The 72,089-nt window shown below is 44.3% G+C and overlaps 1 pseudogene; it reads left to right on the top strand.

Moving 5' to 3' along the window:
- The first annotated feature begins 41,159 nt into the window (after positions 1–41,159).
- On the top strand, positions 41,160–42,076 carry LOC138473525 (tubulin beta chain-like; annotated as a pseudogene).
- The last annotated feature ends 30,013 nt before the right edge of the window (positions 42,077–72,089 follow it).

Genomic DNA, 72,089 nt, shown 5'->3' with positions numbered 1-72,089 from the left:
GCATCTCGGGGAATTTTGATGGTACTAATTTGAATAATTTTGAGAAACGTGTTCTGACTCCCCTGGGATGCTTGCTTTTTGCAAATAGGAGTAAGCTCAATGTTGCTTCTATTAGGCCTTCTGATAGGCGGTCTCATCCTTTTCAATCTTTGATTTCCTTCAAAATGGCTCTGATAGGCAATAAGGATTCCATGCCTCCTTCTTATACTGTTAACCATAGGCCCGATTCAGTTTCTTTCTGCATACAGAGGAATGGTACTCAGTCAATGGGAGATTTTAGAGGTTGTGCCAATGTTGCAAATTTGACTGGGGAAGACAGACCTTTGTATGTAGGCAAACCTGTCTACTTTGTTTGCGGTAATGTAGCATTTCCAATTATTACCCAGGGATTGGCAGGGAACCTGTTATTTAGGGATCCTGTTACCTGGGGTTTCATAGCTAGTACAGTAGAGGTTTCAAAGGCTCGTCAACGGCGGGACGAGAATGGTGACACTCCAGCACAGGTCCTGGGAGATGTAGCAAAATCATTTGTGCCATTTTGGGGGCAGATAGCAAATTCCGAAGATATCAGAAGACTAGCGAGAGTACTGGAGAGAACCATCAACCGGACCACGGACATACTCTATAATATGACATTGGAACAGAAAGCGATAAAACTAGTAGCACTCCAGAACCGGATGGCATTAGATGTCATTCTGGCTGAACGTGGTGGAGTGTGTAAATTAGTGGGGTCCACTTGCTGTGTTTTCGTGCCAGATTCCTCCCCAACTATCTTCAAGGCAATACAGAATCTGCACATACTTAGTTCAGAAGTGAATGTTCCCGAGGGAAACTGGGATCTTAGCACTTGGCTCTGGGACTTCTTGCGATCTGGGGGTTGGAAGGTACTTTCGGTCTTACTGATCATTTTGGGAATTCTGTTGTTCCTTTGTTGTTGTAGCCAGTGTTTACCTAGTATATGTTCGATGCTAGGGGGATGTTGCGCACAAGCGATAGGTACAATAGGACATAAAGTATATGCCCCAGATAAAACTAAGGAATATGTGTTAAAAGAAATTTTAGCGAATGATCTGATGGCAATAGATATTTCCGACAGCGATTCAGTGTGCATGGATGATGATGCATGGAGTTGTTTGCAAGGAGATCAGAAGTAGTTTAGCACTTGGCATAGGCCAAAAGGAGGGTTTGTCAAACGGGAAATTATATCGTACCTCCTATTTGAACGAATATATGTATATTGGCCTACGCCAAGCTGCTTATAAGCCACTTCCGAAGAAATCCGTGTTGCACGGTCCTGACCTTAGAATCAATGTAAGCTGCCATTTAGGTCAATCCGCCATTTTAGGTTCTCTCTGTAAAGTCACCCTGTGAGGTAAAATGGTGGACGATGTCATTCCGAAATACAACATGGCCGTCTTGACCTCTGTGTGTAATTAATATGTAACTTGCCTGCAGGCCACTTGTTGGGGTCGTGAACTGAGACCTTGTCCTTCACTGACCTGTGTATAAAGGATTACTTGTGCCAATGAAACTAATCCGCAAGCATGTGTAAAGAACAATGTATCCAAAATACTGAACTAAGAACACTTCTTTAACTACATTGTATTAATGTTTGAGAAGACCTTTATAAGAAATCCTAAAATACACTGTTACCATGTAGAATTGTTGGCGAATGTATTAAAGGCGTATAGATGTGAAGAAAACGAGGGGTGAAAGACAACACCAAGATGTGTGAACTCGGCATGAACCCTAGATCAGTAATGTACTAGAGGAATATTAACCCGTAGTAGGGTTGGACATCATGTTCGCAAATGGTATAAAAGAGCAACAAATTCTAGTGTACAGCCCCACTCACTGAGCACACTGAACCGTGCTGGGGTTCGTTGTGCTGTACTGAGGGCCGATAGCTATCCGTTACCTTTTCTTTGTAACTGTTCAGTATAAAATAAAGATCTTTGTATGTTCCTTTGTAACCTGTGTTCGGTGTATTTCCTTTTGGGGGTACTCAGCCTCGATATATTTACTTTGTTTTCACAATGGAATGGAATTTGACCTCCTAGATTTCAAAATTCAAAATACAAATTGATAAGATCAAAGACAAGGGCAAACTTTCCCTCCTCCTCCTGCTAGACCTCATAGCTGCTCTTGATTTGGTGAACTGCAATATCCTCTGCCAACACTTTTCCTCAGCAGCCCATTTCTCCACCAATGCAATTGCCTGGATCTCGTCATTCCTATCAAACAGAACAACGAGCGTCTTCTCCACTGCTGCCTCAGCCCCCCGGATCTACTCACCTGCAGAGTTCCCCAAGGCTCCTGTGTCCCTCCAACGCTTTACAATATTTTCACAAAGCCTCTCTTCAACCTGCTTGACGTGTTGGGTATCTCCTATAGTAACTACGCGGACGATACCCAAATCCTCGTACACATCACTGGAACATTTGACTCTGACTCTGATTCACTTGGCAAAATCTATCAAACTATCCAGGGTTGGATGGTTCTATACTCGCTATGTCTAAACGGCGACAAGTCTGAGCTGCTCCTTATTGGTTCTCAAACACTCTTCAACAAACTTGACAAAGCCTTCAAGTCCTTTATCATCGATGGCAACACTATCAAAAGCCTCCAAAGAAGTAAAAACTCTTCTGGATGTATACTTACAGTCCTGCCTTTGGCTAACTAGACGTGTAAACGCAATTGCCTCATTAGCAGCCTGAACAACTAAACTCTTCAATGCCTGCAGGCCATTCCTCACCACTGACAGTTGCATCATGATTGCAAGAGCACTTATCGTCTCCAGATTAGACTTCTGCAACTCCCTTTTCAGTGGATCGACTACTTGCAACATCAAAAAACTACAGATAATACAAAATAATGCATAAATAATGCATTCAGAGCAGCCTTGAACATCCCCAAATAAGACCATGGGCCTCATCATGAGTTGGCTGGTATCTGGGCTGTAATACCGCCCAACTTTATTAGCATTAGCGCCCACCGGTCTGGCAGTATTACCACTGGATCATGGATTGGGCGATAACTGTAAATCCCCATTCCGGTAATTGCATCGAAAATTGTTTTTTCCTCTGTGTGTTTTGCCCAAGCCCTGAGCCAGCCCTTAAAGGCAGCAGTAATACCATTACCACAGCATTTAAGGGTTACCGCCCAACTCGCCATGAGGCCCCATATCTCACCGGCCAGAAGAAATGTTCATTCGCTGCCAATTCGGGAGCACCTACTGTTCAAAACTCTGACTTTAACTCATAAATACCTCGCAAACACTGCACCCAGATAATTGTGCAGCAAATCTACGAGATTGCATTCAATCAAATCCACTCAGGCCTCCCACTTTCACCTGCTATCCATCCCTAGATTCAAATTGCAAAGAGCAGGGGGCCACAGCTTCCCGGTAGTTGTCCCCAAACATTGGAACACCCTACCACTCTCACTAAGATCTGAAACTTCCTATTGGACATTCTGCAAATAACTTAAAACATGGCTCTTCTTACCCAATGCATAGCTCACTATTAGCTCCAATCACTGCAAGGAGCGGCACTAAGACTCTCAAGCACTTGACCTCTCGCCCCTTGAACTGTACGTCTGCATTATGGCTATATGTTTTCACAAAGTTGCGCCCACTGTAACCAGCGCCTTGATGCCTTTGCGTCTGGTGCACTTTACAAATGTCAAAATAAATAAAGAAATAAACTAAGCTGACACAGGGCTGGACATTTGAATGACCCTTGAGGGGGTGCCAGGAATTAGAAGCAAAGCATGGCTGTGCAGGCCCATAGTCGACACCGGACTGATAATATGAAGACCCCAGAAGGGGGTGAGAGAGAAACCACAACCAAAGCAATGACCAAAGATGGGTTAATCAGGCCTGCAGCCTACCCAAGGTTGAAAGTAGACATAGCCGACCAGGGATAAGGAGGATGATGTGTTTTTGTGAATATCGACCGTTACAGATCAGAGAATACATCCATGAAGAGGGGATAAAAACAGAAACTGTTCGGACTTGCTGATAAGGATGTTGCTTTGCCAAGAGAAAGCTGAGCGAGACTCTTGTCTGATTGTTGGAACTCCCAGGACCAAAGCCGGAAAAAGACTTTGTGAACTCTTTGGTGGGAGTCAGAAAACCAACCACCACTGATTTACCCAAGCGGGAGAGTAATCCCATTCTCATCAACACTTAGATTGTCCTTCTTTCTTTTCCTAGTGGTGGGGCAGATATGCAGATAGAAAAGGCTTGACAGAGGACCTATGCAGGAGACTATTGGTAAAACATCCTGACAAGCACCCGTGTGTTGTTTTTTAGAGTAGGGAACTCACCTTAGAGAATTTATAGGAGATTGTATTTGCTTTCTAAAATAAAACATCTTGTTCAATCATGTCATCTTGCTGCTTGTCCTATGTCTTCTTCTTCTTCTAAATTACTGAATGCGTGGGCGGACCCCTTCTCCTATGTCTGATTTACCACAAGGTCCACACCTGTGAAGATCCCTGAAATATTAGGATGACTTTAGCGGAATGTATAACGAAAAGATGTTAACATTGTTAAATGGAACGAATGGTTTATATTTCCACTGTGAACTATTAAAGGAATGTATTAATTCACATGGTAATAAAAACATAACTCCTGTAATTTTGCAAAGGATTATGGGTATTCAAATTGACTCAGTCCAACGGAACATTTCATGCAGCTCCCCTGGTAGCAGATATCCCCGCACTGTCCTGCCTTGAAACACTTGTGTATAGGCGTGTTATAAATGGCATATCATATCATATCCTAAAATATATTCCATTTGCGCGCATTTCACTCTGACTGACTAAAAAAGTATCTAGGTCAGCTCGATTTTTAGGGGGTGGAGTGAAAGAGGAATCATTGGGATTGGTCTGAAATAAATTTGAATTTTTGAAGGGTGGGGTTTCAGAGTTGGGGTTCATTTGGTGTATTTAGAAAGAGTATGTAGAATGTTATTGTAAACTCTAATTGAGGTTTTCCCCCCAAACATTAGCACCTCAACACTTGATAATTAGCCATGAAAAGCAAAGTCAAAGATCCATGTTCATGGATCATGGACCAACCATAGTTAGATTACACTTAACACCATCAAAGTAGGCCATGTATAGCCACGTATGGCAATGGAGGGATCTTGCCTGACTGTGTACACTCTGTTTGATTGACAGACACTGTGCATGTAATGACTATGATTGTAAAGTAATTTCACAGCACAGGACAAACATTGACTGGTTTACTGCAGATAATGTAGCAATCACTCCTGTGTTTGGGGCGTACAGGGCTGTCATGCATTTGTATTTATGTTATTTATTCAGCACTTTTCACCAAAGCGTTTTACAAAAATAGTTGGATTGGTACAATAAAAATAATAATGATAGCAGAATCGACAATCAGCAACTAAGCAGAGGAAAGAGGAAGACGGAGGTGGGGCTTTAATTGAGAACAAAATATATGGTAAGTAGAAGAAGACACAAACAGATAGCGGAAGAGCATTCCAACAGAAGGAGTGAAAAAGAACCAAATTGAGAAGAAACACCATGCGGCATAGGAACAGAAAGGAGAAGACAAGAGAACAAAGAAAAGAAGGAGCGAGGCCATAATGAGCTTAATAGACAAAGCCAAGAAAAGGAAAGATAAGGCAAAGATCAAAAGAAAGTAAGGAAGCAAAATGAAGAGGAGGAGTAACAGAAAAGTGAAAGGGCCGCTGAAGGAGAAGACAAATAGCAGGACTGAAAACAGAACATAGAGGGCTAAGATAAGACTTAGAAAGACCTGATAAAAGAGCTGCCCAATAGTTAAGATGAGAAAAGACAAATGAATAGATCAGAAGTTTAGTAGCCTGAAACAAAAGAAAAGGATGAGCACGCCGACGATTATAAAGATGAAACCGAGCAGAGTGAGCAGTATTAGAAATATATAGAGAAAAAGAAAACACGGGGTGAAAGACAACACCAAGGTTTCGAGCAGAGGAAGAAAAGGAAAGGAGGGATGGAGGGAAAATAAGACCAGAGAGACAGGAGAAGGGGAAGAAGAAGGAAAGAAAAAAACATCAGTTTTAAAGGGATTAAGATGAAGAAATCGAGAGGCCATCCAGAACATAACTGCAAGCAGATAAGAAGAAACAGTGTTATGAAGAGAATAGGAAAATGTAGAAAAGGAGAAAAAGATTTTTGAATCTTCTGCGTAGAATCTTTTTTTTATTGTAAAAACTTCAATTCAATAAATCAATATCAAACTTTTGTTACATTTATGCATCGTTGTCATTTACATGATTTTTGTCTAAGTCATATTCAGCACCTAGGTCCATGTCTACATTCACTATTTTATGAATGTTTTGTGGTGCTTTAGTTTCCTTGTTAGTTAATCTATTGTTCTTACTCGGATGTCTTTCGTGAGGCCTGGGCTATTTGTCACAAAGAATCATGTCTAGATAGTCGATTAGCCTACATGATAGCTTGATGTTTCTACCAGCACTTACATATGCCCACCATTCGTCCATGTAGTTATTCTGAGGTTTGAAACTGTTCAAATGCAGAGTCCGCTGGCTGTTTGTGCCTACACAGGCAGTTATCAAGTGCTTTAGGGACTCTGTTTCTCCTGTGCCACAGAATCTGCATTTATTATCCATAATGTCTTTGTTCCGTCTTATCCAGAGCATTTCCCGGTTATTTACGGCATTTAGAATCTTAGGAACCTATTTCTGTGATGGCGTGACGGGTAGTCTAATAAGTATTTCGGTGGCTTGTGAAGTTTGGTTTCTCCTAAACCCAGTGGAATAGCAGTTTTGAGTCTTGTACGTTTTTCGATGTTCTAAATCCAATCCCAGTTTTCTAATTTTTTTTTGCGTGTTGGGGGCGATCGATTAACTCAGATCTGCTTATGTTGGCGGCTTCCATAATGGCGTCTAGCTTTTGCTTCCAAATTTGAATTAATTTGGATTGCATCTCATCATTTTCGATCTTAAAAATTTTGTATGCAGGTATCTTTTGACCAAGGTACATTTTTCTCAAAGTCGCGAGAGATTTCCATATGAATGTCATATGGAGAGAGTTGACTGCCAGTTCATGTCTCAACGCAGTTATGCGGAAATGTAGTGGGGAAGCCTCAGAGCTTGTCTCCAAAAGGTGCCTTCCAATCTTTGCCAGAGACGATGGTCAAGATTCCAGCCGGCTTCAGCACCAAACACAATAGTCTGGAGGAACTTCTGGAGATAGAACGTCATTATTGGCGCAATAGTAAATTTTCCATAGTCATGATTGATCTTCGCTCCTTGTAGGCCAAATTTAATTGTTCTGTTGATCAGATCTTTAGTCCATGCCGCTTCGCAGAGCGAGTCATTAAACATGACGCCCAAGTATCTTATAGATTTTACAGTGCTGAGTTTATCGTTCGCAATTTGCCATTTACATTTTTTGTCTGACCTGCTAAGCGTATGTCCAATGCTCATGATCTGTGTTTTGTCTGTGTTTATCAATAGCTCATTTAATTCCATATACTCGTTTAATCGATTCAAGAGGCGCTGTAAGCCGATCTGAGTATAGTCGGTTAGCACTACGTCATCTGCATAAACAAGGAATTTAATTGGGGTGTCATTGATCTTGGGTGAGAAGCATGGTACTGTGTCTAGCCACTCGGGCAGATCAGCTATGAAAAGTTTGAATAATTCGGCTGCCAACGGACAGCCTTGCTTGATGCCTTTATATGTTGTTACAGGCAAACTCAGGTCGCCTTGTTGATTAGGCCTTATCTGCGCCGTAGTATTGGAATGAAGTGATTTTAGTGGTTCCAAAATCAATGATGAACACCCCCACTTTATTAACTTTGACCACAATTTATCAGGATTTATTGTGTCAAAGGCTTGCCTCAAGTCTATGAATGCAAAGAAGATTTTCCTCTTTGCTCGTAGAGCCTCCAATTTTAAGACATTCAGTAGTAGTAGATTCACGTCGACTCCCACACACTCGGTGAAGCCTGTTTGTCGTATGTTGTGTTTCCCCGACATGGAAGCCCAAGTGGCAAGCCTCTTTCCGAGGAAAGAGCCAAAGATTTTTCCGATTGTATCAAGGAGGGTGATAGGATGGTAGTTCACCGGATCGTCTCTATCGCCCTTCTTGTAGATCGGAACCACAATGGCTTTTAGCCATGACTCTGGAATGCTCTTGCTTTGCAACACTTTTTCAAACGGGAATTTGATTAACTTTGCCCAATGTTCCTTGTTTTCCTTCAGCATGATGTTTGAAATGTGGTATTGCTAATTCAATTTCGTCACTTGATGGCGTTATAACCCACGCTGATATTGGCTTGCTTGCTTGGGGTTGGATATCCTCCATTGGCTTTTTATAGATTCTCTCAAAATGCTCTACCTATTTCGCGCCATCAATTGGGTTGAAGATTGTAGGACCGGATTTTGTGTTACCCTTGTTTAGGATAGCCCAGATATCACTCGTGTTTTTTGTGATCAGCAGTTTCAACATCAATTTGGCACGATTTTGTTCTATCATCACTGTGTGCGCCTTTAAGCAGTGTTGATAGGCCTGACGTCTTGCTTTTACTTTGGTGACCATACTGTCAGTAGGTATCTTCATTTTTTTTATCTGACGCAAATCTTTCCTAAGGTCCCTTTTCGCTTGTGCGATGACATTACTAAACAGGTGTTTGTTTGAGGGGCCAATTATTCTTGAAGCTACCATTTTCATCTTGAAGTCTGTTAACAGGGGAGAATAGTTCACCTGGTTCCCCCTGTTTAGCTCAGTGCAAAGTTTTTCGATCTGCGACCTGTTGATCCCCAAATGGTTTCCTGCCGCATTTGATGTGAGTTGCACATCATATTTGCCGGTTGGTTCGCCCCAGTCGGAATCCCAGACTAGGCGGAGCAGGTCATGATCGCTATTGGTCATTGGGATTACGTTTAGGGAGGCCACTCTTTCGAAAACATGTTGGGAAACCCAGATGTAATCCAATGTGTTTGGACTGCGTGGACCTCGCCATGTTGGATTACAAGGCTGGTCACCTTTAGTATTACCATTGACCATTGTGCAGTTTCTTATTGCTAGCGCATCGTACCAAAGTTGTCCTCTGTTAACTACCGCATCAGATGGCTTCTGCGTGTTTGTCTTTTTTACATTGTCGTAGTTGTACCAGCTGCAATTTAGATCTCCACATACCATTATGGATAGGTTGTTGTATTTCAATATTGTGTCGTCAATTAGTGTTGTTACAGCGCTAATGAAGCTGTTTGTGGAAATCATGGCTGGGTTCCAATATCCGTTTATCAAGAGTAGATGTTGTTTCTCTGGCTTAATTGTAGAAGTTATTTGGACCAAAGTGCCTTGAAGAAAAGGATTCGGATTTAACGATACCAGCGGCGTCATCCAATTGTGGGTCTTCAGTAGGGTGACTAAACCAGAGAATGGACGACCAGTAGAGTTTTTCCCAGCAGGATTTAAGAAAGTACTAAATCCATCTCGGGTCGGTGGCTCACGTAGCCAGGTTTCCTGGAGGCATACAGCAAAGATATGGTCTATTTACACCTCGAAGTTGTTGAACAGGTGGCGAAAGCCTTGTGTGTTCCAAGATAACATGATTTGGGCTGAGTTGCTCCTCTTCAATCATTGTTATTGGTGTTTGTCGTTTGATGGAAAGATTCCTGTTCATGTTCTGGGAAATGGTCCCTGGTTCCGGGTCTCGTTGCAATTTGCAGGAGAGTAAGCCAATGATTTTCGCAGTATAGCTCGTCGATGATCAAGTCCTTCCACATTTGCACGGACATCTCGACCCGAGGATTCTTGTTGTGTCTCATGCTCAGGTTCTAAAGTTAGGTCAAAACCAAATACAAGTAGATCTTCTGTCGCTTGCAGTAACATATTTTTCACTGCTGAGGAGCCAATATGTAATAATACTTGATCAGAAGTTATCTCAGTTGGATATTCAACGATATTTATGTCGTCCGAGGATACTGTCCGCAAAACTGGGATGCATGCAAATAATGTCATTACATTGGTTCTGTTTAAGTTGACCTCGTTGTCATCTGTTTGAATATTTTGAGTCCGTAATTTCCAGAGCCGAGTATTGTTTGTTTGATTTTTGCTCAGATGTACCCTAGATGAATATTGGGTTCTTGTATGCCGCTGATTAGACATCCGTTTCAGATTTAACTTGGAGGCAAGTACTGACGGTGCTTTCCAAATATATTTTGCCTTTTCTTTTTGCAGCGTGTTCCCAATTGATTTTTTTTCAGGAAGTGGCTTTGGTTGTTTCCAGTTTTCAGCAACTAGTGTCAACGGGACACCTGAACACTCAGTCGAAAGCCCATTATTTGTTCCCTCTTCTTGGTCGTCAGCTTCTGCCGAATATTTTGACAGGTCACGTAGGTCTATTGCTGAGGAGGCAGATGGACTGACGTTGCTCATTTCATCAGATTCGAGACGGCAGCGTTTTGCTGACTGTTTAACAGTTTGATGATCGTTTTCTTTGCCAAGATCTTGGTCAAGCACGGCCTGAGCTACCCGTTTGCTTGTTTCTGCTGTACGATCAAACAAGGCAGGTTTTGTTGGCGTGGTAAGGTTTCTTATACATTTTTTCACATTTGAGTGTATACGCTTTGATTGCTTCTTTTTGTTTTCTTGAGCTGAGACTTTATTGTCTTCTCTAGCAGATCTGGTGGGCTTTTCGGTCGTCATGATAGTTTTGGCAGGGCCATTGAATATATCAAATGAACATTTTGATTTGTTGAGAGATGCGATTGATGCCGATTTCTCCAGGTTTTTGTTCAAGGCTGAGGGCATTTGTGCCTTAGATGGTGGAAATGACTCACTGGCTGTGCATTGCAAGAGGTTGGTTGCATTTGTGTTGTCCTCAAGTGTTTGTTGGCTGTTTACTTCTGTATTACCAACATTGATGTTATCAGGATCAAGAGTTGGGGGTCTTTTTCCAGACGCAGAGCCGTCCACAGTCGTTGTCAAAGATTGTATGTAATGGTTTGGGATGACAAGAGGCCTTGTGCTTTGATCTGTTACTGGCTTGGTTACAGGGTGCTTCCCCTGAGCCTTTGATGTCTTGTTTTCGTTTTGTGGAGAGATAGTTTTCGGGAAGTTGTTTCCGATCAGTGAAGGATCGCATATCTGAGTTTTCTTTCCCACATCTCTGGTCTGGAGGCGCATCCATCTCACCGCCTCGAACAGACTTTCAATTAGATTGTCATTTTGACGATGGTGCCGTGCGGCTAAATCACTTAGACGTTCCTGCCATCGAACAGACAGATCTGCCTGTTGTTCTATTTGTTTCTGTAGGAACCCTGGGAAAAGTTCGAGTTTTTCCATTTTATTTGTGAGGTTTGAAAGCATTGCCCCTTGGTCACTGATGGCTCCATTCAAAGATTCATATAATTTGGTGAATGGTAGCAGCACGATTGAAGAGGCTGCTACAACGTTGTTGTGTAACTGAGTTAAGGTTTCAGCAGATAGACTGAACAGATGAGTCATTTCCATTCAATGATACATGCAAATGTTCTATGTGAAACTGATTGTCTTGGAGCAGAGAATTTGGTGCTTTTTTTGCACGATCTTGCGGAATGGTTTTGTTTTAATTTCAGTTCAATAATTCGCTGAAGGCGTCGTGCTCTTGCCATAGAGCTTGAGTCCATGTTAGCCGTTCTGGATGTTGAGTGAGGTGATCCTTGGTGTGTAGCCAAAGCATCGGCTTTTCCCAAATCCATGCCTGGTGTTGGCAATATGTTTTTTCCTATGTCGTCTGGTGCTTGACATGCATATGCACTATGGTTGGCACTTTCCTTTGACTGATTGTTTTTTGCTTCTCCCTGTTATTGAGCTTGCTGCCGACTTGTTTAGAGGTGCAGATAAGTCGATCCTGTTGTTTGGTATCTGGGCACATATGCACATATCGTCTGCTCGTGCATTTTGGACAACCAGATCTTTATTTATTTTGTTGTTAATGGCACTGTTTTTTCCTGCCGTGGCATGTAGCTTTGAATTTATGGCTCGTGTCTCAGTTGGCGCTGCTTGACAAATGGGCAGACACGGTAGTGTTGGTGAAAGAGAGGCATCATTATTAAGTGTTTGTACCGTCTGTTTTCCATTTTCTCTGAATGTGCTTTTTTGGCGGGCACCTTCCGCTAGGTCCTGAGTGTGATTGATAGCAGTCCGCTGGTCGACATGTGGGACATTTAATACGCTAATTAGCTCAGCATGGGTGACATCGGTGGCGGACAGTGGCGAATAAAAGCTGTCAGTCGGTTCGCCAAAGTCGCTGATCATGGTCGTCTTGACGTGTGATTGGGGCAGATTTGAGGCTGCAGGCTTTATGGCAAACGTGGTAGTTGAGTTCCGTGGTGATGCCTGCATAGTCACGTTTCCGTTGTTCTTTGCCGTATGTTCCTCATGTGTTTCACTGATTTCACTGGGCAATTGGTGTATTGCAGGAGAAACATGGGTGCCTGTGCTGTGATACTGGTCGGCAGTCGCTTATATCACAGTTCGCAAGATGTTGCAATAGGTTTTGCGGATTAGTAGGAACATTTTCACAATCATCACAAGCGCTCGGAGGATTATTTGGCAAATGAGTGTTAGGCGCTAATGGGGCGGATGATGCCGGAAAGGATGAAGGAGAAGGTAAAGATGCGGGCCAGGGAGCAGCCTTGCTTACCTTTCCGCCGCCGTCTGAGGTGGCTTTCATGGCTGTCCACGGATTCACCATTCGTCGGTGGTAGAGCGTCTTCCGTCGAGTCTGTGGACCTTCGGCAGTCTGAGTCATGAGAGCGTGGACCGTGCCAGGAGGGTCTTAATAATAACTTGTATTCTCGGATAGCCACTAAGTTGCCCAGGGGAAGCATTCCGGCCAGACAGCCAGGCAACAAAGCAGCAAACAGCCAAACAGTGAGTAAAAAAATAAATAAACGCTCACCCTTCTCACGCTCGGCCTTTCCTTTTATAGTGTAAGTTCTGGAACGCATGCCAAAGCTGCCAAACAGCTAAACAGCATCGCCCCAGCCCTTTAGTCCTCAGGGCTTACGCCGCAAGGGCGTCGTGGGTGCGTCTTTATGCGCAGCTGGGTCAGAGGTCAGCAGTCCAGTTCTGAATCTGGTAAGCTGTAGGCGTCCTTTTCGCCCTTTTCAGCACAGCTTTACCAGGATTGCAGGAGTGCAGGAAACAAATAAAAACAAATGGAAATGTTTCTCCGACTTCATGGGAATGCTTTTTTCAGCAAAGAAAGATACCGCCACAGCTAAACAGCGTTGCCCCAGCCCTTCAGTCCTCAGCGTAGAAATGACAAGAAAGAGTAAATGAGGAGATACAATCAGACAAAGGAATGGTATAGAAAGAAAAAGAAGAGGACCCAGGACAGAGCCTTGTGGATAGGACGAAGAAAACTGATCAGCCCAAGAAACAGAATATGTGCGATCAGACAGATAGGAATTAAACCTTCTGAGCACAGACCCAGACAAACCAAGAATTAAAAAGAAGAAAGTGAAAGTAAAATAGTATAGCCAAGAGTGTTGAAAGCAGCAGAAAGATCAAGAAGAATAAGAACAGAGGATGCTTATTATGTCCAGCAGAAAGTAGAGAATCAGAAACGTGTGCGAGGGCAGATTCAGTAGAGTGAGCAGAACGAAAACCAGACTGCAAGGGAGTAAGAAGAGAATGAAGATGAAGAAAGGAAGAGACTTGAGTATGTACAACTCGCTCAAGAAGTTTAAATAGAAAATCAAGCAAGGAAATAGGGCGGAAGTTCGATGGAAGAGCGGCATCCAACAAAGGCTTCTTAAGAATCTGAAAGATAACAACATATTTAAAATAAGATGGAAATTAAGCAGATTCAAGTGAACAATTAATTAGAGCAGTAAGATAAGGCATTGAAATATGATAGATAGAAGGAATCAAAGCAGAAGGAATGAGATCCAGTGCGGACGCAAGACACCTGCCATCCTGAGCCCTTTGCACCCTGAAACAAGTGGGTCATAGCTTTCCACACACTGAGGCTCGCTCTGTGGTGCAAGTAGTTTCAAAATGTTTTGTCCCCAGAGCTGGGCTCTGTGAGTCATATACTTGCCCAATCTCCCATCAAAAAACATAAAATCAAAGATGGCCGACACTATAGGAAAAAGAAAAGGAACATAGTCCCTTTTCTATTTCCATGGCAAGGACGTTGAGGCAGTGTAGCAGGCAGGAGGAGGCTCCACCCAGTGATCAGGTAAGTATGGAGGGTGGGCGTAGAGTGCAGGTTGTCACGGGGACAGGAGGGTGATGGAGTTGGGGGAGAAGGAAAGGGGGAGTCGGAGCTAGGAGCAAAAAGAAAGCATTGGCAAAGCCAACAGTTTGGGCTTTTGTGTAGGTATGGGATAGGCATTTATTATGATATGGCATTTAAAACACGCCTATATACAAGTGTTAGGCACTGATATAATGATACTACCTGGCCATAAGATGGCAACAGCTGAAAAATTGAGCCATTACCTGCGCATGTGATGGCAGTACCTGAAAAATGCCTAGCTACCACCTCAAGCCAAATCTGTTGGCTTTGTCATTGCTTGTTTTAACAGAGTTTGAGAGCACAGAAGACTTTTGAATCAAGTGGCTTAAGGCACATTTGGTTAGTACATTTTTATTACACCTGTTGCCATTTACGGCTGAAATAAAGCCATTATCACTCAGCAGATTGCTTAGAAATCTCGGACAGGGCAAAGCTTGATATTCTGGCCTGATAGAGTGAACTCAAAGAGATCCCAGGAGGATGTGCTTTGGGTGGGGAGAAGCAGGAAGTGGGTGGGAATGGCCATAGGGATTAACATGGCCATGGCAATCAATGAGTCGGTAAATAACCAAACAACAGCCACACACGTGTGGCCCTCCTCACATGTCGTCTGTCTCCTACCTGTACTCCAAGGCAACAGTTTTGGCTTATAGGTCAAGCCTGGATGAGCCAGGAGTACAGCTCAAGGTCAACACGTTTGTCTTGGAAGCAAGACAACGCAGAGCAACACAGGTTTGCATCCCGGTTTACATCCCGGTCCTGCGCTTAGAGACTGGTCTCTGGTATTAAGTGTGTTATAAAAGATTCATGAATTAGTTCAAGTTAATAGGTGGCACTTAAGCTCCACCTAATAGTCCAAATTAAAAATCAGCTCTCCCTAGTCTCTGGTTTTTGCCCAGTGACCCCAGGTTTCCATGCTCGTCTCCAGGTCTTGGGGGAAGAGCATGCAGTCTCCAGGATATCTGGGCATCGCAGTAACTCTGCCTGGGTTTTTGCCTTCCAAGTGTAGGTAGGGCTGCCTAAAAGCAGCACCTCAGGAAGGAAGAGTCGCCGCTGACTGTGAGAATGCCGGCGCACACTGGCTGTTTCCACCCACGTTCCAGGACATCTGATTGGCTGAGCACCCTTCTCTAGATGAGAATGCAGGGTACACAATGCCACCACGCCCAATGCAAAGAAGGCAGGACCTGTGCAGTGAAGTTACCTAACAACAGTGCACAGAAATGTGAAATGTCACCATTTATGGCTTTATTTCAGCCTGGGCCATAAACGTACATCATGGCGCAGGGAATTCATTCATACTGACCACCTGCTGCGCAGCGCTACCCTGCATTGTGGTGTTATTTCAGGCGCAGCATGAATGACACGCTGGTGGTCCCTGTTAGAAGAAAAAAGGCTGCAAACCGTGTACATGTTAGGAGGCAGGAGGTTGGTATGGATAAGGGCAGTGGGCGCACTCACATCGCACTGGCAGGGGAGAGACAGTTCCTTCACACATGGAACTGTTCGACCCTCACTTCACCTCATCTGGACTTCCACTAACTTAGCCTGCTCAGTTGCTGCATGTATTTCTCCTGTCCTGCTGAAATTCGTTTTTAGCCTGCCCAGAAGATGCATGTAATTCTCCAGTCCTGCTGAAATTCGTTTTTAACCTGCCCAGTTGCTGCTGCATGTAATTCTCCTGTTCTGCTGAAATTCATTTTTAGCCTGCCCAGTTGCTGCATGTAATTCTCCTGTCCTGCTGAAATTCGTTTTTAGCCTGCCCAGTTGCTGCATGTATTTCTCCAGGCCTGCTGAAATTCGTTTTTAGCCTGCCGAGTTGCTGCATGTATTTCTCCTGTCGTGCTGAACATCGAATTTGGTGGTGCCTTGTGGCTGTTGTGTCCCTCACTAGCTGGCACGCATCCCTCTGTCTCCCCCTTCTCCCTTGTGCCCTCCACCTCTCCCTACCTCCAAGTGCATCTGTGCTTCTGACTGGTAAGTGTCCCTCCCCCTTTTCACTGCAGCCAACCATGCTACTATCTATCTCTCCTATCCATCTCCTATCACTAAATCTGTCCGGAAGAAACTTAAGATGGACACTCTGGCCTCCAACCCAGGGCTTCCCATTGCAGACACCTATGTCACGGCTTCCGCCAGAGAGACTATCACTGACACCCTCTTCTTCGTTAATTAACCTATGGACTCGCTACATGGTTGGTTTTCTCTCTCCTATCACCTCTTCTCCCATTAATGGTGGCATCCGCTGGGAGGTCCTCCTTGACCTCTTTGCCATTTCCAGGGTCATCCTTAATGTATATCTGAATGAAACGATCATGATTCAGGGTCCTGAACCCAACCTTCTTCTCTTTGACAGGCTCCTCCCTCGCCTCTCTAACCTCACCTCTCCATCCATCCAGGATCCCTTGCCTTCTGCCCCTTCCTCCTCCTCTGCACAGACTCCCTTTTCTTCTGCGCCTTCCTCTTCCTCTGCACAGGCTCCCTTGCCTTTTGTACCTTCCTACTCCTCTGTACAGGCACCCCTGCCCTCCCCTACTATCCCAGGTCCCTTATCAGCCTTGGCTCCTTCGCCATCCTCCACTGTCCCCCTGGCCCTCTTGCCACCCTCTGGGGGGACCACCATCCCCTGTGCCCCCGCAAGGAAGACCCTCAAAAATAGCAAGCTGCTCCACATTGCCACTCTCAACACTCGCTCTACCGTCATACACTCGACTGACATGTGCAACCTCCTCGAACTCATGGATCTCAATGTGCTTGCCATCACTGAGACTTGGTTCAAGGATAGCTCAGTCACAAGCTTTGACACACTTCCACCTGAAGGATACAAGATCCTCTCTGTGCCCTGGGCCACGAAGACAGGTGGGGGAGTTGCGCTTCTTTTCCCAGAATGGATACCTGTGTCTATCATCCCTACTCAGGTTTACTCCTCCTTTGAGTGTCTAGTTTGCAGACTCTCACTCTCCCCTAAAACATCTCTCATTATGGCCACCTTCTATCGGCCAACAGGTCAGTCCTCTCTCTTCCTCTAGGAAAGGGCTGACGTGGCCTCCTCCCTACTCTGCTCCTCCTTCTCTCAACTCCTCTTGATGGGTGATCTGAACATCCACCTGGACTCTCCCGACTCCTCAGGTCCTTTCTGCAACCTTTGAGACTTTCTTACCCTTTCTATCCTTCCGTCTGGCCCCACACACAGCGCAGGCCACACCTTGGATGTTCTCATCTCTACTGGCATCCCTCTCTCTATCTCTCTCACTACCTCCCTTTCTTGGACTCACAACTCTCTTCTCTCCACACACCTTAAGCTCTCCTCTCCTCTTGCTGCAATACATCCAGAACAGCCACTGGACTTCAAAGTTACCAGACCCATTAAAAAAGAGACAGTGGCTGCTTTGCCTCCTCCTACTCTCCTCCACCTACTCCCTCGGCTGACTCCCACCCTGACACAGCCCCCACTAACCTCAATCTCCAACACCCTTGACACTCTTGCCCCTGTCATGAGGGTCCGACTGAAGCCTTCCAAAAAGTGCAACTCTTTGTACGTCTCCAACCTGTCTGCCCTTAAACGCAAGTGTAGGGCAGCTGAGCGGAAATGGAATTCGTCGGGTGGACCATCTGACAAACTGGCCTGCCACCTCTTTCAAAAGCAACATCCTGATTGCACGTCTCTGTGACACCCTGGGAATCACAGGTCAAGCTTTGGTGTGATTAACCTCCTTCTTCTCTGACCGCCCATCCCAGGTGGAACTCAGAGCCTTTCACTCGACTAGCACTCTCTCAACCTGTGGCGTTCCCCAGGGATCTAACCTATCCCCCTTCAACGTTTATATGGCTGACTTGGCAACAATGATTCCCACCTTCACCTCTAACTTCCAGTGCTGTGTGGATGAGACTCAACTATCCTTCAGGCTACCCTCAGCCGCCTCCTCGCTCATATCTGACTGTCTGTCCGCTATTCAGTCATGGTGTACTGCAAATGACCTCTGCCTCAACACCACTAAGACTGAGATGGTTTGCATTGGGACACCTGCTCCCGCTTTCCCACTTTCACTCTGGCTGGCCTACCTTGGCCCTGCCCTGCACCCACCTGTGGAACAAGAAACCTTGGGGTCATCATTGACCCCACTCTCTCATTCTCCTCTCACATTGCAGACATCTCTAAAAAGTCTAACTATAAGCTGCACCCCCTCAAATGTACTTAACCCTTTCTCACTTTCCCCAGAGGCTCACTGACTCCGGAGTCCTGGTTCTCTCCAGGCTGGACTATTGCAACCGCCTCTTCCGCAACCTCCTTTCTTCTGCCCTGCACCCTCCGCAACTCATCCAGAACAGAAACGCAAGACTTATTCTTGGCCTCAAGCCCAGGAACAACATCTCTCCGGGGCTAAAATGCCTCTACTTGCTCCCTGTGGCTGCAAGGATCAAATTCAAGACTTTTTGCATTGTTCACAAGGCTTTCGGGGGCCTGGGACCCACCTACCTTCAACGCTGCCTACCTAAATACTGTCCCTCACAAGCCCACCGCTCATCTAGCTCCAACCTTCTGTGAGTGAGCTGGTTCTCCAAGCAGAAATTTGGTGGGAGATCCTTATCCTCAGCAGGTGCCTCCCTCTAGAATAGCCTCCCTGCCACCCTGCGTCTTGAGCCAGATCTCCTGAAATTCCGGAAACTCCTCTAGACTTTCCTCTTCTCCTCTTCCTTCTATCTTCCTCTGCCCTGCTAACCTAGTTCTCTGTCCTTTCCCCCTCTCCCTCCTATTTCTTACAGCATGCTGACTGCCCGCCTGGTGTACCTCAGAGTCTCGCTGGTCCCCGTCAACCCCGCCAAACCTCTCTCGCACTTGCCTCAGGGCCCTACACCCCACTCACACTCAACACACTGAGAAATTAACACAAGAGAGTGTCTCTATCTGCACTTACCGCAGTCTCAACCTACCGGGTGCACTTGACCCTCCCCTCCCTGTGCCCCTCCGTGCACTTGCTCCTTCTGTACGGACCATGCCCGAAGATTGTCTGTCTGTTTCTCCCCTGTCTTCACCCCTAATTGTACTGTTAAATTTGCAGAAACGTTGTCAGGCCTATTTGCTATATCCCATACTGTTAAATGTATTTTTGAAATTACTTTGCCTGTGCAGACTATTATCATCTCAGATTTTCAAGGACTCTGAGCGACTGCGGTTTTTCCCCCCTGTTCCCACCCTCCTTGAGTGCTTTGAACCAATTGCCTCTGTATAGGCTCTATATAAATAAACAATACCATACCAGGGATGTACCATGTCTGCAGATCTATATTTTTGTGCACATTGGGAGCACAGAAGTGTCTTTGTGTGCACAGTGGGGGCACAGCCATGTGGGAAATGTTACACGTTCAAAAGGTGGTTGACGTGCCAGGCTAGTGCATCACCTGCACCATCCAGAGAGTGTGGGGGCTGCGCTGGGCGGAGAAGGAGGAGTGGCTGGCTTTAATGGTACCCCTGCCACCAAGGCAGCATAACATCCATACCCGTGTGCTGTACCTACCTGTCGCTGGCCATTAATTGCCAGCTTGCTATGTGCACTGGTTCATGTGTTCATCACTCCCCCAGCAGGTCAAATGCTGGCACAGTGCACGACGATGGCTTTGAAATTGAGAAAAATTGAAATAACCTCAAGAAACCACTTACTGGTCCAGCAGGTGCTGCTATTAGTAGAAAAAAACACCTTTTCCGAGCTGAAAAATATTGTAATTAGTCAAAAATAGTTCAGTGACTATTGCTGAAAAAGATTGTTATGGTTTAGGGGGCCTTTCTGTGTATTTTATTGTACTTGTCATTTGTATAGAGACAATTTTACCATTGTTATAGTTTCAATGCGCTGTTAGTGTGAACACCCTCGGAGGACCGAATTCTAGAGTGTTGGAGGTCCTGGGGCATGATTAGGGTGCGTGTGTGCATTTGACCAAAAAAGGCTTAGCGGGGCTGGCTAGGTTCTGGTAGAAACGCAACCCATGTGGTCCCGCCTTGTCCTGTGCTAAATAATGTGGGGAAGGGGGACACCAATTATGCCATCCTGACATATCATTTTGTGAACACTTCTTTCTTTTCTGGTGAACATTATCCCACACTATTTTGTAACTTAGCAGTAAGTATTGGCAATAGTTTTTTTTAGTATAGGCCCTTATTATTTGACAAGATACCACTAGGACTGCCTTATTATTATTTGATGGCCGTATCTTGCTCCCATCTTAGATTTAGGTTCAGTTTAGGTGTTTTTCTCACCCATTTATACGGTTTAGTAAACACCCTTGAACTTTGATCACTTGTGTCTGTCTTTACTGTTGCCACCGTGAGTTCCTTACACCGTACTCATCCGCTCCGACAATCTCACCTGAAAAACAACATAGATGACACCCAGATCATCCCTAAAATCCCCAAATCGCCAGGCTCCAATTTTCCAGATCTGTCATCATGACTCTCAGATATTGACCACTGGATGACGACCAACCACCTCATCCTCAAATCTGGGAAAACAGAAATCCTAGTCTGCGGGAACATTTTGCTCCTTCCCCAACTATTCCCTGGCCTCACTCCCTAGACACACCCCCACCCCAGGAAACCTCCACCTCAGTGAAAAACCTTGGATGCACCCTGGACATGGATTTATCACTCCCTCAACACATCAACTGTGTATCCAGAGCCTGTTTCTTCCACCTATGCATCCTCAGGCTTATCTTCCCTTACTTCACCTATCCTCACTGATTCTCTGCCCTCATCTCCATCATCCTCTCCTGCTTAGACTATGCAAACTGCCTTTATCTGGGCTCACTGGCGTTCCAGCTAAGGGAACTTCAAAGAATCCAAATGTGGCCCGCCTGCTCATTATCCTCCCCCCCAGAGAACAGATGAGCCCTGCACTAAGTCCACCACTTGCTCCCTTTTGGTCGACGAACTACCTTTTAAGCCATCACTCACCATGCCATCCAAAACACTAGCCTAGAATTCCTTCAAGGCAAACTCACTCGCTACCACCCCTCGAGAACCCGGCGCAGCATCTCTCATAGTTTCCCACATTACAACTGCACCAGGCTGGGTGGATCCTCCTTCTCCGTCCAAGCTCCAATTATCTGGAACTCTCTGCCCATCCACATCTGCAGCATCGATAATCATTTAGCATTGAGAAAGGCCCTGAATGCCTGGCTCTTTCCTTCTTCCTCTCACACTCTATACTGTTGATACGCGCACAGAAACACTGGCCCAAACCCGTCAACACACCTATCCACCCAAACCTCCATGGATGCCGGCAGCCTTCGCAGCAGCACACTGTATTAGACCCGCCCTCTCTCACTCCCTGACGATCGTACATCATTCCCCCGTCCCTCTGGGCACCCTCTCTCACTACTCAGGCTCTCAATCTAGGGAGACCACAGCTGGAAAGACGAGCCAGTCTCGTTGGACCTATCAAAATGACATCGAAGATGTTGAGCTAATGGCCCTTGGAAACGTGCATCTGTTACTGGATGGGATTACACCAGAATAATTCTGAGTTCAAATAACTGGACAAACTCAGGAAGATGGTAAATTGCTGTTTTATTAGCAATTATCTAAAACAGGGAGTTTACAATGAACATCAACGGTTGTACGCTCATTCTCTCTGCGATTTCCACATTAAATACAATTGTATACCTTGTCTGTGCATCAGAATGATGCCATGCTGCATGGCAATAGTGAAAAACATATCAAGGGTTGGGATTTGTTAAGGGACACATCTAGATATACAATCATCTAGGTTTGTTATTGGATGTCAGATACCAGGTGGACAACATATGCATACCTCTTCGCATGTGTCATTTAAGAAGACTCAGTTACACAGTGTTTCATTGGGATCTCAAGCTGTAAGGTCCTTCGTTATATAGACTTATACAGTTGGTTGGACCATGCTTGTGCCACGCCTGGAAAATTCAGTTCAATTAGCAGCACATAAGCCAAGACCCAGGTGCAAGTAGATTGGACATGAAGCTGCCCTACCACCCAATTAGCCCAGCATCTCTCATCGCCCACGCCTTCTGCCATGAAATTATCTTTGTATTTGGCCTTGCAGAGTATTCTTGTCCTAGGAATGCAACGGGAGTGAGGGCACTCCCTCTTGTGTCTGGAACTCCAAGTTCAACCCCTATTTTCAGCCTCGACTCACGTGACAAGAGACCACACTTCTGTTCATTCTGCCAGCTTTTAAATGTTTTAATGAATTAAGACTTGGCATCCTCTGTGTCGTTTCTTGCACTTTAACGTGAGAGGATTCATCCTCCGCACACACGTTCCTCTTCAGCGTAGATATCTGACCTCGACTTCTCATTTGTTGACTTCAGGCCAGACAACCCCCCAACGCAGCTCCAACAGCCTGCTATTCTCCTGCGACACAGCCTTTAATTTTCTCTTCATGATTCTTTGGCTTCATTATTGCATGATATGATATGATATGGCATTTATAACGCGCCTGTACACAAGTGTTTCAAGGTGCGATGAGGCCAGGGAGGGGGAACAGAGGGAAGACAGACAGCGATCCTACTAGGCCAGGTGTCATTCAGATCGCACAAGTGCATGGGAAGGGGGTAGGGGGAAAGTGCGGGGGGATGGGGAGGGGACAGTGCAGTACATGGGATAATAGGATAAATAACAATAAATAAAGTAAAGCCAGCAGGTGGCAAGTGCAAGGGTAAAGGGTAAGTGCAGGCGTCAGGTGTCAAGTGCTGGTAGTGGGACTGAAGGGATACAGAAAACAATACCCAAGTGCGGGGGTTGCTGGGAAGGCAGTGCAGGCGTGCAACTGGCAGGGGAGGGGACCTGTCCCTGAGATCAGAGGGTGGCCAGCTAACCAGTGCAGTTTCATTTTCAGCCAGGGAGTCCGCAGGGGAGAGGAGGAGCAAAAGCTGAAGCAAAGAGAAAGGTTTTGAGGTGCTTCTGGAACTGGAGATGATTCTCCTCAAGTTTCAGGGGGGCAGGGAGGCTGTTCCAGAGGGAGGCCCCAGCCGAAGAAAGAGATCTACCACCAACTCGTTGCTTGGAGAAGCGACTGACCCTGAGGGAGTTGGAGACGAATAATCAAAGAGCTCGAGAAGGAAGATATTTAGGAAGAGAGAGTTGAAGGTATGAAGGCCCCAGGAGCCCTTATGGGCAATCCAGAGGGTTTTTAACTTAATACTCGCAGCCACTGGGAGCCAGTGCAGATATTTAAGTGCTGCAGAGATGCAATCCCTGGACTTGAGGCCAAGGACAAGTCTCGCAGTCCTGTTCTGGATGAGTTGCAGAGGGCGGAGAGTAGAAGCAGGCAGATTTAGAAAGAGGCTGTTACAATAGTCAAGCCTAGAGAGAACCAGAGCTCTGGAGACAGTGAGCTTCTGGGGGAAGGAGAGGAAAGAAAGAATACCTCTGAGGAGGTGCATCTGGTAGTCTGACTTCTTACCGACGTCGGAGATGTGAGGAGAGAAAGAGAGTGTGGAGTCGAAGATGACCCTGAGGTTTTTAGCCTCACAGGTGGGAGCAGGAAGAGGGCCAAGAGAGGCCGGCCAGAGAGTGACAGGAAAGGAGGGTGTGGGTGTGCTGATGAGGAGAATCTCTGTTTTACTGGCATTAAGGCAGAGATCATTGGCAGCACACCACTCCTCGATGGCAGACAGACAGTCAGAGATGAGAGAGGGAGAAGAGGTGTCTGAGGGTAGCCTGAAAATGAGCTGAGTGTCATCCGCATAGCACTAGAAGTTGATCCCAATGTCCAGTTTCTGTACAATGGCAGCTCTGCCTGTTTTCTATTCACTACTTGTAGCTCCCCTATACGTTGACTTGATCTATCTTGCATTTCAGCATCTGCACATTCATCAGACGTCTGATTTCTGCAGCATTTTCTAACGCGTAATCTTCTTCTTTTACACTTTTAAGGTTTACTTGATTCTTTACTTTGTCATTTCTCCTCTAGGATTCATACATAAGCCCTCATTACAAGCTTGCTGGTCCGGAAACAATGATGCCGGTAAGCTTACCAGCACCGTTGTTTCTGGACCGGCAAACTACGAGTCTATGGCTGGGTGCTGTACCGCCTGCCAGGGCAGACCTGGCGTGCGGAATGGCACCCGGCCACAGGCTTTCACGGAAGCACCAGCAACGTTATTAACAGTGCCGGTGCTTCCATGGTCCCCATTCCCATTGAGTCCTATGGGACTCAAATGGGAATAGGGATTTACAATTACCGGCACCTGACTTACAGGACCGCCCGGGTTGTAATGCCCCCATGTTTTCAGCAAGTCAGGCACTGGTAAATCATTACAGGTCCGGCAGCTACCTGCCGGTTTTACCGGCACGGTTACCGCCAGACTTATGATGAGTGCCATTGTCTTCATTCAGTATTTCAGAACTTTGTGCACACTTTCTTATGATGTCATCAATCAATTTTCTTAGCTCTTTCTCATATTCTTTCAGGAATCTTCTCCTGCAGGCTGTCATCAACTCGAGGGTACATTCGATATGGTTGTCTTAATCGATACCATCCTCCAAATACTTGCTGCGGTATTGGTGTTAGACAGGGCATGGTCTCATGTCTCCAATACAGGGGAGGTAGGTGGGTAGGGGGGTAGGATCTCCTGCGGATGTGTACCTCTGATCATCTACATTCTCCCCTCTGGTCATGTCCTCGACCACCTCCTCAAGTGTTCCTGTTTCTTTGAATCGTCTCTTGAAGAAGGGTTTCTTGGGTACCCACCCTCAGGGTGCCTGCATTTTTTATGTGTTTGTCCATGTGTTTTTCCACACTCCAGGGGCCTCATTGCGACCCTGGTGGAGGACCATGGTGCTGTTAGCACCATGGTCCATGCCGGTAAGTTACCGACTCCGCCATGGAGAAAGGGGGAATTACCACCCCATTACAAAGTTGGCGGGGCGGTAATTCCCCCTTCCTCCATGCCCCTTCCCCATTCCCATTTTTGCCCCATAGGGCTCAATGGGAATGGGGAAGGCGCTAAGTACAGTGCCGCAAATTGCGGCACCGTAATTAGCACCAAGGTCCCTTTGCAGGTCCCTACTTTAACGGCTGGTCTACACCAGCCGTTAAGGTCGGGTCCCGCAAAGGGACCACGTAATTAGGCGCTAATAGGTTAACGGCGCTGCAGCCTTTTACGGCGCCGCTAACCCATTAGCGCCTGGGTCGTAATGAGGCCCCAGGTCATGTAATTACATTCTCCCATTGGGATAGAGAAGACCCAGCGCCCCAAATAATTCTTATGATCTCTTGGGTACAGGAATGTTGTTCCTTCAGGTGCGACAATACTTGCTTTTATGTGGTTTCTAATGTTACTTTCAGTCTGCGCATTGTGTTCTGTTTCATCCTTCACATCAATCATGCTCTTCATTCCCACTGCTTTCTTTGCTGTTTTCTGGCGTTGTTCAATAATTATCCTAATAACACAGAATCCAAACATTATCATCACCAGTATTGCTCCAGGGAACTTGAACACATTTGCCATCCAGTCGGGAATCCATGCAAACAGAAATTATAACGAATCGTCATTTCCAATAGCCTCTGTCTCCTCCTCCATTTTCGTGTGTAGTTCCATCAACATAGTTATAGAATCTGTCAAAGTACCGTTCTCACTGTCATGGGATGGTGGGAAAGTACAGCAAGAAGGCCAGACATTGGCGCCAAAAACTCCTTCCATTGCTGTAATCATGTCAAGGAAATACCTGTTCTATAGGGTCATTAACCTTATGGCCCTCAACTCTTCCTTTATGGCGTTAAATCCTTTTATAGTGGCATTGATTGTCTGTAACAGTTCCCATCTGGTGATTTGCAACCATTTAGCATTCACTGCTGCTTGGAGTGCAGGCAAAAATATAGATGTCATTATCATAGCAGCCTTGCTGAACAACTTGTGCTCATCCGGAATCTCATTGTACGCTTATATTGACTTAGCAGAGAAATAATTCTTTCTCTTCATCCTCTGGAGTGCAAGTGAACGTTTTCTTCTCAGAAGCTCATCTGCTTTTGGAAATCCCTCGATATCCAGGTCGCTCTGGGGAATCACCAAGACTGGAATATTAATGAGTACAATGGAACACGCTCCTCCCCAGTTCCTGCACAACTTCATATATGCTCTGGATCAACAAGCCCAATATCGATCCATCAGGACAGCAGTCCCTCGCTTCATTCCTGGATTATCAATTATGTTCTTGCATCCTTTATTTTCTCTAAATTGGACTTTACCATTGCTTCAAAAGCACATTGTCGCATTAATCAATGGGACTACAGCCATGGGTCCTGATTCGTCTTCCACTCATGACAGCAGTTTGGCCCATGACTTTAGGCATCCATCATTCACTTTCTGCACCTCATGCACTGGTTCCTTCCTTAGTAAATGAGCTGCACAGGACATCATCCCATCTTCCCATCCTTCGGTTGTAATCACTCGTCCATAGATTAACAGCTATGAGTGCTCCCAGCATCCAGGCATTCCAGTCTTTTCAGTTTTGACAGAGGAGTTAATTCTCTTAATTTCTTCAATTATTACTTTGTCTTGTCCCGCAGAAGGATACACGAGCATCATGTCTGTCCATCCAGGCTCTTTTTCCATTTGCTTTGTCTTGATATAATCATCCCAGTATGGGAAAGACTGTCTTGATCACCATCACAGCATTGCCCAGCTCCCTTGGAACTGTCCTCTGGTAGTACATGCTGCTAGAGGGTGGAGGCACTTTGCATCATGTGCCGGCATCTCTCTTGAAATTAATGTTCTTACTGTACTCATGGCATAGCAGCTCTCATCAGATGCCCTCTGCCCCACCTTTTTCACATGTTGGCACCACATATTATTCCCCAAGTGAGCTGAATTGACAAGATAGGTATTTACCCCCTGGTTATCTTCTTCTGCACCCCTCTTATGTCACCTAGGATGCCCAAACAAGTCAAACAAATTATCATCATTTGTACTTGTACTGGGGAAGATCACAGGTGTTGTTTTTTCAATTGAACCATCAGAATGATAAAGACTTCGGAATGTAAGATAAAAAAGAAGAAAAGAAAGCGCATGCATATGTATATCAGGCATAAGAGTCTAGAAAAGCATTTTGTGTGCCACACCATTTCTCATTGAATTGCTTGCCTTCTTGCAACTGCATTTTTACTGTCTGGATATTTTTTTAATACACATACTCAAACCACATTCATAGTTGCACAATCTGCTCAATTATTGCAATCAAAAGACTTCCTATAACTGGGCTGTTCTTTGGATCTTGGAGAAAGGTGAGAATATTAACATCTTGCCTAATGAGGGTAGGGTATGACTGAAGTATAAACACAAAAACTGCAACTACAAACCTATGTGCATCACTATCGGCTGGTGGCATATATTATTTTGCAATATATTTTCTCAAAATGAATCTGGGTATTTATCTCTCTTCCAGTTTTTAATAAGGAATTGGCACTTGGGCATAGTGCCAATATGATTTAACTTTTTCAAAGAATCTCTCAAAAGTACGTTTAAGTTCCGGAATTCTATGCAAGTCCATGCACTTCCTGCTAGTATTTTAAGGAGTGCCAAATGAATTTCAGTCCAAAAAAAATGTTTTTTAATCACACACTGTTTTATCGTCCTTCTTCTTGGTCATCGATCAAGTCTGCACATGCGGCAATTCTTCTTATCTTGCTTCCCAGTCAGTGGATACTAGAGGGAGGGTCTCCCCTTTGTAGATTTTTACGTCACACAAATGTAACCACGCTCTTCTCCCAGACAACCTAACTGCAGTAGGGGAAACTTCCTCTATTTGATATGGTCCATTAAACCTTGGCTCATGCCATCTACGTGTAAAGTTTTTAATAAGCACTTGATCTCCAACATACAACTTTGATGGTGGAAATAATTCACTTGGATCAGTTACTGGGCCATCCTCTTCTGTGTTCCTCAACCCCTCACTCCGATGCTTGACTTGATCTGAAATTAAAGAAACACTGATAGTCACATATGTTAAATAATCATGCATCTCATCACCAAGAGTCTACGCTACACTCTATGCATCACTTCTAACTCTAGATGGGGGCATGAGGGGCATCCTCATGTGGCGCCCTGTTACTAATTCATGGGACGTAAGGTGATGGTCTGAACCTGACTGATTTCAAAGGATATACAAGGCTAGGGGTAGGCAAATAAGTCATCCCTTTTTCAAAGTTAATCTAATCTTTGCTATTCTTTCCTTGAGGAGGCCGTTGAGCTTCTCACATATGCCATTTGCTTGTGGGTGATAATCGGAAGAAAACATATGCTTTATGTTCAATAAAAGCCCTATTTGTTCAAATAACTTATTAACAAAGTGTGGTCCCTTATCAGACCTTAAAACTTTGCACAATCACCATCTCGGAAATACCTTGTACACTAAGAACTTCTCTGCACAGGTGGCATCAGGATGTGTACATTGGCCGGCTTCAATCCATCGAGAAAAGGTACACACCACCACTAATAGATACCTATATCCATTACATGTCTGCAGTATATCAATGTAGTAAATATGCAAATGCTGAAATGGGCCATTTGGACAGGGTATTAATCCTCTGATTGTTCTTAGTGTATGCCCAGCTGTAAACCTCTGACGCAAGTTGCAACTCACAATGAACTGTGCAACATGTTCCAATAGATTGGGAACAAATCAGTCCCCTCTCTGCAATTGTAACAGCAAGACATTCTCGAGTTATATGCACAGGGTAATGCAGCTGTTCAAGTGCCACTTTCAGTAACGCCGCTGGCATCACTGGCTTTCCAGTGCTTTCCTGTCTCCATAGTGCTTCTGTGGTGGATAAAGAACACCCCCTCCGTCTCTATAGCTCCTGCTCTTCTCGTGTGGCTCTACCGTGTATCTCTATTAGTTGCATAATTGACACCATATTAAACCCCTCTCGTATTAACATATTTCTAGTTGATACTTCTTTGACATTTTCAAAACTCTAAATTTCTGATGAATACGCAATCCTTTTAGCTTCTAAGTCTGCAGCTTCATATCTGCGAGAAATAAAGTCTGTTTGTTTAGCATCCGCTGTGCATTTTATGACCGCTATGGCCACTGGAAGTTTTAGTGCCTTAATGATCCTGTCCTATAAAGATGCAGGTTGCACTGGAGTGCCGTCTGCATGAAGATAACCCCTCCTCTTCCAACGTGACAGCTCTGCGCGTATGGTTAACGTCACATAGGCAAAGTCACTGTACACTGTCACTTCCTGATCTTTGTGTTTCTCGAGCGCAGCAATAAGCGTTACCAATTCTGCTGCCTGTGCTGAACAATGGGATGGCACCCGCCACTACCTCAAATTCACCATTTAATCTGTATTTTACAACTGCAGATCCTATATGCCTTTCCCCACTAGTTTGATACATTTTTGATGAACCATCAATAAAAAGAATCTCCTGTCCCACTAAAGCATTTTCTTTCACATGGGCTATATCATAAAATTCAACATAGTGCAATCGAGTACATGATCGCCTTCTTCTATAGGTTCAGCTACAAATGTGGCTCTGTTCACTATTTTACGTCTCACAATTTTAATCACTGGATTAGAAATGATTACTTCATAGGCAGATGCTCGTTGTGATGTCAACCTACTTTTGGGTTTCTCTAAAATGGCAAATAAGGTGTGCTACACATATAGCGTCATTGCACAGCACATAGTAATACTTGCAGACTTCTCAATCACAAATGCAGCAGCAGACAAAGATTGTTTGCATGGAAATTGTCCTCTTAAGGGATTCCTTGTATCCCTTGTTCAATACCGTCATTAACTGAACAGAGTCCTGCCTACATTCATCCCCTGTTTCACTACAGATTAATATGTCATCTACGTACTGAATTACCAGACTTTTGAATTCAACATGACCTAAATCCATCTGTAGGACCCGATTAAAAAATGAAATGGGACTCACAATACCCCTGAGGCAAACAAGTATGTTTTAGTCTTTTTTTCTGAACATAAAGGAAGTAAGGTATTGTGCCTTGTGCAATGGGATCGAAAAAAAATCATTTTTCAAATTGTTCACTGTGAAATACTTAGCTTCAACTGGGATGCTACACAATATTGTTGCAGGGTCCGGAACTGATGGAAATTCTGCTTCTATAATCTAATTAAAAGGGTGCAAGTCCTGGATAAATCTCCATGACAACCTTTTGAGTTTTTCTATCGGATACACCACAGTATTGCATGGGGACTCCGATGGCACTAAGATTCCCTGATTAATCAACTCCTGGCTTGTGTTTTATTTTTACCTCTCCTATTCCGTTCAATAGGCCTACGTCATATGGGCCTGTAGTCCAAGGGACACTTGGCACCTTTTCTGGGTCTTCCTGAAAGAACGCTGGTCTTTGTCGCATCAGTGTCATTCGCTGCAGGACTTCCCTTTTCTCTATTTTTATCCAGTATGTAATGCTTATGCAAAACACCACCTCATCATCTATACGTTCATCTCTGAACATGTCTTCTTCTGTTATGTCAGTCAATGCGTATCCCTCCTCCAGAGCTATCACTGTTCTCCATGCTCTGCCTTCGTCATCTACTCCTGCAAGCATTGCTATTTCACTTTGTACTATAGCTGCTTCCAATTCTATGGGCGTAATCTGCCCTTCTACCTCATCCATAGGTACTTGTGGTTTAAATAAAAATTAATCAGGTTTCATCACAACTTTCCCTACTAATCCAGTTACCCGTGTTAATAAAATGCTCACCCCATACATGAAGACTTCCGAATCTACTGGTACTCCTCGTAGAGCCCCTTGCCCACTCTTCCTTGATCCGTGAAAGAAATCATCATGTTAATTTTCATCATCAAATCTCTACCCAGAATGTTAACTGCCATTTGTCACAAATATAACAAAGGGACAGACATGTCACATTACCCCATAGAAACAGGTAATTTATCAGTAAGAGGAACTGAATTCGTAGCTCCAGAGAATCCTTGAGCCTTCATGCAATACTTGACATTGGGTATTTTCCCTCCCTTATACAAGAGGGAGTTTCCCCAGTGTCTACAAGAAAATAAAATGTTTTGCCTCCTATCGTCACATCGATCCTTGGTTGCTCTTGGGGGTCTGGTGTTACTGATAGTACTGAACACATCAGGTCACACTGTGAGCTGTCCTATTGAGGGTAACATGCATCCCTGTCCCTGTAAAAGGGTTCACTCCTATCACAGTGACATCCCCTATCCTAGGTGCTAGTGTTTGCCCTGTGTTCACATTCTGTAGTGTCTGCATAGGTGCTTGTTGCAATTACCTTTCATGGGTGCATTTTAACTGGCCCCTGCTGTGTGTGTGGCACCACCTGTCTGATAGAATGTGTGATCCTGGGCACAGCCCTCTCGTGTTTGTGTGCTGTATGGTGGTGAATGACTTGTCCCACCTCTTGACTTTTTTCCATTTTGTTGCATGTTTCCTTGGCTTCTATATACACACACAATATGTCCTACCATCCCATAATTCCAGCACAATGGGGGTTGACCTCAGATAAACCCACCATTATATCCTACCTGTGTGGTCTGACTTCAACCTGGGCATTTTGAAATCCACCTTGGTTGTTCTGAAATCCACCTCCTCTTCCTCTAAATCCTCCACCTCTACCTCGTGGCCAAAACCCATACCCATTTTGATCCACTGGGTGTACATTATTCACCTGCCACGCACACGTGTTTCTTGCATTCCCCCTCCTTCTCCACTTGTTAATACTGTCCCTTCTATAGAAAATTTAGACAATTTCTTCTGAACTATACTTAGCTTTCTTAACCTTTTTGTTCTCATCTTTCTTTCTATTTTTCTGTTGTAACAATCGCCAATGATGCACAATAGTCAACTGTATCTCAACCTTCAGCTTTGTTGCCATTCCTACTTGTTTTTTCATTTGTCTCTGTACTGTATATGTTAATCCCTGACACAAAATATGATAGAATAATGACACTTTTCTTTCCCAAGGCTCATGCATCTCATGCTGCCATCTCTCTTGAATATCCTGAATATAAGCAATTGGGTCTTTTCTTTCATTGTACGTGTCATTATTGCACCCATATCTAACATATCAGGATACTGTATCCTGAGAGCCCTCCAAACATCTTCCCTACAATTATTAAATGGCGCTGTGTCATGTGCCTTGTTTGGTGTTGTCACACTTGCATAACCTGCTCATTTCCAAATGTCGTCATCTCTCTCTCTAAGAATAGCTGCCAATAGACGTTTTATGTCCCCTATGGCCAATGTATTTCCCCCTGTCATTTTCTCTAATTCATATATCCATTTTCCAGCCCCCGAAGTCAAACTAGTTAACTTGCATTTTATTTTATCCTTATCCTTTTGAGGCCATGGATATAATGTGGTCTTGCCCCCCGCCCACTTCTCTAAAGTGGGGAATTGTGTGAACCCATACCAAAACTGGACCCCATTATTTGGTTATTCAATGCAGGGATAATAGCCTCTGGTCATCTTCGTGCTGGTAGCGACCCCATAATCTACTCACATAGGGTGGGGATTCTTCTCTCACACTACACAATTGTCTTTGGGAAAGTTAGGGATATGGTATAGGATCTTTTGTTCTTTCCTTAGGGTGTTCCAGATCTGACCATCTTAGTTCTTTGTCCAGAATTTGACTTCCTCCCCTTCTATCTTACGACCTGACACCCTTTCTTCGTCTGACATTGCTACACCCCAACTGGTGTGACAATCATCCTCCTCTTCCCTATCTAAATCTAATCTACTCAAAGACAGTACTCTGCGTTCATCAATGAACATGGTTTCCTCCTCGTCCCGTGTTTTAGGTATCAGGGATCGTGTGCTTCTCCACTGAGACCCATACTGGCTGTTCTGCCTTATTTGCTGATATAACTTATTGTTTCTTTCTCCAATACCTTCTGCATCATATCTTTCCTCTTGTGCTACTTTAGTTATTTCTTGAGCCACTTCTTTCTTTGGGAAAATGTTCCTTATTGTTTCCCATCGCCACTGTATTTCATCGCTCAGTCTTATTCGTTCTTTAAGAACAAGACTGACCTCAAGATCTCGCTGCCTTCTATTCTGTTTTATTCCTTGTTCCACTTCCCTTTTTGCTCTCACATCTCTTCTTACCCTCTCTTCTTCTTGCTTCGTGGTTCCCTTCTTATTTCTTCTCTTTGTTCTTCTTCTTCTGTTTTTCTTTGTAATCTTTTATCCTTCACTTTTTGTGCCCCTTCTTCTTCTCCCTTTCTTTCTCTCCAATCCCTTTGTTCTATTTCTTTCATCCAACTTTTATACTACCTTTGTTCCTCTGCCCGCTTTTCATCTTTCTCTTGTTCTTCTCTATACATCTTTTTCCGTTGTTTCCTGCTTTTCTTTCCTTGCTCATCCTCCCTAAACCGCTTTTCTCGTTCCCTATCCTTCTTTTCTTGCTCGTCTTTGTCTTCCTTTTGTCTAACCTCCTCAATGCTTTTTCCATCTAACTTGAGTAATATCTGTCCTCCCATCCATTTGTTCTGTGCAAGCATTACCTCGTCGGGCCCTATCCTTCTCTCCTTTCCATCCCTTAATTTCCTTGTCTATATCTGTTGATATATTCGATCCCTCATCTCGTTCCTCTTTATCACATGTGAACCTACACGCGTCTTCCTTCTTTTTGCTCTCTTCTAGACTGTCATCACTACTATATGCAGGGGGTGCATATACTGGGTTACTATACCCTGCTGCTGCTTTTAATTCTTTTAAAGGATAAAATCCTGTCTCCTCTGCATCTACATTCTTAGTTTCAGGCGGAGTAAGAGAAGCCGAGGGCTCAATGCCCTCCCCTTTATGCTGATTAAGCATCCACTCCTCCGGTGGCAGGTCCTCTTTCTCCTCTTGATACATTTTCCAGAGTTCTATAACTGGCTGTCTTTTCTCTAATTTCTTTCCCGTGTACTCAGTGTGCACATATGTGGTCCTGTGTTGTAATACTGCCTTTGACAATGATCCCCCTTGTGGCGATGGCATGAAAATTGTATCATCTGTGCCCTTTACCCATTCTGCACTGTACTGTTTGAGCTTGGGCGCATGTCGCAGTGATGTTTTACAAATGTGCATAAGAGGTGTGTCCTCCATAATGACAAGTCACAATTAAATGTCAATACTTACCAGATCATTACCTTGTTATATTTAATAAGTCTCTACTTATCTCACAGCTTATTGCTCAACACTTTTAATCTAAAAAACAATAAATATGAGCAAGCACCATCAATCAATCGCCGCCCAATCCTCTTTTGTCTCAACAACCTCTCTGTCTTCTGAATGGTGCCAACTGTTTATTACACTTAACTCAAAACAACTTCAATTCCAAATTTCACAATGGATCACTTTTTAGAACATCACACATCAAATAATAATCAAAATATTAACACAATACACATTAAAACCCATGTGATCACCTTCTCTTTTCCTATAACATTTATAAAAAGAGGTTTTATTCCTATGCCTCCAATTATATTACCCCGTACAGAGTTTAAGATGTCACCTTCCACGGTCCTGACCATGCGTATCCTCTCTCTTAATATTCCGAATGGAATTTGAGACATCTTCGTCTATCTCCCTTGAAATAGGATTACCTAGGCGTTCCTTTATCCACACAAAATTCCCGTTACCCAACTTATTTTCATAAAATATCACAAATCCCACCCCTTTATATTGCCATTTCCCTTAGTCTACTTACATCTGTTAATTTGACCTGAGGCCTTCTTTATCGACTCCTCCACCAATCCAACCACTTTGCCTTCCAACCGTGGAGCGCCCATGGAAACCGAGCAGGGATTTCTTCAAAGAGGGACCTGCCCACGGTCTCGGTTTTCTATTCCAGGTTTATTTCTATCGGCTGCTCTCCACAGGAAACTCCACAATCTTCCAGTTAATGGCGGAGGATACCCAATCGTCCGAAACTCTGAAGTCAAACTAGTTTTGAAACCATCCGCACTGCTACCACATGAGCTATTGGCCCTTGGAAACACAAATCTGTTACTGGATGGGATTACACCAGAATAATTCTGAGTACAAATAACCGGACAAACTCAAGAAGATGGCAAGTTGATGTTTTATTAGCAATTATCTAAAACAGGGAGTTTACAACAAACATCAATGCATATGCTCATTCTCTCAGTGATTTCCACATGAAATACAATTATTTACCTTCTCTGTGCATCAGAATGAAATCATGCTACATGGCAGTTAAAAACCTATCAAGGGCTGGGATTGGTTAAGAGACACATCTAGATATACAATCATATAGGAGCTAGGTTTGTTATTGGCTGTCAGACATCAGGTGGACAACGTATGCCTACCTCTTCACACGTGTCATTTAAGAAAAATCACTTACACATCGTTTCATTGGATTCTCAAGCTATAAGGTCCTTTGTTATATGGACTAATAAAATTGGTTTGGCATGTGTGCGCAATGTCAGGAACATTCGGTTCAATTAGCAGCACGTAAGCCAAGACCCAGGTGCAAGTAGAAGGGGCATGAGGTTGCCCTACCTCCCAATTAGACCAGCATCTCTCATCACCCACGCCTTCTGCCATGACATTCTCTTTGTATTTGGCCTTGCAGAGTATTCCTGTCCTAGGAATGTAAAGGGAGTGAGGGCACTCGCTCTCATATCTGAAACTCCAAGTTCAAGCTCTATTTTCAGCCTCGACTCACGTGACAAGAGACCACGATTCTGTTCATTCTGCAAGCTTTTGATTGTTTTAATGAATTAAGACTTGCCATCTTCTGTGTTTTTTCTTGCACCTTAACGTGAGAGGATTCATTATACTTCTGATTTCTGCAGCACTTTCTAACGTGTAATCTTTTTCTTTTACGCTTTTAAGGTTCACTTGATTCTTTACTTCGTCATTTCTCCTCTAGGATCCATACATCGTCTTCAGTCAGTATCTCAGGACGCTGTGAACACTTTCTTATGATGTCATCAGTTCATTTTCTCAGCTCTTTCTCATATTCCTTCAGGGAGATCCTATCATCAACTCAAGGGTACATTCAATATGGTCATCTTAATGGATACGACTTCCGTACACTTGCTACATTATTGGTACAATAGCTGGTGTTAGACACAGCATGGTCTCATATCTATAATACAGAGGAGGTGGGGGGTAGGATCTCCCGCGGATGTGTACATTTGCTCATCTACAATGAACCCCATCCAAGTTTAAGGCATGTATTGCTTGCACCACGCCTGTGGTCAAATGCTGCACACACAGCCACCCATTCATGCACTATAGAATGCAGCTATAGCTATACAAATCTGCTCTAGCAGCACACATACCCTTCCATACGGAAAACCCTGACGTGCCTCAACACCTCTGCCATTAGTCTACAGCAACCACCTATGAGAAATATTGTTCTAGCTAGGCACACATCGAGTCTCCGGCACTCACAATCTATCCTGAACCACCAACAGCACTCGACCACGTGCCTGACCGCTGGGCTGCTTACTGGAGCGTAGCCAGCCCTCCTAAGTCCCAACCTGGCAGAATGCACACACGCATCTTATAAATCAGCTCTTAGAATCTCCCGCACATGGACCACAGTCCCAGAGGCCGTTCCAACCACAAAGTGCATTGAGGCCATACAAATGGGGAAAGGGCACTATATAAATGACAAATACAAAACAATACTATACAAAATAGGGAAAAATAAGAAATGCCCTGAGAGCCGACTTGGACCCGCCCATTTAAAGCACTGCATCAAGCAATGCACTTTGTTTTTAAGAGGCTGTGCTGTACCCAGCTGATGCTTGCTTGTCAGTGCCAGCTTTGCCACCTGTTGCCCGTCACCCCCCCTCCACTCCGTGACTCTCTAAAGAGAAATACCCACCCTCTCCCTGCCAAGTCGCCAGGCTAGGCCCCTGAGATGCTGTGCAGCAGGTCTGACTGGGGCCTCACAAATACACTGATCGCTCTCTTTGTATTGCAGAGCATTTAGGTGATGGCTCATTTAAGCAGCCATTGTTTGGGACACGCTCTTCTTAAAGTTCTGGTTCAAAGAACTGAAAAGGTGCATTTTTATTCTGAACACACACACAAAGCACCAGTTAGCCCCTAAATCAATGCCTTAGTCCATGACAATTAAAGCATGCCACACAATGTTTTAAAATAGTTCCATAATAGTTATAAAAAACCTTAACATGTTAATGAGAGTCACATTTTGGTCTCATCCTTCATGAAGCATGCCTTTCTCAAACAATGAAAAACAACCAGTTTCTCTTTTCACGCATTTTTGTGCTGACTATAAGTCTGGAAAGTGCATTTACAAAACCCACAGGCAATGATTTCGCCTTCTGTTGAATTGCATTCTGGGATTAGTAGTCTTCAAGATGGGGAAACTAACTCCAGAATCATACTTTTTTTGCTTAACATTTTCTTTCAATATTTATGTATTTGAGTGCTTTATTATAATTTGCATATGTTTCAAATCACCTTTATAAAAAAGAGTATTGTTGAAAGCCAGGAGGAGAGGGCGTGCCTGTCGTGGTCATTAGCTGGGGATGTGGGAGGAGGGTTTGCTTTACCTGGACCTGGCCCTGTGCTGATTTTCAAGGCACAAGGCGAGGATACATGTGGGTGGACAGCGTCTGCCCACTTTTCCAAAGGGCGGATGCCACCCTCCTTGGATAATTTAGAGGTTGGCATTATAAAAAAAATGTGTTTGCTCGTCTGTTCGGCTACCCGCATTTGGTCCTGGGTTGTCACATTTGCAGGGCAGGCACCCTCAAGACCACGTGAAAGTGGCATTAAAGCATACTTAGAATTTTGCTTTGGGTTGAATATTTCAATATAGAATGTTGGGTTTAAAAGGTGCACACCTTTAATACCTTGCTGACAACGTTATAGGAAAATCTTCTCTCTTTGGTTCGTTTTCAGGTGGTGGTGAATTTTTTTGAAATGCCAGTGTTCATTCGTCCTCTACAATTTCTTCTGTTGAGAAGCGCCAGCTGAGTTAAAGTTGCACATTTCCCTTGAAGATGTGTTCACTTCCTGTATGCCCCCGCCCCCGCCCCCGCCCACAGGCGTTGTGCCCTCTGATTTTGTTAACACGTGAAGACCTTTAAAGCTGCTGGCTCTCACTGCCTCACCGCCGTTCCAGGTAAATGGGGTCGACTTCGACCCTGCCCTGACATCCTTGAAACCTGCGGTCACAGCAGGGGGCCTTCTTTAGGTATGTAGATAAAAATAATAAAACATTGCTGGTGATTCATTCAAAATAATCCTCATCTGTAGTTCTGCTGCTTTGGACAAGATGGGCAGATATGCAGAGCACAAAAATAAAAGCAATCGAAAACATGCTATAAACACAACAGTTTACTTAATTTTGCAAAACGCATTCCCAAATGTTTGCACTGCAGGCCATCGTCAGATGAAGTTTTCAAACCAAGGTTGGAAAAGGTCATGTGGCAAACAATACTTCTACATAATGCATCTCCACAGATGTATGTGCAAGTTCCAGAGTTCTAGACCTGCCTCAAATTCGGCTTTTCCCTTTTCACCAAAGTGTGTGATCCTGGGCAAATCCTTTTCTCGGCTTTCCTTGTCTGCCAAAATTAGAAGTCTGTAGAACTGATTCAGTTCACACTGCCTGCTGCCAGGGACATCATGTGGGGATTGCCAGGGGTAGCATTAGCTACCCCTGGTGCCCCCTCTGCTACCCCCAGACCTGTCCTTGCGACCCCTGGGCCACTGGACAAAGAGGCAGATATCTGTGTTGCACCTGAAAAAGGCGGTTGTAAATGCAGCTAAATGTGCCACTGCTTTTTTCACCTGGAATCTCGATCGCGTTAGCTGGAGAAATAACAGGGATGCAGGGAAAACCATGATGCGGCCATCACTAACAGGTTGGCAGTCCATTAGTGAGAATGCCTGAATGGTTGGGTTCAGAGGCGGGGGCATCTGTGCAGCTCATACCCAGTACTGTGGCAACAGGAAGGGTGTGGGGGCTAGGTCGAGCTAGCTGGGAATGGCTAAGAGCAGCCTGCAGTACACAGTGACAGCACAGCATGAACCCAAATCTCATCCGTGTTTCTCGTTGTCTGCTGTGCACATGCAGTGAGTCACTGGGCCTGTGATGAGAGGGGTGTGCCCCTTGGCGTCTGCCACCAATCCTGCCTGGGCACTGTGTGACCTGACCCAGATCTGCCAGACCTGCATCACAGGCACACAGCAGATAAACACCAGGTGAGATAATTAATTTACATGAAGTTGCCCTCCACCTTTGAAGTAAACCATCTGTTGCTTCCTCAAACAAAAAAAACATATTTGGAAGGATAGCTCAGGGGCAGCGCACTTGATTTGGAACAAGAAGATGCAGTGCTACATGGGTTAAGTTCCTGCTCCAGTGCTCAGAATCTGGAGGAGGCTGGCATTATGCAAGATATGAAGCACCAAAGAAAATAATTAAATTGGCCTTTTCTAGGGGTGATGTCATGGAGCTGCTGCTGCTGTTCAAATTTTAAAATTTGAAAAACCTTCAGCTACTGTGATCTGCAACACATCCTTCCCCTCTATCTCCCATCTAACAAAAAAAAATGGCGGGTTACTTACCAAATAAACAAAACATAAAGGTGACGGCTGGAAGGTTTCAAATCTCTCAGAACCACTGGCACCGCTCTGGGAAACCGTCCAGACCATCATTTTTCCACCTGCCAAGCGACTACAGGAAGGGAAATACCGTATGCAAATTAGGCTTGGTCCCACCCCAAAAGGGGCAGTCCAGCCCGAACTGCTATGTCACATCCCTTCTGCATGAGACCAGTGGTCGAAGTGGGCGGGAGCGGTCGGGAGCGGTGCTCCTCTACTTCTTTTAAAAAAGGTTTTACCGTTCCTATACTTTTATTTTAAAAAGAAAGCGTTCCGGAACGGTTTCGTTTTAAAATAAAGGTGTAGGAACATGTTGAAACTTGCACTTTCAGTGCACTGCACTGGATGTTCCCTTAAACATCAGGTGCATGTGTTTTGGGGTTTGTATTGTGCATGGGTGGGGCACATCAATGGGGTTTGTGGGGAGCAGTGCAGGCCAGTAGGGAACAGAGTTCCACTACTTCTTTTCGTGCACTTCGACCACTGCATGAGACCACAGGCATCCCCAGATATGTTTCAGCCTCATTGGGCGTCATCAGTGAGGAGTAGCCTAAGTCTCTACTCCCGGCAGGATTTTATTTGGGTGATATTGTATTGTATTCATTATTTATATAGCACCACTTCCACATTTGCATGGCCTCAATGCACTTTGTAATTGGAATGCACTTGGGGACCAAAGTCCATGTAGGGGAGATTCTGGGAGTTAACTTTAAGATGCTTAGTGCATTCTACCAGGTTAGGGCTTAAGAGGGCTGGTCAGGCACGTGGGCGGGTGCTGTTGGTGGTTAAGGATAGAGTGCTAGTGCAGGAGACTCGATGTGTGACCAGCTAGACTGATATTTTTTGTAGGTTTGTGCATTAGCACATTTTGGGCTTCTCTATGCACAGAATGGGATTACCATAATAAACAGTCTTGGACCCAAATGACCAGACAAACTCAAAGAATATGGCAAAATACTACTTTATTATGAGGTAGATAAAGTAGGGCAATCTGGCGAACAATGCCTTGTAGTCCACACACTCAAACTAATAGTTTTGTTACATAAAGGCTTTATAGCCCAAAGTGCGTAAGCTATGACATCATCCTACGTGGCAATAATAAAACCTATCGGGTTTGGGGATTGGTTAGGGGAACATATCTTCTCATAGGGTCTGTTAGTGTTAGTTACTTCATTGGCTGCTCCTCCATTGGTAGCAAGCCTCGAACTTCCCTCTAACTACATATAATACAAACTATAACAGTATTGGACACTGTTGTTGAACCATACAATGCCACACTTTCTGTTCACCAGCTGGTAGAAAACACTGACGAAACCTACTGTATTGATAATGAAGCACTGTATGACAACTGCTTCAGAACCTTGAATCTTACCACTCCAACTTATGGTGACTTGAATCATTTAGTGTCTGCAACTATGAGTGGTGTTACTACCTGCTTGCGGTTCCAGGTCAGCTAAATGCTGACTTACGTAAACTTGCAGTCAACATGGTCCCCTTCCCCAGGTTGCACTTCTTCATGCCAGGCTTTGCCCCACTCACAAGCCATGGTAGCCAACAGTACCGTGCCTTAACTGTTCCAGAGCTAACGCAGCAGATGTTTGATGCTAAAAACATGATGGCTGCTTGTGATCTGCGTCATGGCCGGTACCTTACCGTGGCTGCTGTGTTCAGGGGCCGCATGTCCATGAAGGAAGTGGATGAGCAGATGCTTAATGTGCAGAACAAAAACAGCAGCTATTTTGTTGAATGGATTCCAAACAACGTCAAAACTGCTGCGTGTGACATTCCTCCTCGTGGGCTGAAAATGTCTGCTACATTCATTCAGCACGGCCATCCAAGAGCTATTCAAACGCATTTCTGAGCAGTTCACTGCTATGTTCCGCCGGAAGGCCTTTTTGCATTGGTATACAGGGGAGGGTATGGATGAAATGGAGTTCACAGAAGCCGAGAGCAACATGAATGATCTTGTGTCGGACTATCAGCAATATCAGGATGCTACAGCTGAGGAGGAAGGAGAGTTTGAGGAGGAGGCACAAGAGGACGTTGCATAAAACTAACATGTCTGTAAATTTGGTTGTAAGATGTTTATTTGTTAACAAGAACCTGTTTAACTGCATTGTTCGTTTGTTGCCCTGCTCCTTGTGTTCTGCATTCTGTTTCATTTCCAATGCTGTACAGACATGCACCACAATAAAAAAAGAATTGTTCATAAAAAATACAATTTAAAAAAAACAGTATAACAGTATCGGATTGGCTCCTGCAACATTGTATGCTCATCATTGCATAGGCCCTCATGATAGGTTGGCATCCTTTTCCAACCTTGGAAACTCGGCTCACGAGCGGCACCTGAGCAAAACGGAAACTCAGTAGCAGAAAACAACATCAAACTTCTGCCCACTTGCCCAATTAGTCCATCATCTCTCATCGGTCAGGCCCTAACTGAAGGCCTCTTCTTTGTAGTTCACTTTGCAGACTGTTCTCTTCTCTGGGACTTTTAAGGGGGTGTAGGTACACTACTATCTTCGTTTGAAGCTTAATGAATAGGCCTTGTTTTCTAGTTCTAAATCATGTGCGAGAGACCACCATTTTTTGTCCATTTCAACCTTTTATTTTGTGCTACTTAATTCAATTAAGCTGGGTGTCATTACTCCTCTTGGCCTCTGGAGACTTGGTTGCTCTTCCTCATATAGACATTTCTGCATATTTCATTGCCAATATGTTTGCTCATTTACTTAATCTAAGGGAAATATATAATGCATGTGTTGCTTATACTTGTTAACTCCCCTTGTACCCTTCAGGAGCTTCTCGCTGTGGCATCCTTGATCTCTGACCAGCAGCTATTCTTTGTTTATACATGAATTTGTATGTCCAGCCTCTTTCAGCTCTGCAGCTCTGGCCTCTGTCCTCCAAGCTCTTCACTTACTATCATTGAGAGCCTGCATCCATGTTTTCAACATCGCTGCTTCACCTGTTGTTATGTTTTCTACTGCAGCAAGCTTCTATGTGGCTCATCTACCTCGCCTTTCAGAGTATATACATTTGCTTCTCATTTGTTTACTTATTGTCTTTGTATATTTATTTCTTCGTACTTGTAAGTATGTTTATTCTTGTTTCTTCAGTTACATCTTCATTCCTAAGTATTCTTATATCGTTTCAGTGCATTATTGTATCGTCTCCTTGTGACATCACTTTGCACCTGTCAAATCCTCTTTACAACTCCTCAATATTCAGTGGTCTGCAAATCTCCTGCTACCACCTCAGTACGAGGATACACTCAATGCAATTGTCTGAGTGCATAACGTCTCTCATACCGTTGATGCAGTATTGGGATGAAACCTGGTGTCATGCACAGTGTCTTCCTGTTATTCATCCAGTATGACCGAGGTGAGGGGGCAGAGTCTATTAATGACGTATGCATCTGCTCCTCTAAATTCTCACCTCTGGTTGAGTCCTCGACCACCTCCTCTTCCTCAATTGTCTTCATTTTTCTACAGGGAGATTGCTTCGGGATCCATATCTTAGTCACCCTCCTCAGGTCACCTGCATTCTTGACATGTTCATCCACGCTCCAAGTCATGTGGCAGCACTCACCAGTTGGTTGACGGAACGCCCAACGCCCTACATAGTTCTTATGATCCCTAGGGTAATGACACTTGGTTGCTGGGGCTGCTAGAGGACTTTCTTTCAGGTGCTCATGGGTAGTGTTTTCAGTCTGTGTGTCCTCATCAGTTTCAGCATTCACATAAATCATTATCTTCATCCCAGTAGCTTTCATTGCTGTCTTCTTTCATTGTGCAATAAATATTCTTATGATATAGAATCCCAGCAATACTAACCTTGGTATTGCTCCAAGTAGTTTGAAGGCATTTGCCAGCCAAGTTGGAACCCATGAAAACAGGGCCAAAAACCAATATTCTTTTTTAAATATTTTTTTAAAATTAAAATGGTATCTTTTATTTCTAAACTGCATCCATCTCTCTTCCATTTCCATCTGGCTTTTATCTATCGAAAACATCTCCTTAAATGTGTTGCATTTCACATTTAATGCAGTACGTCTCATTAGTATATGATAAATTGATTCTGTATTTTCACTTTTCTGACAAAATCGGCAGAACGGGTGGGATGTTGGAATTTGCTTTGTTTTTGATAGATGTTCATGCGTCGGTAGGAGATTCAGGTGAAGCCTCATGAAGGTGTCACGAATATGTTGATCAGGAAAAAGCATAAGATGCTTTGCAGGTTGGTTTACTGCTCGTATTTCACTTTGACAATTTATATCCAATTGATATTGTGCTTTGATATAAACTGTCTTTATCCAATCATTTCGGATAGTTAAGCTTTTTGGCATGTTGTGGACGCTGAATCAGCATTTCAATTGTGATCTCATCCTCTGTAATTTTCGGTCTACCATTTTTTCCACATATTAAGAGCTGTCATTACTTGAATTTTGTTTAAAGTGCAGTATGTCAATTGCTGGGATACTTTCTTCACTCAGCATTTTCCTGTACATATCTAGGTGTTTCCAGGTTACAATTGACTACAGTGACTGTGTCGTAATTTCTTATCTGATACGATGCATGGTATATGTTGGTGGTAATGATAAGACTTTCCTCCAAAATATTGCTTCCAATTTTATCCATATTGTACTCTCCAGATTTATCATTGCTTCCCTCCCATAAGTCAGTGTTGCCATAACTTTCTGTCTATAGAAAGTTATTATGTGCTTCAAAGAGAATTTCGCAAATCTATGATGTATGAATAGTCCTTGTCTGGCTAGGGACAGTGCCTGCGGTTTAAGATGGTCTGCCCATTCTTTTTCCACATTTGATTGAGCCAAATGCCTAAATATGTTATTGTTCTAACTCGTAATCATTTTTCTCCCTGAAGGAACAAAGTTGGCATTTTTCTTTTCTTTTTTTCTTGTATATTGGTCAAGGTCATGATTTTCGTTTTTTGGGTGTTGATCTTCAATTCATTTGTCTTCATGTAGTCTTCTAGTTTGTTAAGGCTGGTTTGTCTCTGTGTTTTGTCTAACATGACTATGTCGTCCGCATACATCATATACGAGGAGATGTACAGCATTGAGTTTTGGTGGGTTAGTGCTCAGCTCTTGTGCGTATTCATCAAAGTCCGATGTGTATAGATTAAAAAGGGTGGCCGCTAAGGGGCAACCCTGTTTCAGTCCATTCCAAGTTTTCATCGGAGCTGTTGCTGTTCCATCTTTTGGCATTTGGATTTGTATTGAGGTGTTACTATACAGTAGTTTTATAGGTTCCCGAATGTCTGAAGGGCATTTCCATCGCCTCAGTTTATTCCACAGTGCTTGCCTATTGACCATGTCAAATGCTAACTGTAAGTCGATAAACGCAGGATAGACTTCAGTTTTTTTATTTATCGCTTCTTGTTTTAGCAAATTCAAAAGGAACAAATTAATATTTGTGCCAACTTTCCCTACAAAGCCTGTCTGTTTTATAGCTTGTCTCTGTGTATCCTTCACCCATGCAGTCAGTTTTCTTAGCAGAAATGATGCGAAAATCTTCCCAAGCGGATCAAGTAACGCTATGGGGTGATAATTGTAAGGTTTTTTTCTCTCACCTTGTTTATGTATCGGTATTAGGATCGCGAGTTTCCATGTTTTTGGGATGTTGTTTGTTTCTGCTATTAAAGTGAATATTTGGGTTCAGAGCTCTGCCCATAGTTCAGGATTACATTTGATAATTGCATTGGATAGCCCAATTAGGGTCAGAAGGTCATCTTTGTTCCACTCCAATTACCATTTTGTTAATTTTATAGGTATGGGATCGATGTTCGTGGAAGTTCTTTCCTTGTAGAGCTCAGTGAAATGCTCAGTCCATAGTATTTCTGGCACATCAGAAATTAGTTGGTCTTGTCTACTTGTTTGTTGATTCAACAAAGTCCACAAGTTACGTGAATTTTTGTCATTTAAGGCTTTGAGCATCTTTCAGCGTCATCTTGATTCAGTTGCATTCTGAACGTTTTTAACCAGTTTGAATATCGCTGTTTTTCACATTTCATTTTTTTGTATTTGTCTTCATCTATCAATTTTTTAAGTGATCTTAGTTTCTTGCCTACATCTCTTTTTCTCACCAGTATATCAAGATTGAAGGCATGTTTATATGGTTTCTTCAAAGTAGCATCTGGGTTTGTTAGCTGGTGAAATGGTCTAAGCAGCCACTCATAATTCAATTCAATTTATCTGTTCCTTGTAGAGAAGTGTTTGCAAAAGTCTCTCTCAGTGTTCCTCTTGGTTTTTGAGAAATTCATAATCTATTCAATTTGTTATTAATTTCAAAAGCTGGGAGTCAGAGTTTGATTTTAGGATGTGCTTCAGTGAACCATGAGATTGTTAATATATGATGATCACTATTAGGTGTACAGTTGTTTCCTGTGTCTTGTAATTTGTCATTGATTCCCTGCTAAATAAATATATAGGGCCTCATTACGAGCATGGAGGTAATGAAAAAAGGAAGGCGGAATGGTATTACTGACATTGTTAACGGGTCCGGGCCATTACCAATACCGCTACCACCCGTACCGTGCCCCTTTGTACCGGCATGCGCGCGTACACGCGCCCCTTCGCGGCGCAAAAACCGGGACGCCGCTAATAGGAGGACACCACAAGTTACGCGGGCATGCACTTACCGGCATCCCAAAGGTGGTAATTAGGGCCTGCATGACGGCAGCTATACAGGCATCGCGGACCACCCGTAAATAGCAACCTGCAGTGTAGGCAACTGCCACAGGTGCACACAATCACCACAGGTGGAGTCAATGGTGCCTGTCCCAGTACAAGAGGAGTACACCCACACACCACACCCCTTCCTACAACAAAATGATACCACTAGCTGTTGCAATCGTGGGGCTGGAGGACATGCCTGTACTGCTACAACTACAGCAACAACAGCAACAACAACAACTACAGCTACAACAACAGGCAGCACAGAGGAAGATGCAGGAGGAGAAGGAGGGTGAGACAGGCCCAGCAAGTTCCACCAGTGCAGCCAGTGGTACCACGTAGGCAGCCACCAATCCCTTGCATCAGATCCAGTTCATTCAATCTAACCCCAGAGCAGATCCACACCCTGTACCGGTTGGACTGGGACTCCATCACCACTATAGTGGACATGATACACAACGATATCATCAGCTTCATAGAAATACGCACTGCCACCCCCCAGCTACTAAAGGTGGTGTCTGTGCTCCACTTCCTGGCCACAGGCACCTACCAGCACACAGTGGGCCAGCTGCATGGTATACCACAACCAACCGCATGCCGACCCAAGTGCTGGATGACCTCTGGAAGCACGCTAGCACCCACATATCCCTACCACGGACTGCCCATGAGCTTGCCGACACTAAAGTAGGCTTCCATGCACTGGCAGGCATGCCCAATTGCGTTGGTGCCCTCGACTGTACCCATGTCGAATTGGTTGTCCCTCATGCCAATGAGGCGGTGTACCGCAATCGCAAGTAATACCACTCCATCAATGTGCAGATGGTATGTGACTCTGCAAGATCATCTCAGATTGTTGCGCACAATATCCCGGATCTACACATGATGCCATGGTGCTGCGTAACTCCATATGAAGTGCCTGGCTGCTCAGTAAGTTGCCTGACTGGGCCATGGCAGTGCATCGGGGTGGTGAGGTGGGGAGATGCATACTCCACCCGGGTGGGATTGGGGAGGGATGCATACTCCACATGGGTGGGATTGGGGGGGATGCATACTCCACCTGGGTGGGATGGGGGGTGCATACCCCTCCTGGGTGGGACTGGGCAGTGAGTGGACCATGCACTCAGACCTAAACACTGTTGACCTGAACATCTCAAAACGAACATGACACATCAATGCCATACATAAGCCCAATGCCGTACATCAATGACAAAATGCAAGACGCACAAGCAAGCCATATTTCAGTACACAATGCATCAAACAAATCAGTGTGCATACATACAGGGACATGTGCATTTTAACACCAAATAGCTGCGGTCTTGGCAGTGAATCCTAAAGGTGTCAGCTCTGATTGACTCACACATACTTCATTGTGCTCCCATGCAGGTGATGGAGGCAATCCCTTGAAGCATGGCTACTTACCCCTGTGCTGAACCCGCAAAACAGGCATGAAGAGGAGTACATCGGGTCCATACCCGTACCCGTGTCGTGATTGAGCAGACCTTTGGCCTATTGAAGGCACGGTTCCGCTGCCTAAGCAGGTATGGTGGAGCACTCCTTTATGGTCGTGAGAAGGTGGCAAAGATCACCATGGTCTGTGTCATGCTGCACAACATGTGCATCCGGAGAAATGTACCACTTCCACCTGACATTGACCTGCATGCACCGGGTGAGGATGATGAGGATGATGATGGAGGAGAAGCAGCACCCCTGGCAGTTAGTGATGCACAAGATGGCCGTGCTGTGCGCCAATCACTGATTGTCAATTACTTCTGAACCACAGGGACGTTGATGGTTATGTGTTAGTACTACACTGGGCACTGGGATCGTGTGGACATGGACACAGGGTGTGTGGGGAGTTGGGCACTGTGCGCTGTCATTAATTGAATGGACACACAAAATGAACAATGTCCAGGCATTAAATGATTTCAAACACAACGGGTGTATTAAGGCAATTTACAAAACAGTGCTTTCTCCCTCCACCACTCACACGCCCTCCCCACGCCCCCATAACACCCAAACACCGCATACCCCCCAATGAACACCCCATACTGCCAAATGAACACCCCACACCCCCAATGAACACCCCCTTAATCCCCTCTATGCCACCAACACCACCTCCCCCCACGCTTATTATCATCTCACACTATTTGTGGGCTTGTTTAGTGTCTGGTAGCATTTCAGTCTGCCTTGCACTCCGCCTTGTCATTCGCACGGGGCTGGAGCGGGTGGAGGATGCAGGTGTGGACGATGGGGTGGATGCAGATGGTATTAGCACTGCCGGTGCTGGTTGTTGGCGCTGCATGTGCTGTAGCATGCTGGTTAGGACCTGCATGACGGCCCCCAAACTGTCACGGATCATGACTGCACTGGTGTTAATGGCCGGAATAGTCGCAGCATTGGCCTGACGGATCTCTCTCCGTGTTTCCTCCCAGTCAGCCACATATTGGCGCACCAGCTTGATCATCGTGTCCTGCCTTGCCTCCACTCTTGACAGGCGTGCCCCCTTGTCAGTGGGGGCTGCTGAGGTTGAGGATGCTGCGGCTGGGTGGGCCATTGCAGGGCTGGCCTCTGGGGTGGTAGTGAGGTCTGAACTGTGTAGTAGAACTGCAGAATCCAGCATGGGGCTGGAGAGTGTGCCCTGAGTGGCGTGTTGGGGGATGGACGGGGGGCTTGGGGTGTGCGGACATTCCACATGGATTGTTCCATCTAGGTCGACATACTCCTCCGCTCCTACATCCACGTCACTGAGTGGGGCTGTGACTGCTGCCTCACCCAATAAACTTGTGGCAGCCTCCCCTTCAGCTGTTGTTGGCAGCCCTGTGGTCGCAGTCTTGTCCGCTGCTGTGGTGTCCTCATGTGCCTGCATGGCCTGTGCACTTGCCATGGGTTGGACTGTGGGCCGCGGTGCTGCCCCGGAGGTGGATTGGCCAGTGCCCGGTGGTCTGGCCCTGGACGTAGATGGCCTTGCGGCAGGGTCATCACTCCCACCTTCGCTATCAGTGCCTGTGGGGGAAGAAGAGATGCAGAGCATCAGTGATGGTGTTACCTGCAAGATGCAGGAGATGGTGCAGTACAGTATTTCATTTCTCATGCATTGCAATCTTATAGGTGTGTCACACAGGGTAGTTTCAAGGGGCAGCATATTGGCATTAGCCGTGGCATCTCCATTCGGCACTGATGCGTATCAGGTGGTATGCCATTGTATTGGGGTTTGTGTGATGTGCTACATGAAAATGGTCCCTGTGTGTTGGTTGTCTATTGGTAATGGGATTGGCACACAGCATGCATTTCAGTGTGGCAGGGTTTGGGCCTCCATCTGGACATGGATCTGTAAATGTGTGCATGATGGGCCATGCATTGCCTTGGCTTGGCTCACTTTCACATCAGTTGTGCTATGTCATGGTTTGGCCTACTGGGGTTTGCAGGGTCACTCACCTCGATCTCCAGATGTCGCGGCACCCGTCTCCATTTCCCTGAAGCCCTCTATCGACTCCATCTGGATGGTTGTGCTGCAGGTTTCCTCCCAGCGCATGAGTTTCACCGGTGAGGGTGCACCCCTGCCTGTGGCCATGGCCTCCCTACGATTGCTGCCCAGGATGTTCCTGACCCTGAGACAGAGGTCGTCCCATCTTTTTTTGCAGTCTTCGACTGTGCGGGGGGTGGTGCCTACCGCTGACACCTTGCGTGCTACCTCCTCCCAGATTTCCTTTTTCCTCAGCTGTGCCTCCCTTTTGAGGTTATTTGTGAATACCTCATCGGCCTGGGCAGCAAGGGAATCTGCCAGCATATTTAACTCCTCATCTGAGAAGCACTTCTTGAGCAGGCGGGGGGTGGTTTTACGGGTTGCCTTGGACATGATGTATACAATGACCCCGGTCTCTCCTCTGTAGCAGTGGTGGTTTGGCAAGATTGCAATGGATTGTGTTTTTAAAGATGGCCGCTGGTGCATTTCCCCTTCCGATGTGATGACATTACTTCCGGTACCGGTATTACGAGCCCGGTATTTGCATGTTGTTATTACCGGGTCGTTATTAAGGGGTTGCTCCTTGGCAGAGGCGGTATCGGCAGGTCCTGTGATGGCGCTATCGGGGGGTTAGAGGGCCTTTAGCGGCAGGGCGGTGTAGCCATTAGCGGCATTGGGGGTTCGTGCATGCTCGCGCACTCATAATCAGCCGCTATTGGTGCTGTCAAGGGTGTACGGACGCGGTAATACCTCCATGCCGGTAATGGCTCCCTTTTCAGCGGGAATCTTGTAATGAGACCCATAATCTATGATTGCAGTTGACTTCCCAGGTGACCATGTTGGTTTGGGTATTGTTCGTCCTGTCTTATTCAGTAGATTCACTGTGAGGGTTATATTTCTGTTATTCATTTATTTCATCCATCTTCGAGCTCTAGGTATTAATGCTATCATGTCTATTGCCATTGAGATCACAGATATGTAAATGTAAGTCTCCACATAATAAATTCAAGCAGATTGTATTTCTGAGTGGCTTTATCAATTGCTGAAAAGACAGTGCTTTTGTCGTTTATTGCTGCAGGATTACAGTATACGTTCATTATCCCCAGGTGGTTTTTCACTAGGGTATATCCTTTAATATTACAATTATCAGATAGATGTTTTTGAGATTGTAGGATAGTCAATTGAATCCACGGATTCAGGTTATTTGATTCAATTATTTCTAAGTTTACATCTGTTTTAATCATCGTTAGTTGACCCGACGATGGTCTTTCTATGTTCCGTTGTTCATTAACGTATTGTATCCTTCACATACATTGCTGGACTAACCACGTCTTTTGTAGACATATAATTTGATATTTGGAGAATTTGGGTATATTTAGTTGAAGGAGGTGAGCATGGTCTCTTGTGTTCCATGAGCATAAAATATTACAATAAAATATTACAATTATTTTCTTTGATCTCTGATTGTTACAATTGCTGAATGTTCTGGGATTTCTTTGTTTCATTTGTATGTTCCATATCTTTCCAAAAGAAGCGCTTTGTAATTTCAGATCTTGCTCTCAAGAGTGAAATATCATTTTCTTTTATCCTCCGAGAGGAATGTTTTCTTGTTGTCGATGTGGTATTCATTGAGATTTCCTATCCAGCATTCATTTGTCTTTGATTGACTCAGTCTTGTTTAATTGTATAATATGGTTTTTCATCTTTTGTCACTTTTCTCATTAGACACAGTACATCTGAAGCCTAATTGGTGAAGTAGGTTTTGGCATTCCATTATGAAGTCTAGTAGTTTTCTTGAGTAGACCTCGATCCATACTATGGGCCTCATTCCAATTTTAACGGCTGCTTTTAGCAGGCATTAAAATCCATGGCGCTAAACCGCCTTGGTGCTAATTACGGCACCGTAATTTACGGTGCCGTAATTAGCGCCTTCCCCAGTCCCATTATGCCCTATGGGGCAAAAATGGGAATGGGGAAGGGTAAATGGGATATGGGGATTTACCGCCCCACTCACCTTGGAATGGGGCGGTAAATCCGCCATCCACCATGGTGTAAACATAGTTTACACCATGGTGGTAAAGTTGGTGTACTTACCGCCTGGGTCGTAATGACCCCATATGTCTAGAATTTGACTGTCTACAAACTGAACTAACTTTATATCTTCTGATCGTATATTTTTTAGTTGTGGAATTGCATGGTACAAACGTAAAATGTTAGTTCAGTTTAGGATCAGCTCTTCATCCAATGTGACAATTCTTTCTAGTTTCAGGCGATTTGTCTGTGTGTATCTTCTTGGATCAGAAAATATAGGTAATTGTAGTTCAATTTCCTTGTCAGTGTGTCTCTTCTTATTCATGTCGTCTTTTCTTCCGGATCGATTGTCTGTTTGTGATACCTCAATATCCGCCGTGAGATCAATCACCAAGGATTGATCACTATCAGAATAATCCAGCGTCATGTCAGAGATGTCCTCACAGGTGAGGATCACATTTGTCGAACTTGAGGAGCAGCTTTCTTCGGATTGATCGATGATAATTAATGAATAGTCATTCGCATCTCCGGAGGGTTTGCTGGTGGGCTCTTGTTCCTCTTCCATGTGTATTGAGAGATTCCTCATTATTTTGTGTTGTAATTGTTCCACCGTTTGAATGGGGTCTGGATATTTCATTTTTGTTCTGTCATTATTCCCAGTAGAAACGTCAGTACCAGTTTTCTTTCTTTGATTAATGAACATATCCTTCTTTATATCTTGCTTTACTGTGTTTCTCTGCAGTGAATAGAGATGGCTCAGAAAGGCTCTAGAACCATTATTCCTTGTTTTCCCTTTTTTGTTAGATCTTTTTTAGGTTTTGTCCCGTTGTTGTTATTGTTTAGATCAAAGATTTCAAAGATTGCTTTTTGTTTTTTTTCTTTTTCAGATTTTTGGGTTTTCTCTGAGTCCTTTTCTTTCCCTTGGACAGATGGGGTTTTACCTTTAGTGCAGGTTCTCAATATTGCTCAATATGCACTTTCAGTATTTCCCTTTGCTCATGATTGTAACTTATTTTCTCCTCATTCTCATCACTGCACATATTCTGTGCACTCATTTGGGGTACTATATCTTGTGTACTTGTGTGGACTCCAGTAGTATTTGCATTCGACTTTATAGTAAGTTCACCTTTTTTTAAATTTGTTGCATTCAGCATTGCATTAATAGCTGTCCTCATCTGCATCTTTTCCAAACGATCGTTTCTCGCAATTTCAAATAATCTGGTCTGCCACATTGCACTAGCTTCGGCTTCCATATTTATACGATCTTGTATTCTACCCATGAATGTCTCCAAATGTATTTGTTTAGAGTGAATAAGGGTCAGCAGGGTCACCTGATATTTTATTGTCTCTATATTAGCTTCTTGCAATTTAAAAAATTGAATCATTGTTTGTGTCATTGTGGCGATCAGCATATTCTGGGGGTCGATCATTGTGGTCGGAATAGATTCTCACTGGCTTCCTCGTGCTGTGTCACACTGGCATTTGTTGTGGTGAATCTCATTGAGTTTTTCCATCTCTTCAGTGTGATTGTCCCACCGTTCAAAATTCTTTAATATGGGAGGCTCTCCTCTATTCTCAAATTGTTCCATTGGGTTTTGTGCTTCTTTCTTTGGTTTGAATAAAGTTTTTGTAAACACCGGGGTTGAGGTGATGTGACTCTCAGTACTTTTCGACTCACCCAAGTTACCAAAGACACCGTTCCTTTTCTCATGATCAGTCATGAGAGTTTCAATTTCTGTGCTATCCATTGAGAGTCTGGTTGCACGCCGATTTGTAATCTGATTGATTGTTCCGGTGGTTATTTCTGATGTCAATCCTTGTGAGTAGTTTTGTTGCCATAACTTTTTCGCTATTGTCGCTTTCCTTTTAGCGACATCTCCAATTTAAAATTAGTTGGCAGAATTGAGTGGTCTTAATCTCGTTTGTGATTATCAAATGGCATGTTAATCTCCTCTGTGTTGTTATCGTGAGGTGTATTCACTTGGTGATAGTTCGACTTGGTCAGTGAATGTTTTGTCGTTATGTTTTTATATTTAATATCTGCAGTTTCTGGGGCTTGTTTTTTATCTCCCTCATGAGGTGGAATAGGAGACCTAAGCTCCTGCTCCTCCGTTTTATTTTCAGTATTGTCAAACATAATCTCAAGTGATTGTACATGCACACCACCGACCAGCGTGCTTTCCAGATTCGTATCAGTGGGTTCTATGCTCCGCGGGCTATGCTGCTCACACTGCCGCTGGTTAATGTCAGTTTGGGTGGAGTCAAATTCTATGGAGCCGGTCTCCCTCCCCTCATCGTCTGGAATATGCAGTTTAGACTTATCCCCCACATTGGGCTTATTGATGGGTGTGGGTGTTTCACTTAGCTTCTGTTGCAGCAAAGTCTGTCGTTCCTGCTCCAGTTCCTGCTTTTGGCGACTGGATCTCAGGATTGTTGAGTCCCGCATTACTGAAGCAGGTGAGGATAAATCTGGGTAAGAGAGTGTTTTCATTCGTTGTCGAGTCTGCGGTCCGGTTGAAGCAATCATGATTGCAATCTTTCAGTTGTCGCTGTCACAGGCAGTATTCATCTTGCTGCTTCCTTTCTGTTGTTTTTTCAGTTTCGCCGCGTTGAGCCCAAGGAGCCCAAAGACCAAAAGACTCTGCGACCTGACTCTGCAGCCACTCTGCAGAGTCTCACAGTCTTTGAAGGGATAATTGGACGACAGCAAAAGCGGACAGACACGTAATCCAGTAGCACAGCAAAACCAAACAGAGTCTCCACCAAAAGACTCTGCAACCTGACTCTGCAATCTTTATCCTCGTCTCGTCTACTTCATCCACTATTTTTGTATGCAGGGTTGACAGCATATTTATTGCTTCTATCAGGGGGAAACACCCAAAAAGACTGCAGAAAAAAAACATATGGCATATTTCACTGAATTTAAGCTATACGAAAATCTTGTATAGCCTAAAAATTCAAACAAATATGCCATACAACCTATTACAGTGAAGCAGGGCAGCGGTGGCTGCAGGGATTCTCCCACACCCTTTTTCATTGTAATGTGAGCAGGGTTGTGGGGGTGTCCCCCACTCCTGTCTCAATAAAGTTTAAAAAGAAAAAGATGGAAAAATGGGCCCTGCGGTGCCAGTTCCCATACAGGCAAGCAAAGGCAACTTGTGTCTCAGAGGGATGCTGGAGACGGTGGCACACAAGGAGGTGTGATGCCCACAGGTAAGTAAAGGGATGGGGGCAAGAGGATAGTCTGAAATATTCGGGGGAGAGAAAATTTAAGGTTATTTTCCTTAAAATATCTTTTGGTCTTTTCTGCCTCGAATATTTCAGCTTCGTGAAAATCACGGTAAATCCTGTCAGGGTTCCATTTTCTTCATCGTGGCAGATGAGAATGTACAGCAAGAAGACCCGATCTTGGCATACGCACCTCCTTCCATTGCTGTAATTAAGTCCAGGACATACATTTTCTGGAGGGAGATGAGTATGATGACAATCAGTTCTTCTCTGACCGCATTGAATCCTTTTATTGTATTATTGATCATTTGTAGCAGCTCCCACCTAGTGATCTGTACCCACTTAGGATTGCTGCAGCCTGAATTCCTGGCATGAATATAGCTGTAAATATCACTGCCGTTCTACTGTATAGTTTGTGTTCATCTGGAATGTCATGATAAGCTTCTATTTATTTTGCTGAGAAATAATTCTCCCTCTTTCGTCGTATGAGACCAAATGATCTCTTCTTTCTTAAGTAGGCATCCATTTTGGGAAAGTCTATATTCTGTAGGTCACTTTGTGGTACCAATAGGGCTGGTATGATTATCAGTACCAATGAACAGACTCCTCCCCATTTTGGTGGCAATTTCATGTATGCTCTTGATCCACAGGCCCAGTGGTGGACCATCAGGACGGCAGTTCCTTCATTCATTTCTGGTACGTCAAAAACTTGGCCACACTTGAGGTTTTCTCCAACTTTTACTGAGCCATTATTTCTGAAGCATAGGGGCGCATTCTTCAGGGGTGGTATCTGAAAGGGTTCCCCTCATCGTCGACCCATGATCACAAACTTGTAATCTTAGGCCATTGATCCTTGCATTCCCTTTCTGCATTCCCCACAACTACTTCCCATTGTCCCATCAAGGCCATTGCCTTGCACACAATCAATCCATTGGTCCATCCTTCAAGAGCAAGGACTGTTCCCTTAATTCGTAGTTGACCTCTTTCTCACTATTCTCGTATTTCCTCTCTGCTATTGTCCTTGCATTGTAACATCTTATTTTCCTCAACTGTGATTCCTGGTCCATTTATTCCTGGCTGTTCATATTTTATTATTTGATGCCTTGTCTCTTTCTTTGTTCTTGACTTCATGTCTTGCACATAATTGTCTTTTCTTTGTGATATCGCTTAATTTACCCACACTATGGATTCAGTTCTGCCTTGGAAGTGTCCTCTGGTGAAGCAAAGTGCCAGGTGCATCAGGCAGTGTGCCGTTTTCACGGATACTTCTGTTGCTATGAATATTTGATATGCTGCCAAAGCATAAGGTATAAGGGAGCATGCATAGTAGCTTTCAGCTGTTGTTTTTCTCTCCACCTTCTTCATGTGTTGCTACCACAAGTCATTTTTTAAATGGGCTGAATGATCAAGATATGAATTTATACCTTCATTGTCTTCCCCAACATCCCTTTTGGATCAGGCAATTTGTTTAGAGATATGTCAAAAAACATCACTTGTGCCTTTCTCAGGGATTGAAAGAGATGTCTCATTCTCAGGTATTTCACTTGAATTATAAAACAATATCTCATAAAATGTAGAGAGCATAAAAAATACAAACAACACATAAGGCAGAAGGTGTATTGCCATAGTATTCAAATGCCACATATTCTCTCTTAGAGTAGCTGGTCTCCTTGTTAGTGAGCGTTTAATATATTGGAAAATTCCCCTTTTTTGATTTTCTGTGTTCACCTTCAGTTATTTTCCAAATGTGTTATTTTGTTATAACAAGAACTGAATAATAATGACTATAATAACTCTGCGAATTATAGGACTGTTTTCAGGATTCCCAAAAAAAGGCAACAACGTCCACATTCTATCGCACTAGAGTTGCATAGGTCGTAATATGTAAACAAAAATAGCATGCAAAAATGCATGCACCGTATCAGGCAACAGAGAATGCGTTATGCAGTTCTCATGTCGTGTTTTTTCAATGTTCAATTTACTTTTTATTCAACTGAGAACGTTCCTGGAACAGCTGCACGTCACTGGCATAGCAGGGGCCGCTGCAACCCCAGCAGTGCGGTGGGCTCAACCAGAACACAGAACATGTCCTGGGATAGGGCCCCTTGAGAAAAAAAATTCAAAAAACAAATTTCAAAAACAGAAAATGAAATACATTCTTTTTGAAGACACTTTTCCTTCATAAACACTTTTTCTGTTACAATAATTCCTTTATGAAGGCAGAGTGACTTCAAAAATAAACTTTCTTTTTGAAGTCCGGTGGCTGCCCCAACTCCATGACATGGAAGCCTCAGCCCCATGGGGTGGGGGAGTCCTATGACTTAAAAAAGAAATAGTTTATTTTGGAAAGTCCCTTTGCCTTCAAAACCAAACCATTTATTTATTAAGGAATAGGTTTCCACTCCACCCCATGATATAGAGGCCTCAAGAACATCTTCCAATGACGGGAGCAAGTGTTCCTGGCTGCTGCAGGGAGCTGAAGGCCTCTGTCCCTGGACCAACATTAAGAAAATGTATTTTCTTTAAATGTGTGTGTTTGTGTGTGCATGTAAGTGTGTGTGTATATATACGTATATAATGTCCCTGAATGAGTGAGTGTATGATGTATGGGTGGCTGGGTGTGCGCGTGTGGGTGTATGGGGAAAGGGTGGGCACTTAAATGTGTTTGTGGCTGCCTGTGTGAGTGTATGGTGAAAGGGTGCATACTGACATGTATGGTTGGCTGCCGGGGTGTGTGTGCCTCTATGGTGAAAGAGTGCACCCTTACATGTATGAGTGGCTGCTTGGGTGAGCCTGTATTGTGAAAGGTTGCACACTTAAATGTATGGGTGGCTGCCTTGGTATGCCTGTATGGTGACAGGGTAGCCACTTACATGTACAGGTGGCTGCCTGGGTGTACCTGTATGGTGAAAGGGCACACACTTAAATACATGGGTGGCTGGGTGTGCGTATGGTGAATGGTGTGCGTGCTTGTGTTCAGGTGCGGAACGAAATTGAAATTTTGGGTGGCTAACCCTCCAAATGTTGGGAGAGGTGGGGGGAGGGACACATTTATTTGTGTGGGGGCATTTAACTTCTTTACACATTTTAAAGAGACTATTCTAGTGAACCTTCAATGTTACAAGCAGTTAATCCTCTCCTTTAAGTCTGAAAGCATCCACTTAAGAACAACTGGATGTAAGAATGAGCAGTCTCCTGTCCCCTCTCTACCTCTCTAGCTATCGAATAACTCCCCTGGTATGTAAGTACTAAACCCACATCACGATTTCTGTTGCCTAAAAAAGTATGCATTTGAATGCAGGTACTAACAGTGAATTGCTTAATGTTAGTAATTGCTGGGCCTTTGTTAACAGTGAAACTCAGGCGCTGTTTAACATATGTGTCCTGTTCTGTCCAACAATGGCTATGTAGGTCAGCCAGGTCAAGTCAACATAGCCTGACATTTTAAGGGGGTGTGGCTGAAGCCCAGTCAGCTCAATGGTGTTGCACCACTGCTTGTATTTAATGCCTTGATTACTTATTGGTAATCTTCATTACTTCAAGCCCTATTTTTACTCATCCCAGTACTTGTGTATGAGGCAATTTGATATGATATGTGGTATTGGTGGCTAGAGAGGCATTTCGGTGCAGCCGGTCTGGTCACTTCTTCGTTTGACTTGACTTTTCTTTTACTGGTCATCTCTGATAAAGCAGACCTGCTAAGTGTAATTACCTGGCTATACTGGCATTTGAGTGCTGCCAGTCTAGCCATTTCTTAGTGTGGCATTGTATATTTCTCTGGGCATCTGTGATAAAATAACCATGATAAGTGTTATTGCTTCAACTGGCATGTTGGTGCAACTGGTCTAGGTATGTCTAAATGTGGCCTGGCATCCTTTACTGTATTATTTGGTTACGTGCCTGGACTGTTCCACATTGTGCATCCAGTTGGACAAGTTTTCATTGTGGAATTACATTTTTAATAGCAATGCATTAAATTAACTAAAGCATACATGTTCCAGTGCACTGTTGTTGACTTGCATGTATTTGATTTTCAGATTGGTGTTACCCTACAAAACAATTGCCCAACGCTGTCTTTTTAGCCAATTGTTTGCAGAAAGTGTGCTGCATAATGCATTAAAACACATATTTATATCTTTCTCCTAGTGCAGTGTGTGGCATACCCCTGCAGCAGCATGTTTGTGTGTATTGCGCAAGCGTGGTAATCTATGCCAGCGCAACCCGTGATTTGTTTCCGAACTAGAGAGGTGAGGGGGGCCTCCTCAGCATGACTCACAGGGTGGGCCCTCACACTTTGTGCTATGCCACTGCTGCAAGTCCATTCATTCCTTATTAGATTGTGATCCAGGCTATTTTTCAATCCATCAAGTCTTTAGCCTTGCCCTTGGTAGCCGATCTGGTCAGCATATGTGGAACTTATTCTCTTGCTTCACTGTCACCGGGTGCCGGAGGGGTCAGGGTCTCTCCTTTGTAGATCTTTATGTCATTCAGGTACAGCCAGGCTCTTCTCCCTTGGATTTTAACAGCGGTGGGGGTGACCACTTCGACTAAATATGGTTTTTCGAAATGGGGCTTGTTACAGGTACTAACAAACCTCTTCACAAGCACCTGGTCCCCTGGATACAGAATGGGCTGTATGAGCAAATCAATAAAATCAGCTGATTGGCTTTCTTCCCCAATTTTCTTCGACCCTTCCCTCTAATTGTTTATCTGTTGAGAAATAAAAGAAAAACTAGCGGTCATACTTGTTAAATAATCATGCATCTCATCACCTAATGTTTTTGCTACACTGTGGGAATCCGTCTTTACTCGAGTGGGAGGAGCAAAGGAAACTCTCATGTGGCATCCAGTCACCAGCAAATGATTAGTTAGGTGGGGAACTCAGCAAGGTTGATTTCTCAAGGCAAACAAAGCAAGGGGTAGGCAATGCAGCCACCCGTTCTTTAAGGACATTTTTATTTTTACAATCCTTTCTTTCAGTAGCCTGTTTAACATCTCACAGACACCATTGGCCTGTGGGTGATAGGCTGATGAAAACATGTGTTTTATACCTAATAAAAGAATTATCTTTTCGAATAACTCATTTACAAAATGCGGGCATAGTCAGACCACAGGACTTCACACGCCCCATCTAGGGAACACCTCACTCATGAGCAACTTAGTGCTGCATGTGACATTGGTGTGTGTGCATGGACCAGCTTCTATCCCTCTGGAAAAGGGACAAACCTCTACCAGCATGCACCTATATGTGTTGCATACTTATAGCATATCCACATAATCTATACGTTTTTGGGACACAATGCAATTTACAATAAACTGTACCACATGTTCTAATAAATTTGATATAAACCAGTCTTCTGTGATCGTTGCCACAAGACTTTCTCTGGTGGTGTGTGCTGGGCAGTGAAGCTGCTCCAGTGTCACCTTTAAAAATGCTAGAGGCATAACTGGCTTTCCAGTGCTATCCTATCTCCATAAACCCTCAGTGGGGGATAAAGGACACCCCCATATTTTCCGTAGAAACTCCTCTACCTGTGGGGCTTGTCCTTGTAGCTCAATTAACTGTACAATGGATAACATATGAAATCCTTCCTGCACCAACATGCATCGCTCTGATACTTGCCTAACATCTTCTATTTCGAAATCAGAAATATTTGGAAAATATGCTGCTCTTTTTGCCTCTGCTTCTGCGGTTTAGTTTCCTTGAGAAATTAGGTCAGCCCCTTTAGTATGGGTGGCAAACTTCACCACGGCGATAGCCCATGGGAGCTTTAGTACTTTAATAAGCTTGCCCAATAGAGACACATGTTGCACTGGAGTGCTGTCTGCGCGGAGAAAACCCCTCCTTTTCCAACGTGACAACCCTACGTGTACAGTTGTCATCACGTAGTTGAGTTAGAGTACACTGTTACTTTCTCATCTCCAAATCTCTGAAGCACAGCGATTAGCGCCACTAATTCTGTAACATGTGCTGAACAATGTGGAGGCATCGCACTTGTCACTACTTTGAATTCACCATTCTTTTTCAATTTCACTACTGCCATGCCAGTATGCCTTTCACCAGTTGTTTGGTCGTTTTGTGAAGGACCATCAATAAAGAGAACTTCCTCCTCCTAGAGCAGTGTCTCTAGCATGGGGAAAATAATCATAACATTCAGTATACATTGCAAAGTCGTGTAATCTGTTGAACAGTCATGATAGTCATCCTTTCCTACTGGTTCTGCTATGAATGTCGTAAGATTCACTATTCTACATCTAACAATGTTGACTGCTGGATTTGAAACAATCACCTCATATCCAGATGCTCTTTGTGTAGTCAATGTACTTTTGGGATTCTCCAGAATTGCAAATAAGGAATGCTCAACAAATAACATTATTGAACATCGCACTGTAATACTGGTAGCTTTCTCAATCGTGAAAGCAGCAGCAGCTAATGCTTATTAGCAAGGATAATGTGCTTTCATTACTGGGTCTAAAACCCCACTATAATAGGCTAATGATTTGTGTCCATGTCCTAATGTTGTCTTCTGTGTGAGTACTGCTTCTCATCACTTTTCCATTTGAATGTGAGAATAAGTAAACTCTTCATTATAGTGTGATATTCCTAACCCAGGGGCTGTGCAAATCGCCCTTTTTAATTCTTCCAATCCTTCAGTCATGTAGTCTCTCCATACTATCTTACTTATATCTATCTGCATTTTCTTGATTCCTTTTAAAAGTGGTCGAATATATGTACTGTAATCAAAAACCCAGGACATACAATAGTTACATAGGCCTGAGAACTGCTGCATTTCCCTTACTGTCTCAGATTTCGGAGTTCTCATGATTGCTTCTGCTCTTTCAGCTGTCACTTTTCTCCCTTCTTGAGAGATGAGCTGTCCTATGTACGGGACCTCTTCCAGACAGCATTGTAGTTTTTTGTTGTCTTCCTTATATCCTTTTTCTGCTAATATTGTCATTAGCCAAACTGAGTCCTCTTTATACCTTTCCTCTGTCTCACTGCACACCAAAATGTCATCCACAAACTGGATGATTGTGCTCTTGAGTTGCACATTGCCCTAGTCCATCTGACGGACTCTATTAAAGATTTAACTCTGAGGAAGACAAGTGTGTTTCAGTCGCAGATTTATATATGAAACAGAAGTCGAATCTTGTGAGTCTTCTCAAACGGGAATTTAAAAGAAGGCATTATTTGAATCTATGATGGTAAACTATTTGGCTTTAGCTGGGATGTTACAAAATATTTTAGCAGGCTTTGGGACCAAAGGAAACTCTGCTTCAGCAATATTATTTAGGGGGAGGAGATTCTGAATAAATCTCCATGACTCCCCGTTGATTTCTTCACTGGGTACACAGCCGTGTTGCATGGGGATTCTGGTAGCACTAATATTCTGTGCTTTATTAAAGTGTAACTAGTTTTGAATATGCCTTCACCTTCTTCTCTAGACATAGGATACTGTTTTACACAAGGCAGAATTGCTCCTGGTTTAAGCTTGATCTTTACTCCACCTTCTCCGCTCCAAAGACTACTAGTCCACAAGATGCTTGGTACCTTCTCTAAAGCTTCCTGGAAAAATTACGGTTTCTTTTTTACCAACACCATTCTCTGTGGTATTTCTCTATTCTCAACTGCCATCCATTAAGAAAGACTTATGAAAAATACTAATTCATCATCTGAATATTCATCTCTGAACAAGTCTTTCCCTGTCAAATCTGTCAATCCGTATCCTTCCTTAACAGCTATCATGTTCTCCATGCTCTTCCCTCGTCATCTTTCCGATGAACAACTACTCTTTTTTGATTTAGCACTGCTGTTTCTAACTCTATGGCAATGACCTACCTTTCCTCATCATCCATAGGTATCTCTGGTCCAAACAAGAACTCATCAAGTATTCTCAATATTTCCCCTGTCAGCCCAGGAATGCTTGTCAACAAAATATTTACTCCATACAAAAAAATTTTTGTTTCTAAAGGAACCCCTTGTAATGTCTTCTGGCCTGTGTAGGATAATATAAATTATCTCATGTTCATGTAATGTATCCCTGGAGTTGAACAAACAATTCCTTTGTCAGTAAGGGATTTTGAAATGTTAAGTTTTGTCATCAAGTCACGTCCTAGTATGTTAACTGGTGTCTGTTGAGAGTACAGTAGTGGTATGGACACATCATGTTCACCTATAGAAAGTGGTAATTCGTCAGTAAAAGGTACCAAACATGTGGCCCCGGAGATTCCCTGCACATTCATGGCAACGCTAGACATTGGGTATTTCCTTCTGGAACACAGGAATGAGTTGCTTCCGTGTCCACAAGGAACAAAAATGTCTCGCCTCCTATTGTCGCCCTAACCCTCGGCTCCTCTTTTGGGTCTGGTGTCACTGATAGTACTGAGCACATCAGGTCACCTTGGATTCCCTCCCCCTGCTGTCACACTCCCTATCCTATGTGGGAAAGCCTGTGCCGCTCCTGTGTTTGCTTTCCATTGTGACACTGTTGCTTGCTTGCTGCACTGGTGTGTACTGTGGTTGCTGTGCTTGTGTTTGTTGTTTCTGCATGGGTGCTTCCTGTGGCTGCCCTTGTGGCAACTGCATTTGCTGTGGGACCTGCTGTGCTTGCTGTATTTGTGGCGCACATGTCTGATATTGTGTGTGATCTATGGCATCATATTCCTGTAGTTCCCTATTGTACTGCAAAGAATCACCCATCCCCCTCTTGAAACCTGCAAGTTCTGTTGCATGCCTCCTCCTCTACTTCTACCTGTTCGTGCTACATGTCCCATTCTCCCACAATTCCAGTATTGCTGTGGCTGTCCCCCATTAAATCCTCCTCCCACTTGAGGGTTTTGAAATCCTCCTCATCCTCTAGGTGCATTCCCTCTACCTCTTCACCCAAAGGTATCCCCAGTCTGATCCATATGGTGCACTACATTGATTTGCTGCACTGACTGTGCTTCGTGTGTGGTCATGCCTTCACCACTCATCAATATTGCTCCTTCTAGAGCAAATTTTGACACTTCTTTCTTGACTAACTTTGTTTCCTCCTGCATTCTATTCTCAGCTTTCTTCTTATTTTTCTCTTGTAACAATTGACAATGGTGTTCAATAGTCAACTGTAGTTCTGGTCATGGCTTTGCTTCCATCCCTTCCTGTTTCTTCTTTTGCCATTGCACTAGCTCAGGCAGTCCCTGACATAAATTATGATAAAATAATGCCATGGTTTTATCCCACGGGTCCCTCGTCTCGAGATGCCATCGCTCTTGAAACTCTTGAATAAAGGCAACAGGACCTTTGTCCTCTCCCATTTTCCTAGTCATAATTGCACCCATGTCTGATGTGTCAGGATACTGTACTCTAAGCGCCCGCTATATGTCTGCTCTGCAGATAATGGTGCTCCGTCATGTGTCGTGTTCTGTGCAGTTACACTCGCATATCCTGCTCATCTCCAAATGTTGTCAGCTCTTTCCCCTAGAGTAGCTGCCAATAGGCCTTTTATGTCACCCACTGTTAACGTCATTCCCGCTGTCATTCTCTCTGACTCATAAATCCATTTTTCGCACCTGCAGTGAAACAAGTATTTACATTTTAAATTGTCCTTGTCCATATGTGGCCAGAGAATATATTGTGGGTGTCCTTCCCCTTTCTCTAATGACGATAATTGTGTAAATCCTTGTCCAAAATCATATCCCCCTACACTTTGCGTCTTCCAGATGGGGCTAGTCTTGCCCATTCATCTTCTTCCTGGCAGTGACCTTAGCCTGCTTATATAAGGCAGGGACATATCCCCTGCACTGAGCGAGAGTGCTGGTGGCCATTCAGTATATGGTGTTATCTCTGGCATTTTCTCTTCAGGGTCTTATAAATCTGACCATTTCACCCCTCTCGCTATGTTTGGGTCTATCGAAAAGCTGTATGCACCTTCTCTTCACACTTTCTCATTCTCTATTATAAGCAGGAGATGCATATGTTTATTTTACATACCCCTCTGCTGCTTTTAATGCTTCTAGAGGATAAATCCCGTTGTCTTCTATCGTGCTATCATCCTTAGGAGGAGAGCTGAGGGTGTTGCGGCCTCCTCTGTATGCTGATTAAGAATCTCCTCCTTTTCTGGTGGTTCTTCTATCTCACTCTGGTACATCTTCCAGAGTTGTAAAACAGCTAAACCTTTCTGTAGCTTCCTTTGATAATGAACCTTCCTGAGGCCACAGCATGAGTGTTTAATTAGTTGTGCCGTTCACCCACTCAGCCTGGTACTTCCTAATTTTAGGTGTGCATCTTGGTAATGTTCTGCATAGATGTAAAAGGGGAGTGTCCCCTATACTAACAAGTCGCTTTTAACTGTGAATACTTACCAGGCTATTTAATTTATTTATATATTTAATTCATCGCACTTCAACAATTACGTTGACCAACACCATCAATCGCTGCCCATCTCCAACAAACCAATTTCTCCACAACAATTTCCAAACCTATACAACAATATCCATTTTTATCTCTTCATTTATAGTTTTTGTCAATTCATATTATTCTGTTATTATTTTGATATTTTTAAGAACCTTTTATCTTATTATTATTTTTCCAAATATTATACCTCCTAGGTTTGATTGGTGCCAATCGCTTACTTTTCTAGGGCCTAATAATTTGTCCATTTTTATTACTATAGTTCTTATAATTATTAAGCTTTCAACTTATTTCATCAACCTTAATACAAAAACACACATCAATATATTTGTTACACTACCATTTTTCAAAATCGCCCAAAACACGTGTGCACACTTTTTCTACAATTGTCTTGTTTTATATTCCTTCCATCCCTATTTTACTCCATTTAGGAGTGTGTTGTGCAGGAATCCCTTTAATAACAGTAATTCCAGAGTGTGATGCGATCCCTTCTTCCTCCTTGGGGAAAGGTATCGAGGTATTGAGGTATCAAGGTATCTCCTTTTCCCTAACATATCCTGTTACGTTCTCCCCTATATACATACAATACGGCCCTTCCCCTTTTATTTGCCACTTTCGATGTTTCTCCTTACATTCGTTATTCAGCTCAAGGCCTTCGGCATAGACTCTTCCCCAAGCAACCAGTTCACCTTCAGTCCACGGGGGCGCCTGCAGGGACCGGACAGGAATTTCTTCAAAGGGGTACCTGCCAATTGCCTAAGATCACACGTCTTTGTACTCCGCTCCTCACAGGAACCTCTGCGGTCTTCCGGTTAATGGTGGAGCACGTTGAGAATCTGAGGGCCTGGGTCAGAACCATCTGCACCACTACCAAATTGTGCAGTAGCAACGTTTTGTGCGTATCTATGCACAGGATGGGATTACCATAATAAACAGGCTTGGACCCAAATGACCAGACAAACTCAAAGAATTTGGCAGACAAAATACTAATTTATTATCAGGTTGATAAAGTAGGGCAAACTGGTGAACAACGGTCCATAGTCCACACACACTCACACTGATAGTTTGGTTACTCAAAGGCATTCTACCTCAAAGTGCATTAGCTATGATGTCATCCTACATGGCAAATAAGTAAACATATCGGATTTGGGGATTGGTTAGGGGAAAATATATACTTATCTACCTATAGAGTCTATAAGTGTTAGTTACTTCATTGGCTACTCCTCCATTGGTAGCAAGCCTCGAACTTCCCTCTAATTGTGTATAATACAGATTATAACAGTATAACAGTATCAGATTGGCTCCTGCAACATTGTATGCTCATACCTGCCTAGGCCCTCATGATAGGTGGCATCCTTTCCCAACCTTGGACACTCAGCTCACTAGCAGCACGTAAGCAAAATGAAACTCAGGTGCAGAAAACAACGTCAAACTAATGCCCACTTGCCCAATTAGTAAATCATCTCTCATTGGTCAGGCCCTAACTGAAGGCCTCTTCTTTGTAGTTGACCTTACAGCCTGTTCTCTTCTCTCGGACTTTCAAGGGGGTGTAGGTACACCACTATCTTCGTTTGAAGCTTAATGAATAGGCTTTGTTTTTTAGTTCAGAATCACATGTGAGGAGACCACGATTTTGTCCATTTCAACCTTTGATTTAGTGCTATTTGATTTAATCAGGCTGGGTGTCATTACTCTTCTTGGCCTCTGGAGGCTTGGTTGCTCTGCCTCACATAGGCTTTTCTGCATCTTTCACTGTCAATACTTGGCACTTGGAAATATTTGCTCAATTACTTAATCTAAGAGAAATATGTCCTGCGTATGTTGCTTCTCCTTGTTAACTCCCCTTGTACCCTTCAGTAGCTTCTCGCTGTGGCATCCGTGATCTCTGGCCAGCAGCTATTCCTTGTTCATGCATGAATTATGAATTTGTATGTCCAGCCTCTGTTGGCTCTGCAGCTCTGGTCTCTTTCCTTCAAGCTCTTTGCTTACTATCAATGAGAGCCGAAGTCCATCTTTTCAACATTGCTGCTTCACCCGTTGTTATGTTTACTACTGCAGCGAGCTTCAATATGGCTCATCTACCTAGCGTTTCTACGTATATACATTCACTACTCATGTGGTTACTTATCTTCTTTGCATATATATTTCTTCGTACTTGCACGAAGGTTCATTCTTGTTTCTTCAGTTACATCTTCATTCTTAAGTATTCTTATATTGTTTCAGTGCATCATTGTATCTTCTCCTTGGTACGTCACTTTGCACCTGTCAGATCTTCTTTACAACTCCTCGATATTCAGTGGTGTCTGCAAATCTCCTGCCACCACCTTAGTACAAGGATACATTCAATACGGTTGTCTGTGTGCATCACGTCTCTCATACACTCGATGCAGAATTGGGATGATACCTGGGACAGTGTCTTCCTGTTATTCATCCAGTATGACGTAGGTGAGTGGGTGGAGTCTATTAATGATGTGCGCGTCTGCTCCTCTACAGGTTGCTGCTGTAAACTAATGGCAGAGGTGTTGAGGCACATCAGGTGTTTCAGTGTGAATGGCTGTGCGAGCTGCTAGACCAGATTTGCATAGCCAAAGCTGCATTCTATTGTGCCTGGATGGTTGGCTGTGCCTGCGGCATGTGTCCACAGATGTGGTGCGAGTTATGCATACGTTAAACACGGATGGAGTTCATCTTCAATGTCACTTTTCCTTGGTTTAACGCAATTGGCTGGTTTCGCCAACTGAGGGCTCCCTATATTGAGACGTGCCATTGCGAACGCTGCCGGCATCCACATTGGCTTGGGGGTAGAGGTGTGGCGGGTTTGGCCCAGTACTTATGTGTGAAGATCAATCTCTCCATAGAGTGTGACAAGATTCAAGAAGAGGAAGGAAAGAGACAGGTTTTGAGGGCCTTTCTGAATGCCGGGTGATTGTCAATGTCACAGATGTGGAGGGGTAGATGGTCAGAGCTTGGATGGAGAAGGAGGATCCGCCCAGTCTGGTGCAGTTGTAACGGGGGACAACTAGGATGGACACCGTGCCAGGTCTGAGTGTCCTGGAGGAGTGGTAGTGAGTGAGTTTGTCTTGGAGGAATTCCAGGCCAGTGTTGTGGATGGCACGGTGAGTGATGTACATGGCTTTAAAGGTAGTACATCGACCAATAGGGAGCCAGTGGAGGACTTAGTGTAAGGCTGATGTGTTCTCTGGGAGGGAGGCCAACAAGCAGACGGGCTTAAGTGTGTTGGATTATTTGCAGCTTCCTTATCTGAAACACTGGTGCTCCTAGACAAAGGCAGTTTGCATAGTCTAAGCGGCAGAGGATGATTGAGATGGTGGCAGATAAACAGTGACTATAGGTGAGCTATGGGAAGATACGCCTGGAGATGCGTAGGTGGAAGAAACAGTTTCTGGATATGGAATTGATGTGTTGGGAGAGTGATAAATCTGCATCCACTGCACATCCAAGATGTTTCACTGAGGTGGAGGTTGCTGCTGGGGGCCTAGAGAGTCAGGCCAGAGGATAGGTTGGGGAAAGCACGCAGTTTTCCCGCAGACTAGGATTTCTGTTTTCCCAGGGTTGAGCATGAGGTGGTTGGTCGTCATCCAGTGGTCAATATCCAAGAGGCATGATGAGAGATCTGGGAGTTAGGAGACCAGTGATTTAGGGATTTTAAGGATGATCTGGGTATCGTCTGCATAGTTGTAGCAGGTGAGATTGTGGGAGCGGATGGGTGCGGGGAGTGTGTGCAGATAGATATTGAAGAGGGGAGATGGGGATGCTCGCTGTGGGACCCCTTTCGATACTGGGCGGGGTGTAGAGGTGAAAGGGTGAAGTAGCTTGATTTGCGAGTGGTTAGAGATGGAGGAGATCCATATGAGGGCAATGTCTTTGATTCCTGAAGGGTGTAGCCTGTCTACGAGAATGGTGTGGTCCATGGTATTGAAGGCGTCACAGAGGTCAAGGTGAATAAGTACAGCGCATCCTTCGGTATCCACTGTTCATTTAAGGTCGTCCCAAATGGACACTAGGGAGGACTTCATTCCTCAGAGGGGTCTGAAGCCAGATTGGGCAGGATCAAAGAGGTTGTTGGCTTCAGCTAAATGGCAGACTTGTTTGTATGCTGTGCGGTCCATGCGTTTGGCCATGAAGCAGGTGTTGGAAATGGGCCGGTAGTTCTGGGGAGGGAGTGGGTTGAGCGTATTTTTCTTTAGGAGGGGTTTGATGTAGGAGGTTTGTAGGGCTTCCGGAACAGTTCCCGATGTTAGGGAGTGGTTGAGGATTGAGTGCGCGATACTGCCTGCACAGGTTGAGGAATGATGTTTTTGAGGAGGGAGTCTAGGCAAGGGGCCTCAGGGGATCCTGACGGCCAGCTTTGTGCTATGAGTGAGAGGAACTCCAGGTGCGACATCAAAGAGAAAGAGGCAATGGTTTGCATCAGGAGGAAGTTTGGATGGGGAATGGGAGGTGGGCGGGGAACGGGCAGGGGTATTATTTCTACTTTTGAGATTATGGCAGAATGTCTGTCAATAACAATGTTGTGAGAATTCCTTCGGGGTTCCCCTAGTATTGTAAAGACGGGGCATCTCTCAAGCCAGTGCTAGGGTCTTCTGAAAACCAGGGTTTGGCATTAGAGTTGCATATGCTGGGACATCCGGGCAAATATCCTTGGATATTAAACCTCTGCAAATATCTCTGGGTTTACGGACCAACTATCCCACAACAGGCCCATATCACAAGCTCCTTACAAGGGAGGTCATTAGGCTCAGTGCCTGGGAACACAGTGCAGAAGGGAGAGGATTGCCTTAGAAACGCTGCATAGGTAGCAGAAACACCAAGCATTGCATAGAGGCAGCCTTTGAGCTCTTTGTAGTAGCCTGTATCTTTTAAAACTTTGCATGTATGTACATTTGTTTTACACAGTACCAGCAACCATGCCATTAGTAATTCATACGATTTGGTGTTCCCATCGTAGGGGTCCAACATTTAAGGTCCAGAATAAGGCGTACTGAGTGATGAATTGCCGAAACGTCTCAGGAAAAGACAGGTTCACAGCCACTGCATCCTGACCGAGTGGTGTACTAATAGTGACGTCCACCTACAATAGGTCAGGTGACTGCCACACCAGAAATTGGACACTCTGACCTAAAAAAATCTCCTATAAGAAATGTATCAGGAGTACAGACAATATTAACAATTAGATCCGTTTTTTGTATGGGCAATATTATGGACACAATGACCAAAACACATGCAAATGGTTACACACATGTATATGCTGCAGGTTTCTGTGTTATGTGTGTTCTTTGCACATATTTTCGGATGTAACAAGTCTCTGTTGAATTTAATTCGTTCATTTTACGTGTCACGTGCACTGTAGAGCTCCCCACGCCTCTATGCATTCGCCAGTTGGTGGAATTCAGAAGTAGGGCATTCAATGCTCTGTTGATGTGTATTGTTAGTAATGTTGATTATGGCATCTGTTGGTCACTTTATGTAGAAGGATGTTGATAACAATGTTGACTCTCATATTTGGAAAATGAAAATCACCATGCGAGTTATTGTTGCTGGAACAGTTGGTATTCAATAGACATTCACTGTGAATGCCGGTCAGCGCCACAGAGACAGGCTAAGGAACATATAAATAGCCGGGCATATAATGTCAAACAGAGCAACAGTGTCACTTTCCTCCCACTCCCGTGCAATTAGCGACGATGCTCCTCCGCCCACCCGCACAGTGCATGCATGCACACTACTGATACGCACTTTGCACGCATAGAACATACACACACCATTCACATGTGAGCATATTCAAAGACTCGCACCACAGAGAACCCCCTCCCCTTTAGTACTTGGATGCCAGGGGAGTGATTGGAAGGGTAGAGAGGGAACAGGAGACCGCTCATTCTCAGGGGAGTGATTGGAAGGGTAGAGAGGGAACAGGAGACCGCTCATTCTCACAGCAGTTTCAGACTTAAAGGAGAGAGTTAACTGCTTGTAATATTGAAGCTGCACTAGAATAGTCTCATGAGAATGTGTAACATAGTTAGATGCCTCCACACAAATAAGTTTGCCCCTCCCCCCACTGTTTTGAAATGAGTGCGACTCCCGACATTTGATGGGTTAGCCAACCCGACCCCCTCCCCCAAAATGTCGGTGTTGTTGCACCCCTGGCATACATACCAAGTTCCACACTTTCCTGCTCATGCTGCGCCCCTCCAGCTGTGCAGCTGTCCCCTGCGGTGTGCATGGAGGTGTCGACGAGAGCATAGAGGAGGCGCCCAAATAACGGGGCAGCGTCCTTCCCTGCCCCCCGCTGTGTAAGGGGGAGGAGTTTAGGCAAGCCCAGGAAGCCGAGGGGCTGGAAGCCTGCAAAACGGGCGAAAATGCCCGCAAAAGGCACAAAGG

This window comes from Ambystoma mexicanum, chromosome 8, assembly GCF_040938575.1.
Source record: "Ambystoma mexicanum isolate Mex_15411 chromosome 8, UKY_AmexF1_1, whole genome shotgun sequence".
Lineage (NCBI taxonomy): Eukaryota > Metazoa > Chordata > Amphibia > Caudata > Ambystomatidae > Ambystoma > Ambystoma mexicanum.
Note: the sequence above shows the minus strand (reverse complement) of the source record. Positions and strands in the feature narration are given on the sequence as shown.